This window comes from Numenius arquata, chromosome 2, assembly GCF_964106895.1.
Source record: "Numenius arquata chromosome 2, bNumArq3.hap1.1, whole genome shotgun sequence".
NCBI classification, from domain to species: Eukaryota; Metazoa; Chordata; class Aves; order Charadriiformes; family Scolopacidae; genus Numenius; species Numenius arquata.
In genome coordinates this window covers 88682522-88737167 of record NC_133577.1, presented here as the reverse complement: position 1 = coordinate 88737167, position 54646 = coordinate 88682522, and the positions used below count along the sequence as shown (strand labels likewise).

Genomic DNA, 54646 nt, shown 5'->3' with positions numbered 1-54646 from the left:
CAAAAGACAGCATTTAAGGAGATGGAAATGGTCTACAGAGATATTTGGGGCAGTCTGTCTTTCAGGAAGACTGACGGTATTGTAAACATCACCTGTCAAGCTAAAAGGAAAACAATGCCTTTTAAAGCTGGATAGAGGGAGAGAGAGGTGATGTCCACAGCTGTTCGAGTCTCTGGCAAAGCATTCGGTACAGCTCTAGTTTCATTTGGTTCCTATGAAACATGTGTTCTTCATTTATTATACATGTACTTTAAAGGATTCTGACAAATTGCTTATAGGGACTTACAGATGTTTTTCATGATTTGTATTTGTACTTGGTAGCAGTGCATGCAGCACTGTGATAAATTGACATTATAGAGTCATAATCTTGTATAATCTTATATCCACAATGGTGGAATAGCTGTATGTGCATCATTTCTCTTTCAGTTGGAGGAAAAAGCTAAGAAATCATACGCAACTCACAGATGAACTCCAGAAGTTCCAAATGTGCTTAAGTGTTTTCTATTTCATAAACTACTCAATGATGCAGATTCCTACATTCTCCTTCAGGGGACCTGCCTGTGCTCAAACACGACTTTCAGTAGCTGCTTGTCTGACAACTTAGTAAGACACTAGAACATGTGACTCTCTTTCCTGTAGAGGCAAACTGAAAAACTGAAAAGTAATTCAAGTAGTTTATTGTACAATTTGATGTAAGCAATCTGATACATGCTACCTTGACACATTTTGTATTGTCTTTAGGGTAAAAGCCAATAGTCAGCGTAAACTGGTCACAACTCATAAGATACATGGTCAGGGAAAGAAATATTTCCAAGCAATTCTCTCCCACAATTTGTTTTCCGTATAAATACAGGAGTAGTTCACTGACCTTCTTGTGTTCCTGCCAATGATTTACAGGGATAGGGGAGCATCTCTGCATCAGGAGATCCCCCCCAGACCTCTGTTCACATGTAAAGAAAGAATTACCCCCTAGTCTCCTGTCTTCCAGCCCTCCTTCCTCTATGCAATGCCACCGACGGTGGTGCTACTGACTGAACTGGAGACAAGCAGAATTTGTCCAGTTGCTATTTTAAGAATATGTATATATAAAGCAGCACACCATTTTCATGTTTTATTTTCCCCCTCAATTTTATACATATATGTACTTATATATATTTTTATATGTGTATGTATATATAATCCTTTGCGCTACTAATATAGCAAGAGTATACTCTGTTCAAAATTAGAAACTGAATGAATAAAAGCTGGAGAATACACAAATTCTATAGGATTATTACAATTGTATTGAAATTAGGTCATATTGTAATAAGTTATTCAGGCAATTTCTAAAGAGACTGATATATCTCCATCTTTATATATATATATATAGCCAGTTCTGTTGGATATCATTAGAAGAGGCCACTGTCAGTGCTCTCAAAACACTGACAAAAAGTAATTCTGTTACAAAAGTAACAGAAAACAGGTCATCACATTAATATTGAATTTAAAGATATTTTAATACTGTTAAAGGAGCTGATAAAAAATAATTGTGCAAACTGATGCTCTTACTGTATACATGGAGCTATTCAGTAATTTAATTTCATAACATTATGTGAAAGATTAATAATGTGTATTAATCTGTGTAATACCATCTGTGTACTGCTGCACTACCGAGCATGCTCATATGCGGTTAATAAGACAAAGCAGCAAAGAGCAATGGATCAATCATATTTCATACCAAGGTAACATGACAGTGTTGCACACAGTTCTGGTTGCACACAGAAATTCCAACACCTCCTAGATGTGGACATGAATTTGCAGAGACTCGGGAACACAATGTCCTGTGAGGTCTCTGGGCAGAAGAGGTTTTTTTCTGAAAATATTTTGACAGCGAGTAAAAATAAAACTTGAAAAGTACCTGTTTCAGAATATGTATTACATGTATATTAAGCATTACACAAGATCATTGTCTGTCCATGGAAATAAAGAAGCAATAGACAGATACAAATTAATATTTTTCTTTTAAGACCTATGAAAAGTATCCAGTTAGCTTTTTGGTTTAGGGGACATACATATGGTAATAATGAATTCAGGGTTGTTTTATAATTAAGCCACATGCCCGTCCAGCGCTGCAAGCCCTGCAACGCACTGAGTGCAGTAGGCTGTAACTGGAAACCACTGACACATGGGGTTGGACGTATCTTTGTCGGTTTTGATTTTAAGGAACCGAGTCAGAGAAAATGTGCTGAAAGGCGATCCACTGTTTCACCACTTTTGCATGACTGCTGTGTCACCACTCTACACATGGTGTTGAAAAGGCAAGTCCATGTTTTCTTCTGTTTTCTAATGCTGTATTGCTTGTCTGCGTGGGACTATATTCAAAGGAATTGTCAGCGGCAATATGGATCATCTGAAATACTGGAGGCGTGATCTACAGGCACGCATCATTCTCGGGTAAGGTGCAAAGTGGTCTTACTTCAAACCTTCTGTCTATCCTTTCCCTGAGAGTTCATTTGCAGATGACATCATGGAATATCAGCTGCATTTTTGCACCGGCTCTTGCCTAGAATCCATTTTCTGCCCTGTCCTCTCTGTGGCTGTGGTTACGAGGGATGAGACAAGTGCTGTGCTGGTCTCAGAGCTGGACTGTGGTATCGGTTGCGTGTTTGTGCAGCATAGGCACTGTATGCAACTGTATGGATAAAATGGCATCCTATCCAGAAGTTCCCCCTGATGCTATAATAAATTCTGATATAAATTTTAGCACTGGTCATTATTCAGTGTCAGTTGAAGACAGATGGATCCAATGTTTGATATTTTGCATGGCAATTCTCTTTTCCCAATAATTTTTCCCAAACGATGCTGAACTACTTACTTATTTTAATTATTTATTCTCACAGCTCCTTTATCATGTAGGCACTTTCTCAGATTCCACTATATAAAGAAAACTGAAAATCAATGGCTTTTCAGCAGTGAATAACAACGTCTATGATACATTTCACAGATCCTGCTTCATCAGGCAAAGTTAGGGATGAAGTTGTGCCTCTGTATTTCAGTTGAAAGACAACATTTAGAAGGTTTCAGTTATATTGGGATCATCTTACTCTGCTTGTTGATTGGTGTTACCAGGGTGATCTTTTTGTAGGATGACAGCTGCACCCAGCTATCCACTGTAATCATGAATAAACCATTCCACTACTCTTTACAGTCAATAATGAGCTGAAGGAAGTTTTACAAGGATGTTCCTGAAATATTTTTGCAGGAGATGGAGTTCTGAATGATATAAAAAGAATACTTGGATATTGGAAACCTAATATGCAACTAAAGCTCTACCGTTCACATTTGCATTCCGTAAAGCCTGCTGAGCAGGAAATGTGTGCTAGAACACACAGAGCATATTTGGGACAACATAACACAACCTTTGAGCCGAGCAGTGCAAGACACAGGGCACTCTTGCCATCCATGTGGGAACATACTTAAATAAGGTTTACTGTAAAATGTCCCTAGCTCAGAAAAACACAAATACAGGAAACACCTACTCTGACAATTGCTAACATCCTTTGTGATTCAGGTTAGTGCTAGGAACCAAAGGACTCTATTTAGCCAATATTTTCACTAATCCTAAATAGATACGCAAGTGTAAAACATGGGCAGAGCATAGACAGAGAAGAGGATTTTCTTCCACTAATGGAGGCACAAGCAGAAAAGGAATTAAACCTGTATGTCCCTCTCTCTCCCTCAGTCTGCTGTCTGCGTGTGCTTACCAGTTGGGGATGATTGTGGATAAGTAAAATTTATCCACTTTTAATTTGATTAATATATTGGTAATCCTTTTCTCAGAATCCAGCATATAATGGTTACAGAACTGTTCCTTTTCATTTACCACTCTTCCTTTGGGATTCACAATAGGTCCATTTAACTATTATTCTTATGGAATTTTACTAATTCTGTGTCAGCATTACAGAGACAATCCAAATAGTGTGAATCTGGGCTTGCGTGTTGTGCACAGAATTCTTCTATGAGCTGCAATAACATCATACTGTGCTCCAGGCATGGGCAAGGAACTGACCTGAGGAGACTGGCTGCCTGGCATGTAATCTTGCTCCCTTTTGAGAACAGGTTCATTATCTGACAAGGCAGTGTCCCAGGCAGGGAGTCCAGAAAATGTTCCCAAAGCTGACTGACATTTGTATGTAGGATTTCAATCTGAACTTTTCTCTGCTAAAGATAAATAAGAAAACTCCGAGCTAGCATTGCTACTGAAACCCTTACTTATCCCCCTGCAACTAGCTTAAATTCTATACATAGTGCAATAAGGCAAACAGATACCCCTTTCCAATCTGGACATTATACTTTGAACACTAAAGATCATTGATTATCTGAGATTTATCTTATGTCCTTCTTTGGTGTAATACCCTACATCATCATTCTAAATCTTCTTGTATCTTAGACTTTGATTAATCTTGCCTAGTTTTAGCCATATAATAGTTACTCATCCAGTTTAAGCCAACCATCTCCTATTTTCAATGGGGAGACATGGGCATACAGAGAGAACAGTTCATGTCAGATCTAGAACAGACGTCTAAGAGAGGCACACCTACACAGAAGTGAATTTATTTTGTGTCTCTCTCCTTTGGCTATAGGGGTGAGACAACTCAACTACTTGCCAAAGATTGTACTCTGTAAATTTCAACGGAGGAGAACTTCTCAACAAAATGTACCCTTTGTACCAAATGCACAATTTAGTTTAACTTCAGTAGGAAATGGAGCACCTATGCAAATACATCATGTAATTCCTCATCCAAATCCCCATGCAGAGAAGTGGTAAGTCACAGGAACTCATCTTTGCTGTTTAGGCCACTGCAAAAAAAAGCCTCTTTGCCTTAAGCTTATAAAGACATATTGTCTTCTTCATGGTTCACATTCAAACTTTCGAAACATTTCTCTTTTTTTTATTCTTTTCCAAAATAGGAATTTTGAAATATTGACTTTGGAATAGTTACAGGTTGTCTTAGGAAAATATTGAGCTGATAAAACAGCCCTAAGGAGGATGCTGTGACAAAAAATATTCTATAATAATGGCCATATTATTGCAATTCCTCAAAAATATACCTCCTTCCTGTGGGGTGGCCATTATTGTAAGAATATATCTACTAAATATACTGTACACTAAGAATGTGACTGAACGCTCAGGAAGGCAGATACATTTATCACTTCTTGATTTTTCCCATTCTTTTTGCCCTCCCAATCCTTCTTATCCTTTACTGGCACTCCTAAGCAGGTTTTGGGGACATATCAGGTTGCTGGCTAATGGAGATTAATTGTTTCAGCTATGCTAACTCTGTACAAAATTTAATGAGACAAGCATTCCTCCCTTGCCTACCAGTGTGCTCTCTCTGAAACCAGAAGGGACCCTTGACATCACTACCACAGCCAACTGGCAGTCAGAGAAAGATGGCCCTGTGCTAGCGTGGGAGAAAATCTGTGCTTAGTTCCAAGTTTTTATAAACTTTGCATGTCTGAAACAAATCACTTAATTTCTGTGTATATCAACTCCCTATGCTAAAAAAAAAAAAAAAAAATATATTAAACCTTTTTACAGTTTACATATTAAACATTTACATGTACTATCTATTTATATTTGGAAGTTTCTCCCGAGATGTCTTTGCGTTCACTCCTATCACTACTAAGAATACTTTCAAAGTACTTTCTCCTATCAACGTCATCGCAAACCAAACAAATGGCCAGCAGATTGTCAAGAGCCACTATGGACAGCATCATTGTCACACAATGCTCATGCTTTTCTCTGCCTTCATCATCCCACCAGTTCTCTCATCTTGACAACACGGAACTAGTGGCAGGCCGTGGCTCTTGTTATGGAGGACATTAGCTAAGAGAGCATTTGCAGAGAGCTAACTTCATCTTTACGGAAAGCTTCCAAATGAGCACCCCAGGAGCACAGCAGACACTTGTCACAAAAGGCATCTTCCTTCGCATTCAGTCTTTGGGCAAAAATCTCTTGGCTCTATGTCTGGAATAATAGAAAAATGACAAGAATTAACTTATTTAAGATGCCAACATTTTTTCTAATTTGTGATCACTGTTACGATATACCGCATCTACACACCCTTTATCACACACCTTTATCTGCATAAGCAGATACTCAAGCTCTTGATAGAAAAGGAACATCTAAATCAGTCAGGTGAGGTGTAACTAGCTTGATTCAGGTTGGCAAAGGGAAACATGACTTCAATTAAGTCTTGATCTACAGAAGTAATTGATTCTGATTTAAAAAAAAGAAGAACTTGTGAGGGGTCAGCCTGAAGCTTTCCTTTTCTGAATTTGCACTGGAACAAGTGGCAATTTGCTCTACTGGAGCTGTGAAATACTTTGGGCTGTCACATCATCTGGTTCTCCAAAACCAGGAAAAATGTTCAGCAGGGTCTTGTAAGGAGACTTTGTGAAATATAAAATTGCTACAACAGCTGAAAGGAGGAGAATGCTCCCATTGAGAGAAAGCTAATGAACAAGTGTCAAAACGGACAGTTAGTGTCAATTCCAGAAGGATTTAAAACTTAGACATGAGCTTGAAGAAACCATGTTAATAGAGCCAATATCTGCATGAAAAGAACCTTGTACTTAACAAAAATCCATTGTAAACAATACGTTTGACACAGCATGTATTAAAATGCTTAGGAAATAAGAATAGTGTATTAATTAAATATTCCACTGATATTCAACATCATATGATGTGTTTTCCTTTTTTCTGAGAAAGAAATTTCAAACATAAGTCAGAATTCAGTATTTTGATGAACTTTGGTTAAAAGTTCATCTTTCCAAAGAAGCAAATCTGTGAGAAAGTCCTTCTGGTTTTATTTCTAAGAGATTACAAATCAGTTGAAACAAGATTTTCTATTACTATTTTAAAACAATTCTCTATGATCTATTTAGAATATTTTCAATGACATTTAGGAAATCAAGAGAGTATCCACTGTAGGACTATGTATAGTTCTTTTTACAGAAGGGCTGCAAAAGTAATTTTTGGCTTTGTATGTCAGCAGAGGCTAGCCTTGTGTTGCACACAGCTTACACACAATTCAAATAAGGCTTCCGTGCCAAAGAAGTATCACATGACTGGCAACGAGGGCCTGCTGGCACTGCTGGGTAATCCAAACCCCGGCCACAGGGAGGAAGTGAGCCAGTGGAAGCTGTTGAGGCCAACATCATCAAAATAGCCCAGACACTCAGCCCAGTCCTGTTTCACAATGGAGCAGTGAGGTCACAGGGCAGTCGATGCCATCTCCTGCATGCGTGACCTTCCAAACGCACGCGCTTCCCTTGCTCGCCTGGATACTAGAAACACTTGTGGCTCTTGGGCACAGGAAGCTCTCAGTATACAGCCCTGACAGACTGCAATCCACTTCATGTTCCATGAAGCTCTTTTGTGTCTGAAGTTCTCTTTTTTAAAATCTTTTGTCTGAAGGTCAAAGAGTGAGGTATCAAGACAGGAGTAATGACATAAAATAGAGGTTGGCTTGTGCTGGAGAATTTCAAGGGCATTTAAATGTTACAGTGCTTAACTCTTGGGCATTCTGCAGTTCAGCAGAATCCTTAGCTGATAAGTAAGTGCTCAAACTCAAAGCATGTAGAAAAACAGCCACTTGAGAAAGGCACTCTCAGAAATTATGAATGGGACTGGGGAGACAACAAGGACTGACAATGCAGATTAAAAGTGGGAAAGTGTATGTGCCCACACAGCTCTATGATTGTCGCACCTTCTTGTTAGGAAATCATCATCTAATTATCATTTAACTGTTGTCTAATTCAATTGGAATGGCCAGTTCTGATTTCTAAAAAGAATCCAAGAGTAAATCTCTAGGCACATATTTTAGGCACTCAAATAATACATAGGAGACACTGATTTATTATCATCCTCTGCATGATTCAGACCAGGGATCTGTTTATCCTTGTTTATCACATCTTAGGCAAATCTGCTGATCCCTGGGCTAAGCCGGTGAGGAATCACATGTGCACTCTGTCTTGCCCCAGTAGTTGCCACTTTCAAGAATATTCAAATATTCATTCAGAAAGGGATGTAGCCTGAGGGGGGCAGGCTCTCACATGAAATGTATAAGGCAGCTGTTCATACACCCAAGTACAGTACTAAAAAAAATTACACGAGCCTGGCTGGATCTTCTTCCTCCCTGCAAGAGCTCTGATACCTAGGCTTCCTTTCTTTTTTCCATCCTCAGTCATCCCAAACAAAGTAGAATTTTTTTACATAACCATGCAGCATCCCTATAGTCTTCCCAGGATATCTGATCCTGCCTGAACTGCCTGTGCAGTTTCTTCTTGGCTTTTAGTTTGACCAGCAGGTCATGATTCAGCCATGCTGGTCTCTTCCCTTTCTTGCTCGATTTCTTACACCTGGGGATTGAGAGCTCTTGTGCTCTATGGAAAGCATCCTTAAAGATCTGCCAGCTCTGTTCTGCCCCCTTGTCCCTGAGGACTGTTTCCCAGGGGGTCCTTTTGACTAACTCCTTTAAGAGCTGGAGGTTTGTTTTCCTAAAATTCAGGGTCCTGACTAAGCTCCTTGTCTGTCGTGTACCCCTTAGGACTGTGAACTCCACCAGGGCATGATCGCTATAGCCCAGGCTGCCTTTCTACTAGGGAACAATAACAGCATAGTTCATAGCAAAATAAGAACAAAAAAAACCACCTTAGGAAGTGTCATAGCCTGTCGTATTTTGCTCAAAGGCTACATCATTCCTAACAGAGGTTTACATAGCTGCTGCTCTGCAGCTAAGCCAGACTGGTGTTTTTCCTTCCATCAGGACACTTATCCAAATCTGCCTTGTTCTAATTAATTTCATGTATTTTTTCTATCCATATAATCACCATCATCAGTTTACTCTGTTCCTCTTTGCAGCAATTGTTTACTGTTTGCTTGATCGCTGCCAGCACATTCTCTTGACTTTTCTATTCTCTAGTCTATACCACCACATTCATTCAACATTTGCTTTGACAATGTTTCTGGGCCTCATCATTCTTGTTAGCATTCTGTGTTTTCTCTAGTTGCACCAGCTGTACCTGTTTTGAGATGCAGTGCCTGCAAACGGGCACGGAACTGCAGCTGAAGTCTTACCAGCCTGGAATAGGATGGAAGGACTACCTCGTGTGCCTCCTTCCTCTTTGTATGTCCTAGTGGGATGTGTGGGTTTTTTCTCAACAGCATGGCATACGTTCATCTTACGATTCACTGGAACCATCATTTTCCTTCTTTTGTAGAACTACCACCTACCTACTTAGTCTATATTTCTGCACTCATCTGATTTGCTTACGTGCTCATTTGTTCCCTTGTCTTCATCAAACTGAAACCTATTAAAGACCATATTTTTGATTCATCACAATTAGTTTGAAATCTAAGCATGTCCTCCAACAAGCTGATAATTCACACCATCTCTGTGATATCTGCAAACCTGATGAGCATATTCTCTATTCCAACATCTGAGTTATTAATTAAAACATGAGTTCCCAGAGGAGAATCCTGGGAAGTCCCTCATTTGAGAGTTCTTTTTTGATGAGTTTCCAAACAGTTGAATACCCATAGGAGTTTCATTTTCCTAGTCTTCATATGAGGACATCATGTGAAGCTGTATAAAAAAACTTCATTAAAATCAGGTAAATGACTTCTTATCCCATAACCGCAAGAATCGTTATCCTGTTATGGCAGGACAATAAATCAATATGGGACAGCTTAGTATTGAAGATTTCTTAATGGGAACAAGACTACTCCATGTTGGCATTATTCACCCCTCTGTGTTCTTCCAGGTGCACACAAATATTCTATCATTTTCCAGTATTTTCACAGAGACCTAGGTTGAACTACTCATCTACAAATCCCTCTTTCCTTCTGTTTAAGAATATGCATCACATTTCCAATCTATACTCTCCTGAAATCTCACTCATCTTCCACAAATTTTCAAAGATATCAGGAAACAGCACTGAGATCAGTTCAGCCAGTTCTCCAAGTACACTGAGGCCAAACCAGTTCTAATTATTTTATCTCTTGGTTTTCCTGTCCTGTCCTGACTCCTTCTCCTTTTGCTACTAGTGCTAATAATTGTGTTGACCAGCTAAATGCACTTTGTCTTTTCATTGTCATTTGAATTGACAGGGGCATGAAGCCCAGCATCACCTGTTAATTGCTTTCCCTCTGTTCAGGCTCCCTTAGTTCTCTTGCTATTGCAGCACATAATGAAAGTTTCTTCTTACTTTTTTATGTTTTTTTTGATAGTGATTTCTTGCTTTGTTCTTTGGCTTTCTGATTTTGTCCTAACTAGGCTATCCTTTCTAGGCTGTCCCAGGCTATCCTTTCTTTCCCAGGCTTATGGCTGTCTTCATTATTTTTTTTCCTATCTTGTTCATAACTGCTCTTCCTCAGCTTTAGAACCAAATATTAGAATCATTTAGGCTGGAAAAGACCTGTGGAGGTCATCTAGCCCAGGGCCAACTTCAAAGTTTGATCAGGTTACTCAGGGTCTTGCTCTGTTAAGATTGCCATTTATCCTGTGGTTTCTGTAAGAGGTAGTTACAGTCTCATCAAGATAAGATATCATCTGATAAGTCCTGAACTGCTACGAATGTCCCTGGCTAAGCTGTGTTTAAGGTCCAATACAGAAAGTGTGATCTAGGCACATCTGTTCTAGGTTCGCTCAATATGCCAGGCAGAAGTACATTAAAAAAAAATGCACCTAGATGCTCTGCTGTGCCAACAGTGAGGGATTTCTGCGTATATCCAGATGATGATATTTAGAAACCTGTGGAAATTTATTGAAGAAAAACATGACACATATATTTTTTAGACATCTCTAAGGTTTTGCAGCAAGGCCTGAACATCTACATTGTCCCCAAAGTGGGGCACAGGCACTTAAGCCCCATGTGGAATCAGGCCCTTGGTGGCATTACTGCTAACTGGCATGTGCTAACCTATGCTTTTCCTGATGTCTCTTGGCAGCTCTGAGACCCTTATGGTTAGTCCAAGAAGGATTATCTATCTAGGTTTCCCTTCACTGGCCTGTCCTTTGGGACCTGATCCTGCAAGCACTATCACATGTAAGTAATTGCAAAAAATACTTTGGGAGGCGAGACACCATTGAGATGTTGAGAAAGGGATTAGATAAATTCATGGGCAACATGTCTGTAAACAGATACTAACAGAACTAGGGAGGGATGTGCCCTATAACATCCCTGATTACACAGTTCTTTATACTGAAGAAGTACAAAGGGAATGGAAGACCAGAAGTGGCCAGGCTTGTATGCACTTTCTAAATAGTCAGACTATTCTGCTAGACGGGCTGATCCAGCAGCTAATTTCTCACACATGATATATTTCTTACATGTGACATTTTTTTCCATTGTACTAAAAGTTAGAAGAGTCACACTAATTCGTAAGTTACTTCTGGAAGTTTACTGTGTCAAAGAACAAGAAGTATGTGGATGATGGAGGCAGACTACATATAAGACAGGTCCTATGACTCTGGTAATTGTTGAAAGAAGCCATTTGGTCCAGCTCAATACTGTTTATAAGATATGAATTCTTGTGGCAAAAAGGAATGTAAGGATGACAGAGATTAACCCAATCTGTTCTTGCTAGTACTGCATTGCCTTAGGTACGACAGAGTTAAGATCAGAGAAATCTAAATTAAGATGCTATCTTCTTGCTGAACTGGTGCTAATACACTGGACGAGGGGCTACACAGGACAATGACAACTTGACAAGGCTTATCATGCAATCTCTTTCAAGAATATCTGCAGTGCATTTCTGGTTGTCTCCAACATGGTTTGGCATGACTGCTTGTTGGGATCAGCAGTGTGCAATGACAGCTCAAATCACAGGATCACAGAATGGCAAGGGTTGGAAAGGACCTTCAGAGATCATCTAGTCCAACCCCCTGTCAAAGCAGGGTCACCTAGAGCAGGCTGGACAGGAACGCATCCAGGCGGGTTTTGAATATCGCCAGAGAAGGAGACTCCCCAGGCTCTCTGGGCAGCCTGTTCCAGTGCTCTGCCACCCTCAAAGTAAAGTTGTTCTTCCTCACGTTGAGAAGGAATTTCCTGTGTTAATTAAAAAAGCTGTTGGTATAACAGACACAATCCAGTTGTCTGATACTACAGGGTTGCAAACAAATTATGAAGAATTAGAGTTGCTGCCTCAGATATTTATGATGCAAATAATCTCAAGATATTTCAAACCAAAAGCTATCACAGTCAGAAAGCTAATTCCTTGCAAGAGCTTGCTACAGTTGATAAGACCATTCTAGATCATGTCTTACTGTGAAATTTTGGAGCTCTTTTAAAATCACATTAAGTAGTTTGACTAATGTCAGTCTCATTTACAACTCTATACACTGATGTCAGTTTAGGTTACAGGCACAACTATTTGTGCATGCATGCGCTTCTTGAATGTGCTGTGTGTAAAATGACTCAGTAACTTTTTTCAGAAATAAAATCAGAGTTACAATTTCTTTTTTATTAGCCTATGTTGGTGAGGAAAAAAATCATTTGATCATTTCAGGCAGTTTCTGTATTGATCATCAAATTCTTGCTTGAATTTCAGTCCAGGGACACCGTGAGCACACATTTATCTTCTGTCAGAGAATGTCATACATCTCAAGAAAGTGACATTGCTTTTTTCCAGTCTCATATTTTCTCCTCTTCCTTCAGATACATGACTTTACGAGCAGCTTAAAACTTCCCCAAAATGCTCAGCAAGTTCACTTGAACACAGCATCAGGACATAATCATAGTACTGAACAGTTGGAATTCTGGAAAATAGTTTATGTGAAGTGTTACAAAATTCCTGGAACCATAGAAATGTCAAATTTGAGATGCTTGACTGAGAAAGCGCCCCAATGAGAGGTGATAATGTGAGCATCTGCAGACTCTCCATCATGTATAAACTATTGCTGCTGCCTGTGTAAAATCAAATTCTGCAAAGACACATCCTCTGTCTGGAAGGGCAGCCAAATATAAGCAGCCATGAGGCATTGATGCTGCTTGAGTGTACTCACGCGCTACCTTTCAGCTTGTATAATGGATGATACAATTCATAAAGATGGTGCCAGTTGCGTGATCACCTTAATAACTCCTTCTTCCATGAAATACTCAGGCCTAGTGTCAGCTGACTCAAGACAAAAGGTGTATATATACCAATTCTTTCTGTAAATTGACATGACTTTTGGATCCAAACAGAACAACACTGATGATCCAGAACCTTCAGAGGGCTCTCTTCTCCAAAAGCAATTTCAATTAATTAGTTATTAATTAGTTCGCAATCTTTCTTGGCTATTCTTCACTAATGACACTAATATCTTGGATGCTGATTTCTAATTCTCTTGTAACAATGAAAAGCGATTTTCTTGGAAAGAACTGTAGAAGAAGTTCATCTGTGGTTTCTCATAATGTCACTTTCTTTACCATAATGACCTTGAAAGTTACTAGACCGTGCAGGATGGGCTTTGCAGCTTGAAAAATGCAAAAAGAAAAGGTTGACTCTTCATGGACAATCAGCATCAGGGACAACTTCTGTACTACCCATGTCACTTCTAATGATGATTCTCGTAAACATTTCAGAGGCTTTATATTCTTCACTGTGTAACTTCTAAATATGACAAAGCTTCTTTATCCTATTGTTAACTACTTGTTTGATGCTTGCAGATGAGAATCTTTGTTAGGTGATTCTGTTTCATACTGTTGAGTGGGCTCAACTGACTTTGTAGGAACAACACTCAGAATCTTTAAATTGATATAAAAACCACTGATGCTTTCCTCCACAGCCAAAGCAGAAATTTGGATGACTTTTGTGTTGTCCAGTGAATGTTAATGTGGTTGAGTTTTCAGTGTTTACACCAATGACTTTATTACTGATAGTCATATTTCTGATTATTATGACCAGTTCAGTTTGATTACTTCTTTTCCTGTAGTAGTTTCCAGATTGGTACTAAATTCTAACATATAGGTTGTCTTGTATATCTTTTATTTAATTCAACAGAGCCTGATGCCTCAAAGCAAGACATGCATTGATGACAGCATTGTGAATGCAAGATGAAAGCAATCTGCAAATAGGCTTGTACCCTGAAGACTGCCTCCCTGCTGTAAGCACAACTGCTCTCGTTACCTTGGCTTTTGAATTTGCAACTTGCTAATTAACATGGCTGCAAGTAACCAATTCCGAAGAAGAAGAAAGATAAGGTGCAGCTACATGAACTGGTAAATGCCATGCTCTGAACTCATCTGGTTTTAACTCCTCCATTTTCATATACCATCCAGCTTCAGAAACCACCTGCAGCCGTTACTGAAAAGCTACTGCTGTTCCACTGCTGCTGTCCCAAGCTGAAGGCAGTAGTTCCAATGTTAAGTTTCTAAAATGAATTGTATTCTCATAAAATACAAATGTTAGGCATCTATAGTTAGTCATCTCCTTTAAACACCGAGCTTTTTAGAAGTCCAAAGTATTCAGCAGATCCCACTGAACAGACAATGACTAGGCTACTATGTATGGACCTATCAAAATAAAATTATTATTTGTCACTTGGAGCTTATCTAGGAACTGCTGGTACACAATTACCTCTGTCCCATTTTTCAGCTATTATATGGTAATCAATATTACTTCAAAGTAATGATGGTAATGCTTAGCACTTCCAGCCAAACATTTCTATTAGCCTGCTGTAATACACAAAAATAATGACACTGCAGGTCAACAGATTCTGTTATAAACCAGCTGTGTCACACTTCGCAACAGAAATATTTTCTCACTATTTTCTCTAAGTATAAACATAGCTATATGTTGTCCAGTTACTAGTTTCAGAACTCAGCTCTAAGACAGGGATTTTATCTAATCAGAATAAATTATGTTTCTTCTTCTAAACGTTTCCTCAGTGCTTAATTATCAAATCATTTTCCCCCAAAAAATAATTAGTACACTTTCTCCAAGAATTCAAGCCCTTACATCAATTCAGTTAAAGCCTTATTTTTTATTATTTTTGCAGGCAGAGAGGGCATCTGGCAATCTTTTATTCTATGCAATTTTTCTGAAATGTTCCCCAGATCTGGTGAAAAATGAAATAGAGGCATTTTTTGAGCATGTTTTTGTGAAGTCTGACTAGAACGAGAAGGGTAAGATCCATTTTGTCATGCAGAGTTTCTGAGTACTATCCCCTTTTCATTCCTGTCTTGTGTCCCATGTGCCAGATGAACTGCACGGAGAAGGAAGAGTGTCAGCTCAGCCTAGGCTCTTTCCATACCTTGAGAAACTTCATGTTGTCTTTTCGGATGACTATAAGACTCCTTTGTACTTCTGGAACATCACAAAGGTGTTTTAACATGGTACAGAACTAGTGGTCACAGCCATTTACTTATTCAAAAATTTCAAACAACAAATTTGCAGATTTCCTTTGCACCACATCTTCATGGTATGTTCAAGAGACCATGTTACAAATCCAGATCCCAGCATAAAGAACACATTTTTGAGCCTTCAGGAATCTCAAAGTAAGTGAAATCTTAGTACACAAAAATGCAGAAGTTATTAAATTAAATTATGTGAAATGAACAGAACAGAGAAGTAAAGGAGTGCAAGATTGCTGTATTTCTTGCACTGGCAGATCACAGGTAATCAACCTTGTTTACAAGCATGTACCTTAAATGACACACAGACAAGTAACAGAATGACCTTCACAGCCTAAAATGGTTTTGCAGCTGTGCAACAGGTTCCGATAACAACATGATACAATATAAGTTGGATTCAAGGTCATTATTGCTATTTAATACAGAGCGAATTACTTTCCGGAAGCTTTTCTCTCAATAGCTTCTGTTTCCCAAAAGCAACAGCTATTTTCCTTTTGAAAGCCTGATAAGATACCTGGGGATTAACATTTTCTCTAGTCCCTGATACATTATACAGACTTTTTTTTAAGTTTGAAGGTGATACAGGCTTCATGTCTGAGTGTTCACACTACTGTAACTCAAGGGATTAGGAAGAAACCTCTGTTGAAACCTCTTCAGAGCATCCTGTATCTTCCGCTGAATTGTCTGATATTGGCCTTTCTCAGAAAAGACAGATGACAGATTTGGTGGACAGCAGCGTGGCAAATAATTTCTGGCACCTGGAGCACTTCATCCCTATATTTGATGAAACTTTAAGGACACTTGAGGTATCTTCCAGGTGGGCAACTGACTAGGTTATCACCAGGAAGGGACAGAACTACATTTGCCTTTCAATGATTGAAGAAGCCAGCAGGTGCAGGAGACTGTAGCTGATGCAAAAGGGCCCCAAAATACACCAACTAGTGTAACAGCCGAAACCAAGCGGAGATGGTAAGAAGTCAGAATAAATAATGAAACAATTTGAAGATCAGCGTATTCTTAAGGGATAAAAACAGGTAGATTTGTGAAAACTTTTTTTCTTGCTACAACAGAGAAAGAGTGGGACAAAATAGGAAATGTTGTTAAGAATTAATATAAAAACCTTTTTTTTTTTTTTTTTTTGCATTAAAGCCCAGTAAAGCCCAAGGATTATGGACACACAGCAATCAAAAGACTTGTAAAAAGCTACGTGGAGAAAGGAATCTGACTGATGCCTGGAAAGGGAATCATCACATATCAGACTACCCAAAGTACATGTTGTGAACATTACATTCAAATCAGTCAGGAACATATTTATGGAAATTAACATGGTGCATACATGCTTTTCAAAGCTGAGACTGACTCAGCAAAGCTAATTGTTTTATCTAAGGAAGCACTTGGAGGAGAACATAGCAATTATCTCTGCTAAAGCAGAAAATGTGACAGGACAGCAAAACCAACATTCTGTATTTACCACATACTGTAAAAGCATGATGGCACACCACGCAAAGGATCTCAAGCCAGTCACAACAAAGTACATGACACAAGCTTTATTTGTTCAATTAAGAGCAATGTAGGATGTGGAAAGCAAGAGGTAACAATGACACATGGAGAACAATACCTTGAAGTACAAATCATGTAAAATGTACAAGGCACAAATCATGGTGGAATCAATGCTTCTTCAAAATTATGAACTAAACTGATTGTCCACAAAGGCAGAAGAATACTGAAAATAAAATTAACAAATTGTGAAATTATAGACAACAGAGGAAACATAAAATCGGGGAATTCTATAGGGCTATGACATGATTGCATTACTTCCAATATTTTAGTTATGTTTTGGCAACAGTAATATCTCAAGAGATTCCCATTTCGGTTGTTTCTGCATTTTAAATCCACGTGTGCATGGAATAATTAGGACTGAATTAATGAAGCACCAGGAAATAAGTCAAGACCAAGTAATGCCTGCAGTTGAACTACAGCCTATTAACTTTATCTTAATCATCCAATGCTATTTATCTATAATCAAACGGCTCATTAGACTGGCACACCCATATGTCAGAGACCTAACACCAGGAAACCAAAAGAATATTTGGCAATGGATGATAAAGCAGTTGAATACAATTTATGTATAAAAAGTGATCGTTCGGCATAAACATTTCATGGTTTTGTGATGGGCTGTTTTAAACAATCCTTATGTTTTTGCGGAGGAGGGAGTTGCCTACATCCATTACCTTCACTGTAACTTCCCAGCTTCCACTTCCAAGCCACTATCATCCTAGTTTTCCATGAAGATCCACAGCTCTGCAAAAATCCATTTTGAGCCCCCAAAAAGTAAGCTGTCATTCTTCCAGAGTCAGAGCACTAAGCTCTCTTTCTGTCCACAGACAACAGCAATGTGATTAGGCTGAGTGTTGGATGCAGAAATGAGCTCTCCACGCAACCTTTCCTTCCTTTCACTAGCAGAATTAAATTAATATTTATTTAAATTAGTAGTAGTGACTCTGGTTTAACCTTTCGACTGAGATTAGGTTTAGATGTCATAGTCATCATGTTCTGAAACCACATAGTGTGAAAATGCTCTCTACGCTTCCAGCTCTTTGTAAACAGACAAATAAGTATATGACCGTAAAAATGGCCTTTCACGTGATTACAAAAAATGTGATGGCAAAAAGATGATTATCTAGCACATGGTGTGTCTTGTACTCATGTCACATTTCATGTCCCCCATTTTTTGCTCAATCACAAGTAGAAGACATCTGTCATTACCACTACCTTTCTTCCTGCAAGGAATGCCTGCTCGTCAATAGAACCATGGAAAATGCTTGTCCCAGCCAGCAACAGTGCAATGGGCCTCCGGTTTCTGATTGGCACTCCCTCCTCCCCAGGAAAAACGTCTTGTAGTAAAATAAATGTGTTTGTGCAGTGGTGACTATTTGTCACTGTAGACCCTGACACAGGCATTAAAGCATCTGCCATTTAGAACTGTGTCTCATAACTGCCCAACATGAGAGCTGTAATGAAATCCTACCTTACCATACTGAACTGGAGAAGTCTGTTTAGTTAGCAAGGTTGCACCTCTCAGATACTAACAGCATTGTAACTGATATGAACACTAAAGTCCATATCCAATCAAAGGAAAACAATAATTTGGAACAGCTATACAGACAAGGCCTGTGTGAACAAGATTTTTTTAAATCTTCCCCCACAAAGACCATCAAATCATACAAAGTTGTCTTTTCCAGGCTTCTACCTTTCTGGCTTCCCAGCTCCAGAAGATATATTATACCATTGACTATTCCGCTTGCCAAACTTGCATTTAAGGGATGGCTGTTCCCACACGCTTTTAAATTCTCTGAAATGGCACATATTTATACATGTGCACTGGCATGCAGAGTACACACACTTCCTCTAGTCAGTTCCTAAATCTCCAGTGACAATGTAGATATGCAAATATCATTTCCTTGGACAAGCAGAATTTGAATAATGTCAAGTAAACAACAGAGTCTAGGTAAGCAAAAGTCAGCTGATAGTCTAACAACATGCATAAATAAAAAGCAAGAATTAAAGCTGGTCCATGTTACAGCTGCAGACCTCTGTGAAATTCAGAAATTTTAAGGCAAGAAGAGATAATGAAGTTCAGCTAAGAAGTGCTCCTACATACCACAAGCCATGAAGTTCCATATACTCTGTTCCAGTAGCAAGAACGTCAGTAAAGTTCTTTTGCTTAGATTTCCCATAGGTCACTGTCAGTATAAGAAATGCCAGTTCCCCTTAGAGTCTCCACTGCCCACGGTTTCAAGAAAACTCATGGAAAACCTCTAATCTCTGTTCACCAAACATTTCTGTAATATGTTGTAGATTCAAAGATAAATGTATGTTCTTTACCAGATTACCTATCTTTTGTGCACCAACTTTCCCCTTACAGTTTCCGCATCTCTCAGCCATTTCAAACATCTTTAAAGAGTAAAGATTTCTTAGTCCTTCCCATCTGCTTAAAATTTCCTTCTGAAGGGAGAGATGAATCGTCTCATCCTCCTTAGCTTTTGCAAGCCTTGGCATAATGTACTGTTTCAGCAGCAAATCTCATAGTGCAGCAACATGTCAAGGTTTTCTCCTTTTTTTAGCAGGACAGGAGTGAGAGCCTAGACTTTTTCTGTAGCAAAGAGGTACTTTAAGTGGTTGCCTTGAGACTACAATGAGACTATAATATTTTTTTTTCTGTTGAGAAATTAGATGAAAAATGCTGAAATTTAAAAAGGAGGTGTTATTACTCCTGTGAAAAAATGGACGTTAGAAATATCAGCAGAAGACATCAAGTCAAATGTTAAAAGAATTTCAGAAACGTGGTGAGCAAGTTTTGAAGAATATAAACTGTTCGAGAAAGACAGAAATAAATGTGGAAGAATAGTATTGTATATTAACAATAAAACACATTGAAAGGAAAAGTTTCTGCTAAGAAAGACACTGTTGAATATGTGTCAAAGGAAAAAAAAAGGACAATGTAAATGTGAACAGAAAAATTTCCATATCTGAAGTGCAAACAAACTCTGAGAACACCCGCATGTCCACAGCTGGGCCTACACTGATAACCTGCACTTCGGACACCTGCAAGAAACAACTTAAGAACCGTTAACTGGTAGCCAAGGTATCTAACCACCTCTCAAATCAAGGTGGGTATTGTGTGAATAGAGCAGGGCTATAACAAAGACAATCTGAAAATTTCACCTTTGCCTAGGTGCCCTTACATGGTGCCACATAGGAGTGGATATGCCTGATCCCCACTGATTACCGATGCCACTGCAAAGAAATGTCGAAGAGATCAAACATTAAAAATACACAATGCCAGTGGCTGGAAGAATCTTGGGGAGTGTGAAGGAGAAAAAGGAGGTGTTTGGAGCAGCATGCAGTGCTATGTGGGTCCTACATGACAAAATATTTCCCTATAATTTTGCACTGAACTTCTGCTTAAATCATAAGGTGTCAAGAGTGACCTGGGCAGATCCAAGGTCATTATTCAACCACAATTATCCAAAAAAGTTTAAGTGGAAAACTTAATTTGGAGGGATCAAAGTTCTGGAGATCGGCTGTGACTTAAAATGCAGTGCATCCTTCTTGGATTTGGGTCATTCTGACCACTTGCTGAATTTAGTACTCACTGACTTACTGAAATACTTTGATAACAAACCTTGTAGACCAGTGAAATACAGCACATCTCATATTTTACTTGTGTAAATATACTGAAAGTACATTCTCAGTAAAGTACCACAGTATTCTGGTGGAAGTAGTAACAATTTAATAAAGAACTGGCTTCACAGACTGAGAGTGAGATTTTCTGTAAGGGGCTATCAAGCAGACTGAAGTTACAAGCAGAGTTCAGCAGTGATCCTCCTTCCAGTTCTATGTCCAGTTGGTCTTACTCACATGCTTTTACTTCCTCTTATGTCTTTGTGCTTATATCTAACATGATCTGGAACGCAAGGCACGAAGAGAAGAAAAAGACCAGCACCAACTTTTGAATGCTCCACTTGATCCACTTGTGTAATGGAGAACATCACTGAGGGCACTTTGTTCAAATATGCCAGGGTTTTTTGCTAGCTGTCTTACACTCACCAAGGAGCTGGAATGGGAGATGCATTGTGATGGCTACAGCAAAATTCAAGTTGCTTGTGTGATGGGGAAATTGGATGACTTAATTCAAATTAATATTCAGTTACAGTTAATAAGAGTTTTTCTCAATAAAGGGCTGACTATGCTGTGCCCAGGTTACTGTGAGGAACCAAATCTGTTTACTCCAGCACTAAGTGCCGGAAAGGAGGAACTTCTTAGTTTCCTGTTTAGAAAAAAATACCTGTTGACAGCAGAAGGAGCATCTGGCTTCTAAACTTCCAAGTTTCCCAACTCCCTAAGTCCAGTTAAAACTCTTAAAAGGATGACAACAATTTGGTAATGATATTTCTCCCTTAAACTAAGTTTTAAACTACCTTACCAGTAGATTGATCTCACCTCTGCGTTTTTCCAAACATTCCCAGAGCAGTAGTGAAGAAACTAAAGATTAAAAGAAAAAATGACTGCAGTAAATGCAAAAATGTTTTAAATAATCAGCAGACTTTTTTTCTTTTTTTTTTTTTTTTTTATTACTACTATCACTAATGGTATGGGACAAACATCCCTGGGGAACTCCAAAGCATGTAACATCAAGGTATGTCTCCTCCATGGATAGTCAGCAAATTAAATGAGAAACACAAGGGATGGGTAAAGGTCAACATTATATCCCTTTTTAGAAAACTAAATCACAGGGAAATTAAATGACTGGTCAAAGGTTGAACAAAAAGCAGGTTGCAGAGCATGGAAACTGAGAAATTGTATCTTATGTTCAGCTCCTTAACTTCAAGACTACTCTTTCTTTAATCTGAGGAGGAAAAAAAACAGTGCTGGAATATCAATATCAAAATTAGTTTCAATGAGAACAGTCTGAATTTCTCTGTCTCATCCAAAACTGGATATTGTTCTACCTCATTAAAGCAGAACTGAAATCCATTCCAACAACACTGATCTGTTCAAAACAAAATCACAACTACTCTTTAAGACTTTTGTTCTCTGAAAAATTGGTTTGCAATCAGTTTTGGAGAAATAGTCAAGTCAATGATCAATTTCATTGCAGCTTTTGAGAAATGAACAAAAATGCCACAGTTCCTGTCAGAAAAAATGAGGTTAGAAGCTACATTTGAGAGATATTGTGGTATTCCAAGGGCTTCATCCACTCTTCATCCATTCTTCTGAGTTTCTATGAAAAAGCATACACATGTGCATATACACATATACACGCATATATACACACACAGAAATATACTTAGTTATCCACACAAATATAGATACATATGTGTGTGTGTCTATAGATATGGACATATATTTATGCATATACACATATAGATATATTTACATAAACAAAGAGAAATTACATGAGATTTAAGGAACACAAGGCAGTGCAGGGAGAGAGGCAAACAGGCCATTTTCCCATACCTTCTCTTTCTTGATATAAAAGAAGCCTAGACACAATGTGACATTACAGTAAAAGCTAACAGATCATAAGCTCCATTTCTGTCTCAGGGGCTAGGAAGCTCTATATACCTTGCCAGGCCCAAGAGACTAAACTTCAGCTACACCATAGGGCTGGGCTTTGCTTGCCCTAAACACTGTCAGGGACAGGGGCTGTCCAGAGAGCCCCATCAGACTGTAATCCAGTCACCTGGAATCACTCCTGTCACCTCATGGGCAACACGGCAAAGTTCAGATTAAAAGGCTAAGCTGAGGTACAATAACTGTGGGTGCTTCAGCACTGCAGCGAGGCTCTGCCTTGGCAACCTTCCCCCTGTGTGTAGAGGAACAGTGAGCTTGGCTCCTAACCTTCGGCTGGCCCGGGTGGCTTGGGTCACAGGAATGGCATGCTTCAAGGGAGGAGGGGGGGAGAGGGGGGAATAGCAAGAGCTTCTTCTGAAAATATTAACCCGTCTATTTGGAGAGTGATGGCTGCCTTTGAAATCTCTCCTTATAGATCTATACTTAGCACCAGGGCAAGGAGCGTGCGCTAAGGGTGTGAGGGGTGGGCTGGGGGAGGGCTCCCTGTGCAGCCCTGAGCCTTTGTCCTCCAGTCATGTCCCTGCAGGTTCTGCAGTGGGGACCGGGTCACCTGCTGTGCCCGGACAGGCTCCTGAGCCCCCACCTTGCCTCCCTTTGCTGCACCATGAGCTCATGGGATTTTGGGGGGAGGAGAGAAGTTGGGGTGTATTTTTGTTTTTCGCTTGTTTTCCTTTTTTTAAATTTTATTTTGCCTCCCTCCCCTTGTGTCCCCCCTCCCCCTTCTAAATAGGAGATGTTCTCAGGACAGCGCCCAGGAGACTGGCTGGAATCAGTTTTGGAGGGTGATGCACCGCGACAGCTAAAAGTTGGATAGGGTTTCAGCAGCTCCTATATAAAGCAGGGGAGACTTATGTCACTGCACTAATTAAATTCCATCTGGGTTGTTCCTCGGGGTGTTTTTGAGCCTGCCACCCAACGCAAGCAGGCAGAGAGGCCGAGGGACAGCATGATGATGGACCTTTTTGAAACTGGCTCCTATTTCTTCTACTTGGATGGGGAGAATGGAGCCCTGCAGCAGCTGGAGATGGCCGAGGGATCCCCGCTGTACCCAGGCAGCGATGGTACTTTGTCCCCTTGTCAGGACCAAATGCCGCCAGAGGCCGGCAGTGACAGCAGTGGAGAGGAGCATGTGCTGGCACCCCCGGGACTACAACCCCCTCACTGCCCCGGCCAGTGTTTGATCTGGGCTTGTAAAACTTGCAAGAGAAAGTCAGCCCCTACGGACAGACGGAAAGCAGCCACCCTGCGGGAGAGGAGAAGACTGAAGAAGATCAACGAAGCCTTCGAGGCTCTGAAAAGGCGGACTGTGGCGAACCCCAACCAGAGGCTGCCCAAGGTGGAGATCCTGAGGAGCGCCATCAGCTACATCGAGAGGCTGCAAGACCTCTTGCACAGGCTGGATCAGCAGGACAAAATGCAGGAGATCGGGGGGGACCCCTTCAGCTTCAGCCCCAAGCAGGGAAATGTAAGCGCTGCCGCTTGATTCCTCCCGCCACCCTGGCACCCAGCTGTGAAACAGCCATGCCCGTCCCCTCCCCTCCTCTGCGGCGGCCCGGGCGGGCTGGAGGGGCGCGGAGGGGGCTCCTCCAGGAACAGTGCGAGCTCCTCGCCGGCAGCCGGCCCGCCCCGGGGAACCGCCGTCCACCTCACTAATAGCCGTCCCTCTCCCCGTTGTCTCCCCCCCGCTCCCGCCCCCGCCTGTCTGCCGCAGATCCCCAGTTCGGACTTCCTCAGCACCTGCGGCTCCGACTGGCAAAGCGTTTCTGACCATTCCCGAGCCCTAGGAGTCAGCCCCAAGGAAGGTAACTCGCACCGCGGCCGCCGTCCTCTCTCTGCGCGGCGGGGCGGCCACCGCTGGGCCCTGGTTACCCGCCGCTGCCGCGCGCCCTTCCCTTGCCCCAACGGTCGCGGCCCCTAACGGTCGCGAGCCCCTAACGGTCGCGGGCCCCTAACGCTCTCTCACCCTCCGGCGCCCGGGCTCTCCGCCTGCCGCGAACCCTGCCCGGCGAGGAGGAACCGTTTGCTCGTTTAATCCCTTTTCTCTCGTTGAGCAGGAGGCTCCACCGTCGAGTCGTCGGCCTCCAGCAGCCTTCGCTGCCTGTCTTCCATAGTGGACAGTATTTCTTCCGACGAGCCCAAACTGCCCAGCGCGGAGGAAGCGGTGGAGAAATAAATCCGGCTGCTCTGGTAGTATATTTAACGGGGATGGAGCCCCCACCCCCTTCCCTCTAAACTAAGTAATGAAGCAAATTAACACAGTGGAAAGCCCAGGCAGGGGCCTTGTTAAGGTCGAGTCAAGGTACACCTACCCAAAAGAAAATGGCTCTCACTGACTGGAGCCAAACAGACTTTCCCCCTTTTCCTTTCTTCGTTTTCTTTTTTCCCCCCTGAGTTTTGTTTTCTTTAAATTCTGTTGCGTAGACCACCCCTCTTTTTTTCTTCTTCTTTTTTTTTTTTTTTTTTTTTTTTAATTTAAGATACCTGTGTACCGGTGATCCGCTTTGTCTGAGACACCGGCAAGTTCATTCCTGTCTGAGTGAAGCTGTTGGTTGCATTTCGTGTTAGTCGTATTTAAAGAGTTCCTGCATCATTTCGTTCCTGTAAATAATTTCGGTACTGTCTTTTCTTTTGTAAACATAACAAATATATATTTAAATGGTGGAATGTGATATTGTATATAAGAACAGATGGATTTCTTGGATTGTAAAATAAAGCTCTTTGTGTTACAGTGGTTACCCTCCCTCCCCCCGTAATTAAATAATAACCCGATCCCGGAGTTAAAACTGACTTCAGCGACATGAGGAGTCAGACATGTCGCAGAGCCACGACCCGAGTGACCGGGAGGCAGCACTAAGGACAGATCTTTTTCCCTTGTTTTCTCCTCTGAGGAGTGTCTCTCCTTACTTTGCGGCGTTAATTACCCGCCTCCTCCGCCCGCTCCCGGGGAAGGCGGACAGGCACGGGTGGGTGCCGGGGCAGGACCCCCGCAGCCCGTTTCCCCGCCGTGCTTGCGGAAAGCGGTACTGCCCCCAATGACCCAAATAACAGCGTAGCTCCCCGGGCAGGGACGCTTCTTCGGCCTCGCCCCGCAAATGGCGGGTGAGCTTAGAAAGAGAAGCGCAAAGAGCCGACCCCGGTCCTAGAGAAGAGGGAGGTTCAGCGCGTCTCACCTTCTCCTTTCGGCACCGGAGAACTTGAACTCGGGTCCGGTCTGCGGCAAAACTGCTGGGCCTGGTACCCGAACGGGGGGCGGCGAGTGTCTCTGGCAGTAGCCCGGTGCCGTGGGGCTGTGGTTTCCTGCCGGGAAAGGTAACTCCCCTCGACTGCCTTGAGCCTGAGGGAGAATGGGGTCCCTCAGGGAGGAAAGAGTTAAGCGGCCGAAAAGGGGTTGGGGGTGGGGGTAACAACAGATGAAGCCTTTCACTCCGTGATGTAAAAATCCACGGCCTCTGCGAGGATGGCGGAGCGGAGCCGCTCGCCGTCGGGGCTTGCAATGGGCTGTTCGTGCCCCGGGAAGGGGCGAGCACCCGGGAACCCCGCTCTGCCCTGCACGCGCCGTCGGGGCTCGCCGGGGAGCTGGCACAAGCCAAGGGACGCTACTGCAGCTCTGGCTCGCGGGCGCTCGCTTTAACCCGTGATTTATTTTTTGTTTTCGTTTTTTTTTTTGAAAGGTCACCGCCACGTTTCGGGAAGGTCTCCCCTCTCTCGGCCGGCTCGGGCACGGCTACGTCCCTCGGAAGGGGAAGAGAGTGCCCTGAGAGGTGACTCCCATCGCGGTGCCCTCCTGCCTCCCCTTCGGTGCCACCGTGGCCAGCCTGGTTTTTAAACCAGTTAAGTATTCGCTCTAATTGCCCTCTAATGAGATACTCCGTTGTAAGGAGTAATTGCGGCGGCACGGTGTGGTGGGCACGTAGTGTGATGCGACAGTTCCCCCCACTTTGTCTCGTTTCAAATAAACCCCTTTGCCTCGGGCAACTCGGGGGCACTTCAGAAAGCGGCGCTTCGGGGAACGCGGGTTCTCGCCTGCAAATCTCTGCATTTTGGCGAAAAAGCGAAGATATTACAGTTTCCTTCTGTAGCGAAGGGACTCGATGGGCAACAGAGCGTTTCGGATGGAGTTAGCAGCTCGTCGCCTTCCTTCAGGATTTGTTCCGATCCCCGCCGGGTCCGAGAGAAGGGCTACGGGCAGTTCATTCACCCGACGCAGCCCCGCAAGGAGCCGCCTCCCGCAGCAGGGCAGGAGCGGTGCGGAAGCAGCCCCGAAACCACGCTGTCACACCGCCACCCCGCCAGCCTTGCTGTGGGGTCTGCCCTCAGCCCAGACTTTACCCGGTAGGACCCCCACGGCAGGGTCTCCTCCAGCGGCAGGGTTACTGGAGCGATTGTTTGGAATAAGTTTGCCTAAGAGGAAGGTGTGCTTTGGTTTGTTTTTTTTTTTTTCATTAAATAAAGAAAATACCTCCCGAAGAGACTCTCCGTGATCCCCGCGGCTGCGGCGGACATGCTGGGCTTCCCACTGAAGGTCCTCAGTGTGCTTGCAATTAAACTGTTTGTGTTTGATATTAATAACGATAATCTTTACCTAAGTCCCCAGCCAAAGAAAACAGGGCCCTGCGATCACAAAATCAAAGGGTAATAACTGGGTAAGGATGAGAGGTTTGCGATTTAATCAAGTCTTTTTCCGGAGAGGCCGCGCACAAAGTCAGCGAAGTTTTTTCAGGGATGTGGGTGCGCCCCCCCCCCCCCCCGCCGCCTCCCCGCCGGCTCCCTCCTTCCCGCTGCAGCTGATTTAACGCCAGAGAGGCGGGCTGCAGCGCTGCTCCCCCAAATCCCACGCTGAGCACCGGCCTCCCTCACCTCTACCTGCCCCGCTCCGCAGGGTAGCCACCTGCTCCCCTCCCCGAGGGTGCGGGAGCACCGCCAGCCGTGCGGATACGGGGGGGGCCGGCCCGGCGCTGCCACCGCCCGCCCCAGGGGCTTGCAGGGCCAGGGAGCGATGGGTGGGGGAAGACGGGCTGCCTGCAGTACCGCTGCCTTGTCACCGCTCTCCTCCGAAGTGACGCGACCGAGTGTTTAAAGGCTTTTTTATTATTATTGTTTATTCTGCATCTTTATTTTTCTCCGGAAAACCGCCCGCAACCCGGAGAGGGAGGCGGGCAGCCGGCAGCGGGTTATTTTCTGAGGTCGAAGGCAAGGCGGGCAGGCGTCGACCCAGCAGCTATTTCCACGGGGAATAGCTTGGATCGCTGCTGCCTTGGGGAACCCGTACGATTTTTCCAAAGCTTCCACCTCTCTGTGGAGAATGAGCCGGGGAATGGGAGTGGGGGGCAGGGGAGGGAGGAGGTTGAATAATTGAGCCATGTGCTCGCTGGGACGTCCCTCCGATAGCAGGAACTAGCGACTTTTCCCAGTCTCAAGGCTGCTAAAAATCCCCTCGTGTCCCTTTGATCTCTCCTGGGAGTCCCGGAGTGCCAGCAGAGGCCAATGCCTTCTTCAGCTGTCTTCTATACAAATCCCTCTGGCAGGTACTAATGTGTTTACTTAGGTGCGCACGGTTCCCAGCGCTGGGGGGAACCAAACGTTTCTCACACGGCTGGAAGCGCCCGGCCCCACCAGCCCAACTGGGAAACAGTTTTGCTGGGGGGGAGGCACGGAGGAGCCCTCCCCGCCACCGCCACCGGCACCCACCGACGGCGGGAGGGGAGAGGCGGCACGGAGCGAGAGGGCTGCGGCTTCCCTCGCGTCGGCCGCCGCCGTCCCCGCAGGCATCATGAAATAAAATACACCCCTAAATAACGCTCTCGCTGCCGGTTGCTCTGCCCTGCGCCGGGCGTTCGCTCTGGAAGCGGTCTCCAGCCGGGATTGAATCCCTCCTGAAATAGATGCGGCGCGCAATTGCTGCGGAGCGGGGAGGGTTGGGGTGAAAAACATCATTTGAACATGTTCACCATTTGCTCCCTGCCCGTCCCCAGGAGCAGTGTCTGGCGTTCCCGCTTTCCGGATTTGAGCCTCCTGTCTCCTGAAACCCAGCACTATCCTCCCCCCGTCCGTCCCTCCGTCTCCCCCCCCCCCAAAGCAGCAGCAGCAGCCTCATTAGCCAGCCTTGTAATTTGTGTTTTCTCTCCCCTTTCTCTAGTTCCACTCGCCTACTGCTCTTTTGCGACTTTGTTTTGAGATCACTTTACCAGAGGAGCCGGGGGCTCTTAAGGGATACTAATTACAGATTTTTTTTTTTTTCCTTCCTGAGCGACAGGCTGTTCCATCTTTTCTTCCCCTTCCCCCAAAATATTCAAGGAGAAAGGAAACAAATTTTCCTAGGTCCTCAAAGACTTTTGGGAAGAGGCACGTTTCTTAACAGCCCCAGCGCCGCTGGATTAGGAGTTAAAGCTGCCACCTAAAGCCCGGCACACCAGGAGAGCGGGGCTGGCATTCTGCACCGGGAGATCCGCAGTGCAAGCTTGGAGAAAAAAAACCCTGGAAGGTGATCAGAAGAACTCTGCAACCGGCACTTTAAAGATCAAGTTTATTTGTGCACAAAGCACAAATCTGTAAACAGGTCTATTTTAGCCAGCGCGAACGTGGTAAATCAAATTGTGTGTGTGTCTGTATATGTGTGTGTGTGTGTGTGTGTGTGTGTACACGCCGCAGCCCAGTGAAGAGTTCAAGTTACCGCCGAACAAACCCCCTCCTGAGGGACGGTTTCTTCAGGAAAACAATAGGGAACTGCCCCGTTTCAGATGTGGCCCAGCGAAACAGCAACCTGCACCTCGGAAGGGCAGAAGCCCGCAAATTCTGAGCTCTCCCCTCTCTGTAACTTTACTCCTTTATCAAACTCTCCGCTTTTCCTACAGTATTCATTTCAAAGGGGGCTCCCCCCGTTTATGGCCCCAAATAAACCGAAGCAGTGCAGATGTAGCCTTCCCTAGCCTTTAGGTAATTATGCATCCGCTCGTAGGAAGGATGGTGTGTGCATCGTTTTGTTTTTTTTTTTTGGGGGGGGGGGGGAAGTTTTAGCCTAAGAGTGGAAATCCGCCTTTGGGGGATTTTTTTTGGGGGGTGGGGGGAACAAGGAGCAGCTGAGGTCTCTGCAGCCCCTGCCCCAGCCGCAGCTCCCGCCGGATCGGGAGGCTTCCCAGGGGTGTGCGCTCGTGCGGGACACCTCTCTAAGGAGGTGCTCCCTACCCGCCTTGTTCCCTTGAAGAGCGGCTCCTTGAGACAACCGGATCGCCATGCCCTCGGCATTGCCTCTTCCCGAAGAGAGGCTAATTGAAGAGTCCTTTTTTCCCGGGCACACAGACCGGCTCCGTAGCGTTTGAACCGCTGCTGGGTCACCGGCTCTCCGTTTGAGTTAACCCAGGCCACATAATTTTATTCCCAGGTAGGGAAGGTTTCCTTTGCCTTCTCACAATATTTTCCTCAACTACAAAAGCCACCTGGACGAAACCAAAGGATTCCTGCGCGTTAGCGAATGCCTGTTAAATGGCTTCATTACCACTCTAATGACCCTTGCACCGCTCTGCTCAGCTACTGGTGTGACTGGGGCTCTGCAAAGCTTTTGTCCCCGGCTTGTGTAAAGTTACTTAGGGATTGCGGGGTTAGAAATTTTACACTTCCAGGAGGGGTTTGTTGCACTGGCAGCTGGGACGCATCTGTAACGGTACAAGTTTGCCTGAAAGCAGAAAATTAGCAAGCCCACGGCACTGCTCGACTGTTGTGTCTCTAGCAGCAGCGGGTCACACGAGGAGGAGAAAGAATGGGAAGGGGATTTGTCTCGGGGAAAACACATACAATTTTCTTTTGTGAGTACCTTTCCCTGCGACCCGATCCGGCAGCACTAAAATCTGGGTTTCCCCCCTCTTCGTCTCTCCTGGCTGCACGTAGCTGTGCATTTTTGTCCCCCAGTTTGTAAACTTAAACGGTTGGTGACACAGCTTTAATTACAGGACAAAGCGCCCCCCAAGATAAATGAACAAGTCTTAGGTCTGAAAAAAAGGGGTAAATTGTTTCAGGTTAGACCTGGACCACGGGCTGCGGGCAATAAAGATACGCAAGCAGACACTGTAGGTGCTATGGGGGGGTCGACATTAATTCCCCCGTGGGGAGAGCCGGTGTCCCTCACGCTGCGGCGGGTGATGGGAGATGGGAACACAGGGACGAGGAACGGCTCTGTAGAAAATGTCAGAGGTTCGTGCGTGTCCACTGCCCCTTTTCCTCTTTCCATACCAAAATCGCGAATTCCCGGGCTTGGTTTAAACTTCGAAGATGTCGCAACCAGTCCTGGGGAGGTCGTTCATTAGAGAAGTGCCCGGCTCACGGCTCTCCAAAGGAGCGGTGCGGAGCAAAATGTCTCCTGGGGACTGGAGGGGGCTTGCCCAGACAGCCCCCGGCAGGGGATGTGGTGGGATATGCTAATACAGACTGGCCGCCTCCCTTTACATGTATATATAAGGGCCTCCCGCATCAGCCAAAGGACACTTCGTCTCAGGTCGCTAATTACTGAGGAAATTGCCCCAGAGCGCTGCAGAGCGCCTCGCCGAGAGCCGGTGGCTGCCGCCCCACACGGACGCCTCCGCTGCAGGGATGGAGGTGATGGACAGCTGCCAGTTCTCCCCCTCCGAGCTCTTCTATGACAGCTCTTGCCTCTCCTCGCCGGAGGGCGAGTTCCCCGAGGATTTCGAGCCCAGGGACCTGCCCGCCTTCAGCGCCCACGAACCCCCCGAACCCGCCTGCTCCGAGGAAGAGGAGCATGTCCGAGCTCCCACCGGCCACCACCAGGCCGGCCACTGCCTCATGTGGGCTTGCAAAGCTTGCAAGAGAAAATCCACCACAATGGACCGGCGGAAGGCGGCCACCATGAGGGAGAGGAGGAGGCTGAAGAAAGTGAACCAGGCTTTTGAGACCCTGAAGAGATGCACCACTGCCAACCCCAACCAAAGACTCCCCAAAGTAGAGATCCTGAGAAACGCCATCAGATACATCGAGAGCCTCCAGGAGCTCTTGAGGGAACAGGTAGAAAACTATTATCACCTGCCGGGACAGAGCTGCTCCGAACCGACCAGCCCCACTTCCAGCTGCTCCGATGGGATGGTAAGAGAGGGGCAGGAGCGATGGGGCTGTGGGAACCCCAGGAAGGCCCGTGGGCAAGTCCCCCTCGGCCCAGCGTCGTGGGGCCGATCCCGGAGGTCTGGGGCGGGCCGAATTCAGCCGGACGTCAGAAAAAGGCGGACGGTTTGGGTTAAAACAGAACCTTTCTCGGCTTTAACTCTGAGCATGCACATGGGCTTTCCGGGAATGCATGGCGGGGACGGTAACGCTGACAGAGGGCACCCAGCAAGCGCCCTAGCCCCCGGGGGCTCGTCTTTGTGTCCCGCTCCCTTCCCCGCCCCCGAACTTAGCGCAGCAGAGGGGTAAGGCGTGAGGCCGGGGGGTTGGGACGGACGGACGGCCATGGAAGGCGCTGCCCGACGGCAGCCTGGCCGGGGGGCTGCTGCCCGACTGCCCCGCCGGGCTTTGAGGCGCTTTCCCTCCGGGGGGAGCGCCCCGCCGACCCCGGGGTGAGGGCGGCCGGGACGGCACTCGCCCCTCGCTGTCTTGCAGGCCGACTGCGGCAGCCCCGTCTGGTCGGCGAGAAGCAGCAGCTTCGACGCCGTCTACTGCCCCGAGATGGCCCACGGTAAGCCCGACGCGGGGGGAGGAGTGTGGAGGCGGGGGCTGGGGGGGGCCACCCCGCTTCCCGCAGCATTTACAGCTCGGGACCCCGCTGTAACGCCCTGCCGTCCCGTGTCCCCTCCCGTGTCGCCCCCTTCCCCAGCCGCAGGGTATGCCGCCGAGCAGAGCAGCGCCCTGTCCAGCCTGGACTGCCTCTCCAGCATCGTGGACCGCCTCTCCCCGGCGGAGGAGTCGGGGCTGCCCCTCCGCGACGCCGACTCCCTCTCGCCCAGCGCCAGCATCGACTCCGGGCCGGGGACGCCCGGGACGCCACCCCCGCGACGGACCTACCAGGCGCTATGAGCAGGGGTCCAGGGGGGGGCCAGCACCTCGCCGCCGCCTCCGGGGCCGCTGCTCCCCCCACACCCCCGGGATCGCCCCCCTTGTCTAGCCGCGTCCTGCAAACGCTTCCCGGGTGAGAGGGGCAGACCCTGAGCCGCTTGCCCCGCCGCCACAAAGCGCCCCAGCCCGGGGTCCCCCTGGGGCAGACAGACCCCGGGGCTCGGGACACACGCGATACCCTGGAACCCCCGCTGCAAATAAAACGTGCTGTAAGAGAGCTGTGTGGCCTACTGGTTCTTCAAGTGCCTTCCCTGGTATTGGGGAGGGCAGCGAGACCCGGCTGCAGGGTGCCCACCAGCATCCGTGTTCAGCCCCAGCCCAGACTCGGTCACCCCCGGCTCCGGCCTTCCTGAAGACCTGCTCGTCATGGTGGTCCTGGGCTGGGAGATGGGGTAGCTTGCAGGGCTGGGGCCTGGAAGCTTGTTTCTCCCATCTCCAGTGGGTACTGGAGGAACAAAAATGTGGATGGTCAAATTCTCTGTTCTCTCTTCATTGCTCTCCTGCTATGGCCAGATTTTCCTTTGTTTTCTACAAGAGTAAGAATATTTCATAGTTGTCTTTTTTTTTTTTTTTTTTTTTTTTTTTTCCCCTCACTGCCCCCTTCCCCCTGCAAAGCACTAGGTTTTTTTCCCTGGGTATGAAAACTGAACATGTATTCCAGGATTTGGCCCTAAAGTTGCATTGTGACTCTCCTCTGTAAAACAACTGTATGATCTAGCTCTGATGCCCTGTCGGGATATTGTACTCTCAGTCACTCTCAGTGCTCTGTGAGAGACAAACTTAGTAAAGTTAGTAAGAACAAACCACAAGTATCTCTTTCACAATCCACAAGGTACATTTCACAATATTCAGAAAGCAGTATAGATCTATTTGTTCCTAATGACTTTGGTCCCACCAGCCAGGATGAAAATTCATTACTCTATTTACATGGGTCTAGAAATGGCCAGGTCAAGTCTTCATGAGTTTCAGAGTTAACAAGTATTTCCTTCCAGGCACTAAATCTAAGTCTTTCTACCATGAAAAACTTCCAGCCCTTTGCACTTCTCTAATTGTAATCCAAAACTTTTCTACACCCCCCCAAAAAAGAGAGAGATGAGATGGAGAGATGGGCTCCTTCAGTGCATCCAGGAATGTCTCCTATGATAAACACTCTGAGTGGGAAGGGATATTCCCCTCACTAGCGTGGGATAAGGATGTATTTGCTATTTGTGTTTATGTTGTTAGCGATGGGTGGCCAAGGGGCCTGGAAGTGGCATTTCACCTCTGATAAATCTCTCACTTGAACCTGGCCCAGCTTAGTCATGTCACTGAAAGCTGCCACCTGACTGCTCTTTGGCAGCGCCTCTGAACTGAGGATGAAGGAAGCCTAGCTTAGGGATGTCCCTGTCCTTGCAGCACACCAAGGGGGCTGCATCCCCCCCTAAAGGGCTACAGTGAAGGCGAGGTGGCACCTACCTGCCTGAGCCGCTCAGCTGGGCAGCAGGCAGCTGTGCTTGTGACACAGGGCAAGGCCAGCCCGCCCCCTCCTGCGCCGCTTCCCTCAAAATCACTTTCTGCCCTTGCTATGTAACCTTGAGGTGTTTTCTTTCCCGCAGAGTAATTCAAGAGGAGCCTTAGCCAGAATGAGCTTTCTGGTGGTCCCAAGGTCCCAAGTAATCATTGAGTAAAAAAAGTGGTTTGAGACCCCTGGATTGAGGTCACGCAGAGGTACAAACAAGGTGTTCACACACTTTTGTCATTATACATGCTTCAGGAACGTGAAAGTGCCTTATCTCAAACACAATCTTTCTTGGTTATAGGCAATCACTTCCTGCGCCTTCTGTTCATAAAAATCCTTATGCAAGGCTGTGAGCATCACTGATTTTATTCATGATTTCTCGCACATGGCTGCAGTGCTGCGGCGCTCGCTCCTCTCAAACAAAATACAGTGCCAAGGATACTGCTTAGGGGCAGGATCTAATGCAGTGCAGATCATTGTAAATGATGGTTTAAAATGAGCTAAGCTGGAGAACTTTCAGCATTTCATTCTGCACTGTGCTGACCTTGGCAAGCCATCGCCTGCGAAGTATGCAGAGTAACACTAGCAAATCACATGTTGGTAACGTACACCTCTCTTTGGCTGGCAGACATTTTAAGAGTTGCAAAAAGGTCAATACTTCTGAGAAGCAGCTTTTCAGAGAGCGAGGAGAAGTTACTCCATCTGTGGGATGTTTGTCCACAGCCTCCTTGGTCCTACTAGACTAGATTACAATCTGAGGGTTTTGTTATACACATCAAGAAAACAAACTCTTAATGACAGGACATCTATAAACAAAGCTCCCATGAGCTGAAGTGTGCTGTAATCCTCGGAAGGAGTGGAAGTTAGCACCATGAAACCACTTCTAGCCCATGGACTGCGAAGAACAAGCTATAAAAGGCTGCTGTTTTGGAAGATACATTGTTGTCAGATTTGCATATTCAATAATAATAGTAAATGTAATTGAAAAGAAAGATTTGTATTCTCTGTATTCAAGTTCATTTAAAGAAGGCTGTGCCCACTAATACACGAGAAGATGATGGTCTAGAAAACCTGAGCTCCACCTCTCTCAACTCCTACTACCTGGCTGAGCGCTGCAGGCTCTGCAAGGACATGGAGTTGATCTCGCAGGCAGGTGGAGGGATGCCTCATGGCGTCAGAGTAATGTAATACAGAAGCTGCAAGTTTTCTGACTATCAGTCACTGAATGAAAGGCATAATTTTGTGCCATTTTAAAAACAAAATTAATTTTTAATTTTAATTTTACCTCTGAAAATCATGCTTTCTGGGCTTATATTCTGACTGAGGGAGGCAGCTGTGCTTTTTTGTGTGTGTGTGAAGAGCTTCTTCTGTCTTTTATCTTTTATTAAGAAACAAAGCAGAGATCTTCAGTGAAACACATTTTAATCATCGATCAAAAATTCCACTGTACATTGCAAAACTAACATAGGAACCTAGCAAAGATCTCTTACATACAACATCAGGACAAAAATCTTGCTTGCTCTATGTTTGTATTTCTGAGTTTCTTGTGTGGAAAAACACTCGTTTTTCCTGTAGGAAAAGATCAACCTCTTTCTTCTCCTGTGGTAAGGCTTTTTAAAGTGAAAAACTTTTGCTAATTAGTTCTTGGAGGATGAAGGGGTCTTAATTCATACTGTTTGTCAAAATATGCCTCGGAACACCCCAAATTCATGGCTGCATTTCAGAGGAAACTCAGCATCCTTACATTCCCCGCTCAGCCTGCTTGTCAGGAGCAGTCAGACTTAACCACAGCAGGCAGCTGGCTTCTCCCCACCCCAGACCCACTCCCTCCCCTCCTCCTCCTCTGCAGAGCTCTTGACTCGCTCATCACTTCTACTGGCTTCTCTCAGCTGGACCTTGGGGTCCCGCAGGAGGACCTACAGCTGGCCAGCCGATGACTGCTGACCTTTGGCAGGCTCTGCACGGGGGTATCAGCCTTACAGCTGGCCACAACTGCCTTCCTGGCAACTAAAGACCTAATGAGCTTGGCCAGCTGGAGGCTGGGCTGGGATCCTGCTGGCTAATTTGACCCTGTGTGTGGGATGGAGGAGTTCACCCTCAAATGTGGAGGGGGCAAGCAGTGCATCTGTCCACGTGCTGCCTTGGGGCATCAGGGGTAGGCTCCTCTTGAAGCCAACTGGATCAGTGGAATGAGTGAAAAACAGACTGCAGAGCTATATTTCTTGTGCTTTCATTGGGTTTTCTGTTGAGCTTAAGCTTCACCGGTGGCTGCCTTTGCTCTCACTACGTCTCATGCTGTTCTCTCCATTTGGTCCAAGAGGTAAACCCATCCACCAGACCAGAGCTGGACTGAGGGAGTTATCCCAGACCAGCAGAAAGGCACCATCCAGTCCTGGAGTCTGGCTTCATTTTGAGCATTAGTAACATTGATGGACTGTCTGGCAATCTGCTGGAAGATGTTGGTGGCTATGATGCCAAAGGCATCGCTCAGATCTACTTGAAGAAGGTGATAGTGGGCATGATATATGAGGGTCAACAAGCCCAGGGAGAGATCAGAAAGGTAGCTCAGTGTCTGTGTTAAATCAAGGGCATTTGAATCTGATACTCTCTGAGGGGCCTTCAAACCTGGAGTAGCAGGAGAAGAATAAATGTGTGTGTTTTATCTTTATTTCTCTGATCTTCTATGAATATATGCTTTTGAACTGATACTATTTTCTGTTTTAAAAATCCATATAACCTGTATGCTATGCAAAAATTAAATCCTACAAAGAAGTCTGATTTTTTTTCTTAAGTGCCAGGTCTTACTGCTTGCAGTGGGACTCAACTACCTAGCAGGGACTCAAGAACCCAGCAAAGGTCTGGTTGGAGTATAAAACTCAAGCTGGTGTGCCTATAATACATTATAGGGAGCCAAATTGTGTATTAAATCACGCTTGAATTCAGCCCATTGCCTTTAATAGTTGGATTACACAGAATGTATTAAATTAATAAATTAATAACTCCTTAATTAATGGTGAGCAAACAATGACTATAACTTCAATTACACCTGTATATAGCTCAGTGCAAAGGCTTCATTAGCAAATGCATCACTACTGCAACAGAGGTTCATTTTTTTTGTAAATGGAACTATTTGAATCTGCTGATAAATCACAGAATCACAGAATATTTTTGGTTGGATGGGACCTTTGAGATCATCGAGTCCAACCAACAACAACAAAAAAACAAACAAAAAAAACCACACAAAAAAAAAATCCACCAAAAAATCCCAGAACACCAAACACCAAAACCAAACCAAAACAAATACCCACAACCACACCCCACACCCACCCACAAACAGACACAAACCAACAATCTCGGGCACTAGAGCATGCCCTGAAGTGCCATGTCTACACGCTTCTTAAATACCTCCAGGGATGGCAACTCCACCACCTCCCTGGGCAGGCTGTTCCGGTGCCTGACCACTCTCTCAGTAAAGTAATTCTTCCTAATATCTAATTTAAACCTCCCCTGCCGCAACTTCAGACCATTTCCTCTGGTCCTGTCATTATTCCCTTGGGAGAAGAGGCCAGCACCCACCTCTCTACAACCTCCTTTCAGGTAGTTGTAGAGGGCAATGAGGTCCCCCCTCAGCCTCCTCTTCTCCAAACTAAACATGCCCAGTTCCCTTGGCCTCTCCTCATATGACTTGTTCTCTAGACCCCTCACCACCTTGGTGGCTCTCCTCTGGACACGCTCCAGCACTTCAATGTCCTTCCTGTAGTGAGGGGCCCAGAACTGAACACAGTACTCGAGGTGAGGCCTCACCAGGGCCGAGTACAGCAGCGCGATCACTTCCCTACTCCTGCTGGCCACGCTATTCCTGATACAGGCCAGGATGCCGTTGGCCTTCTTGGCCACCTGGGCACACTGCTGGCTCATGTTAAGCCGGCTGTCCACCAACACCCCTAGGTCCTTTTCTGCTGGGCAGCTTTCCAGCCACTCTTCCCCAAGCCTGTAGCGTTGCCTGGGGTTGTTGTGACCGAAGTGCAGGACCCGGCACTTGGCCTTATTAAACCTCATCTCATTGGCCTTGGCCCATTGATCCAACCTGTCCAGGTCTCTCTGTAGAGCCTGCCAACCCTCAAGCAGATCAACACTCCCACCTAGTTTGGTGTCATCTGCAAACTTACTGAGGGTGCATTCAATCCCCTTATCCAGATCATCAATAAAGATATTAAACAAGACTGGCCCCAAAACTGAGCCCTGAGGGACACCACTGGTGACCAGATGCCAACTGGATTTCACCCCATTAATTACAACTCTCTGGGCACGGCCATCCAGCCAGTTTTTTACCCAGTGAAGAGTACACTTGTCTATGCCATGATTCACCAGCTCCTCCAGGAGAATGCTGTGGGGGATGGTGTCAAAGGCCTTACCAAAGTCCAGGTAGACAACGTCCAATCATTCTGTTCCCCTCATTTCCATGCTTTAAGTAACCATATATGCAAGATGTTGTGGGTTTCTTTTTTTGGTGTGTTTTTTTTTTTTTTTTTTTACTAGCATGAAAAAGTACTAATTTGTTTGTTTTCCTCTCCACTTTGTAATGTTTTGAAGAAATAGAAAGACAAACAGTATTTCCATTTTGAAAAGTGTTTTTTTCTACAATTGCTCTTTTGGAGCACCTTCAGATTGAGCTAATCTTGCAATTCTGAAACTTGCTGCCTGAGTGCTTTGAAAAGCAGAGGAGGAAGTGTCTCTGCTGGCCACACTGAAGGTGCATCCGAAGTATGTATCTGAAATCCCTTCCTCAAATTTAAGGCTCTACGTGTAGACTTGGGGTAAACGCCTTCATAGACAGTAGAGATCACAGCAAAAATTTTTAGGTTTAACTAAACTATCTCAGTGACTTGAAAAAGTAGCTTTAAAAACATTAAGACCCCTCAGAAGTGGCTGGAGTAGAATCAGTCAGGCATCTGGGAGGTGGGTGCCTTTGCTCTGGTCCTCACTTCGTGATTCTGTCTTCATTAGATAGTATCAAGTTGTTATCAGGAATAGACCACCAAGCTCCCTTCTCCCCTGGTGTATGCCTGTCGTTTTGGTCCTGTGACACCTATGTTTCATTAAAGTTATGTCTCAAATAAGCAACTGGGAGTCCTTCAGGCCTCTTATTCTCATATATATAATGCTGTGAACTCCCAAACATGTAGGTGAATCGCTTAGCTGCAAAGCTTCTGCAGTTCAGTGAGCACCATCCTCCTGGGCACTTGCAGGACCTCAGAAGTGAAGTCTTGAGCAGCACCTAAATAGTAAGATTAAAGTTCATAATCCCAGCATGATTAAATGGGGATATTTTGGTCCTCAACCTGAGTTTAAGCATCCACCCTCATTTTCCTTGCAAACTCTATGAGACTGTCTACCTGGTCACCCGGTGTGTAGGAGTTCATTCCTGTTGTGCTACTTGCCAAGGAAGACACAACCCATGCAGGTATCTCATGCAGTAGGAAAGGGGGCGCTTTGATAATCTGAAGCTGTTTGGTTGCTGGAAATGTGGGTGACAACACCCAGTCCCAGGGAAAGTGAGTGTCTCATAAATTGGGAACTCCTTCTGGAAGATGGTGACAGGAAAAAGGGCTCTTGCTGAAGCTGGAAAGGTAAGCACTGAAAGCTGGGAGGGCAGTTGTCTCATGGCTGTATACTCAGTGTGGGGTAACGGGATGGTGACTCTGGGCAACTGGGAAAAAGTTGAATAACTCGAAAATCCACCATGCTGAGCACGAAGTAGAGGAGAAACCAAGTAAACAAGGGTCGGAACAGCTGTATCCTACCAGTGCCTGAAATGCACATTTTTCACAGGGTACAAATTTCTCACTTGTTTATTGCCTGGGCAAAATACAAAAATGACTGAATTTTGAAATGTGAAACTTGTTATTTCTGAACTTCCTAATATGCAGGACAGTGAAAGCTCCTTTTAGAAAAGTGCTCGTGAAATTTGACTTCTCAAACAGAAATGGTCTGCTCTGAGGGGTCTCCTGACCATGTCTGCCTCCCACAACCTGTGCCCCCACCTCTCTCTTTTCTCTGGAAGATAAGGACTATGAGAAAAAAATGTATGCATTTTGGTGTATAGTATTTCTTTAATATATCATTTCAGCAATACCATACTTTCTTACATTCCCACTTATAAAATGAATAGTCCTATTTTTATTAGTGCTTTTTATTCTCCATTTTTTTCCATCTATAAAAAGTTTTATTGTTTATAAACAATGCACTTGGTTACATGAATAAGTTTGAATGCCGTCTTGATTTAATATATACGGAAACGAATCTTTATCTTCATGTAAACTGCCTTTTAATCAGAAATAGTGTATTGCAAAGTACAGCTAGACAGCTAAGTTTACTCTTGCGGCAACTTCACTGAAACCCCTGGAGTTTCACCAGGAACAGATTTGGGCCAGAAGGCCAAGAATATAGTTACAATATATTCATTTTCTCATGCCTCAGAAATGGACTGTTTATGCGCCAAGCTGTAAAGTGATATTCATGATGACTGAAGCCTGAACAACATTAAAATATCCAGATCCTCCGCTCCAAATCCTCTGGTATCCGAAACTGTGCCTTTTGTCTCAAAAGGAGGGGGCTACCGCTGCTGAGGGTAAACAAGGGCAGGGGCACAGCTTTGGTAGTCAAGCTTAAATAAGGACTAGCCTGGCTAATACTGAGACTTAACTGTAGGGAGCCTGGGTCTAAGGTACTGCCCCAGCCCCAAAGGCTGCCCAGCACCTTCCCCACCAGCTCTGCCTCCCTGCTCCTGCGGCAGAAGCTTCAGGGGTTGACCCTTTCAGCTCAGCAATCCTTGGGAGATGTGCTGTGCAGCTCTCCAAAACCCCCTTTCGAGAGGAATTTTTCTTTAAATGAGGAGTGCTGTGGAAAATCGTTTTTTATCGCAATTATAATGGATACAGCAGTTCACACAGCTCGCAGTGTGCCTGAGAGCCAGGGCCCACGCTCTGTTCACGCACTATGGAATATCAAGTACAATCATGTTTTCTGTTTTATTTGGCCTTGATTTCCAGAAGTAGGAGCTTGAAATTACAATAACTGCAGTGATTTTTTGACAGTCTTGAATGTCAACCAGCTCTTACTGAATACCAGCATACATAATAAATGCAAGAATTCTTGAAGATCTCTTGCTCTGGAGCCTAATTTATTTTTTTATGGTTTGTCTGTCTATATACTTAAAAATAGAGTACAGTCAGAGAGAAAATTTTGCTGAACATATAATAAAACCATTCACATTTAAAAAAATTTAGAATCGTTAAAAAGAAATCACTGTGTATAAGACCTTAGAGTAAGGTGCAACCAAGCTTATTTTTATATCCTTTTGAACTAGTGGAAATACCTATGTATAGACATATTTTATATATGCAAATTTTAGCAAGTTCAAGGCTTAAAAATAAAAGCAAGGAGTTCCTTCTTTATGATTATAGTGGTCTGGGGGAAGAGAAACAGTATATAAGTATTACCAGATCATTTATGTAAGCTGACATAGGACAAGTTTGTCTGGAGATCGGTCATCCTATGCTTGACTGACTCTTCAACCCCTAATTAATTTTTATTATAAATAATCCTGGCATGTCAGGTTTAAATATCCATAGTGTATTTGGCAAAGCCTTTCCACAGTAGTTTTATTATCATATTGCTGCAGGCAATTGTTTTGGAAAGCTCAGGAGCTTCACTAGAGAAGTTAGAGGCTCGTGGCAGACAGTAGCTCTGCAAGGGTGAAGTTCTGCATGTTTTATGCACCTGAAGAGCTCTGTTCAATTCTGATCTTGAAGGTCACTTGGTCAAAAGCTGTGAGCAACACCTACAACTCTTTGTCTAATTCCAGAAATGAATATGCCTGGCAAATATTTTGTGTTTTATGAATTCTTTTAGGTTTCTGTTTCATGTTTCCTTTAGAAAAAGAAAAAAGCAGTGTATAGCCTGGTTGAAAATATGGGCTACCTGAGAACTGCCTGTGTTGTAGGAATTAGAGCAGCAAATGAGCATTGCTCCAACATTAAACAGTCATGGGGCTTGACTGAGCCTCCCATCATACACCACGTAAAGTTGCTGAGCTGCTCCACATAACATGGTCTTCTCCACTGCCGCCCTGTAGTGAGCACACACCTGCAAAGGGGATTTCAAACCGAAGCATCTCAGTCTGCTTGGAAAATGCCTGTGCTGCCTTTTAAAATATCCTAGGAGACATGCAACACACAATACATCGTATCCCGTGTGTCAGTGCAGTCCCAAGCCGGTGAGTTTCACTCCCAGGACTATGAACAGTGGGGTTTTCTGGTTGGATAACCCAAAGTTTTCTAGGGACAAGCATACTCAGGCGAGACTTGGCCAGGTCCTGAGCTGAGGTCTGTGCTCTTCTGCACAGCATACCTGCAGACTTGGGCTCTAATTTAGAGCTGGAAGCTGGGGGAAGAGCTTCTGGATTAATTTTGACACTGTAATTCTCCCACTGCAATTAAATGCAATGAACCAATTCGTAAGAGAATGGAAAAAAAACATCCAATCCATATTGAAAGCATATGCTGTACGTCCCAGCCAAATGTGACTCAAATAGCTGTAGCCTGAAAATTGGAATTTATAAGCATAACACTGATCCAGCAGAAAGTATAACAGGCCAATACTTCTAAAATTAAAAATAATTTAGCAGCACTCGGATATAAGAGTACTATACTCTATTTTCTTTTTGGTCTTAAGAGAATGCCTACCTTCAAGTGATGCCTTAGGCTTCTATGGGGTTTCACTCCCTCTGGCTTCTCCAGAGGTGGCTGCTGCAGCTGAGGCCCTTTTGGGTGCAGGAATTCAAAGCTGAAGAATCATTTTTCCAGTGGGATTATTCTTTTTGTAAAGCTCTGTGTGTGTGCTAGAAAAGCAATTTATTTTGTCAGTAACATGGGATAAAGCATCATTATGCTACTCAGCTGTCACCGGGGAGTATTTGGAGATGGAAATCTATTTTGGGACCAGTAGTAGTTCTAATCATAGCAAAAATCTTTCTAGTCTGAATTAAAAAAATTAGGAAGTGCAGAACAAGGCCCGATTTTTTATTTTTTTTTTCCCCAAAAGTTCTGAAATGTAAGGGACAGATTTTCTAAAGAATGAATGTAGGATTTTTTAAAAAATCCTGTTTCTCTAAAATGTTGCAGTGCAGAATTTTATATATATGACCTTAAAAGAAATCAACTGTGCTATTTAAAGCATTGAAATCTATAGGAGTTAGGCACTTTTCAAAGTCCTGTGACAGACAGGGTTTGAGAAGGCTCAAATTCTCCAGTGGGATTAGGTGTTTAAATATATTTGAGAATCAGACTCCAGAGCCACCAGGCGGGGTGAGGGATCCCCAGTGCCAAGTGCATTTTCTAACTTTACAGAATGCTGTAAATACAAGAAATTCACAACCTACTGTGAGGCACTTGGCCCCCAGTGTCATGTCTGGGAATACATTATGCAAAGCAGGGCTGTGCTGAAACAGCAAGAAGAACCTGATGAAGAACATGTCTTACTTAAATGTCTTAATCTGGATTGGAATACAATGCCTTCCCAAAGTCAAGATTTTTCTTTCTTTCATGTGCCTGAGCCCTGCATGTCATGATCTGAGCAGGAATAAACGCTTCATTTACAAAGTAGAAGGGAGGTGTGAAGTTGTTCCTCTTTTATTAAACAGGTTATCACTTCCAGCACTCACTCATGATGAGTGAAGGTAAGTCAGTGCCCTATCCTGCCTATATCGAAGGGATTGCTTTGATTAGGAGAGAAGAGGGTGTTTTGGGCCATGGGGTCTGCAGTGCATATTTGAGCTGTTCCACTGCATGACTCAACCAGGTTGTCCTTCCTGCAACTCACAGGATGACTTTGGCTCCTCAGACATTTAATTTGCCCCCAAATCAGCTTCCTCCTTCCCTTTTCCCCAGGCTGTGGGGTGGATGAATTGTGTGGCATATGATCCTCTTTTTCTGAAGGGCTCTGAGGGATCTTTTTGGTCCTGTGGCTGGAAGCACAACTAGTAAATGGCTAAACTTCTGGTGTTCTCCATCCTGCAAAGAGACCACGGCCAGTCGTGCTCTCAAGGCCACTCGTGTATGCTCAGGCGTGTGATGGCAGCAATCTGCTCATCCTGACTTTCATGTGTGTCCCTTGCGTGATAAGACATGTATTTTGGTCAGAAAGGAGGCATATTTCCCATTGTGCAGAATGGACAGGATTAGGATTTACAGCCCATGTCCTCAACAGGATACATGGACATCCAGGACCAAGAGCTTTGCAAATACTGGGCTGCTGCAGAAGGTGGATTTTTGCTCAGATACTGGGCTGGGACCTGGAACCTCTGAGGCGGCGATGGCCATTGACTGTGCTGTGGCCTGGGAGGGAGTATAAGCAGTAGTAATTGGGAGGTCTTAATCCACCACAACTGTTTGTTGGGTGACTTAGGTAAATATCTTTAGACTTTCTTGCTTTCTAGAGGAAGTTTCCTTGCCAAACCTCATCCTCTTGGGGCAAGCTGGAGCTTTAGGATGATAACGGCAAGGCCTCTGACAAAAATACAAGTGTACATACTGGAATAGCAATGTATAATAACATATTCTGTGCCTTTGTCAAGTATTGGAGGAGGCTTCTTTCCAATGGTGACCGTGTACTTTGAATAGTCACGTCCAAGAAAGACGAACAGCTTTGCTTATGACATGCAGTAGGTGCTGCAGCAGCCCAGACCACTGAATGAGAAATAGAGAAGGAAAAATCCATATTACCAACAGGTTTTGTAATCTTTGTTGTTGAATTGAGTGGTGACTATATGGGAAGCAGGTTAATGAACTGAGGGTGAAATGGCACCAACAGTAAGCTCAGGCACACGTGCTGGAGCATGTTGTTGTGTTATATCTGTTATATTAGGGAGGAAATCCAGCTGCAAAACCCAGTGTTGCTGGGACACGCTGTAAGGACTGGGGAGCGCCCTGGGATCTGGCAGCAGAGCACAGCATGTAGCGGTCTTTTTTCCAATGCTCTAGTAATTGCTTGCTTGAAAACCCTCAGAATGAATGTGTGTGGGGATAGACACACATTCAATAATGTAATTGTATGTAGGGTAATGCTGAAGGATACAGAAATGTCCAGGCAGATTTTTTTTTGTCCTGTCTCTGCACCATAGGCAGTATGACATGATTTCCACATGCCTGTACTTTTCTGGCACCAGCATTTGTCACTATTTTTTTTTTATTCCTTAAAATCCTGTGATGAAGAGATGAAGTGACTTAAAGTGGTGGCAGTCATCCATGTCAGATTCCTGGGATTTTGCACATTTAAGGATGCTAAAGCAGCGAGGTCCATCTCCCAGTACACATGCTTCTAACTGCTTATCCTGCTTGTACCTGCTTATCTCTTCCCCAAAGGAAAAACTGCTTGAAAAGCGTACGCTGCCTTAATAAGTCCACCCCCTATTACTAATGCATGACAAAAAGCCAGGCTGCTGCTTATACTTTCCAGAAGTTGTTGTGATGTGGATGTTGTGGTGTGATGTGCAGAATGCACAAAACAATTTTCCATCTGAGTAACTCAGGAAATGGATTAAATGAAGGTGGATGCTGTCCTCATGCCTTCAAACTGAGCCCTTTTATCTGCTGTTTCCCAGTCTTCTCAACTATAAATGAAGGTGATACACCAAATAGCACCATCTCTACAAATTACAGTTTCCTCCACAGTCCTACTTTGAAACTTTGGCCTTCTTCAGATTAAACTGTCCTTTAATCTCATTCTCACATTTTCCAGGACTTTGTTCTGCAAGTATTAGGAATTATGTTGGAATAAAGTTGGGCAGAACTAAATTCATTATATGGCTTCACTCTAGCTAGGAAATATCTGCATCTACAAAGAATTTACCAGTGCAAATCAACCCAACAAATGATAGGAATATTTGAAATGAAAAGAAACCCAAACCTAGATGTTTAGATTGTGTTTTAAAACTGCAAACAGGAAATCAGTTAATAAGGGACACTTTTCTTGTGCCTACAGAAAGGCACAGAATTAAAAGCAAATTAAAGGGCATAGAATGTAAAACTCCACCCTGGGAGATGACCCAGAATGTCCTGACCACTTGGTTTACTGCAGTCCGTTAAATTGTAATTTATCAATTTAAGAATTCGTATGTGTAACTTGATTCATGGCATTGATAAAGCTGTGGTCAGCCCTCCTGAAATCATAGAATGGTTTGGATGGGACCTTAAAGATCATCGAGTTCCAACCTCCCTGCCATGGGCAGGCACACATCCCAGTAGACCAGGTTGCTCAAAGCCCCATCCAGCCAGACCTTGAACACCTCCAGGGACGGGGCATCCACAACTCCTCTGGGCAACCTGTTCCAGTGTCTCACCACCCTCACAAAATTGTCATCCCCAACCTGTCTTTGCACCCCAAGTTTCACCAAGTACCTGTTCCCATCCCATTTGCATTTACTGATTGTGTGCCAGGCTATTAAACAAGTAGATGTCTACAGCAGAAATGCTTAACTAGGAGGAGTTGTTTGATCGAACCATCCATTTGCTGGGCTGTGTAACAGTAGTACAAGATAAATCATGCCACATCTACAACTCTAGTAAAGGGCCACACAAAGTGGGTATGAACATGTGGCTGCAGTGGCCACCTGCCTCTTTGGGGAAGTGGGTGATGTGGGAGCTTCTCTGGTTGGGATTCAGGGTCACCAGGGAGGGTGAAACAAGGTAAGATGAGAAAGGGCACTGTCAGGAAGAGCAGGCTTCCAGAAATGTCCTCGTGGAAACTGAGGCACTAGTAAATATTGGTACCCTCAATGTTATTGAAACCTGAGGGATTACCCTGAAAAATCTCATTTTTGGCCTTCGATATTTAAAAGGAAGGGTTTTCCTAGCACCTGTGATGCCTTTGGGATCTAGTCCTTGGATCTTGTCTGTACTTATAGGCACCCAAATGTCCTAAGATATTCTGCCTGTAAGTTCTCGATTCAGTAGGATATTTCTGTGCATGGCCAGCTTATGATGGCAGGGACTCCCTGGTGAAGCCAAGGCATTATAAATCCAGGTGTGTGGTTGCGTGTCTTGGTCTGTAGATGGCAATCATTTCTTCTGTTTTTTAGTACCATACATTGCAATGAGGTTTTGATTTGTGATTGTACCTTTAAGAGATAATCAGCACCTGATAAATAATAGCACTTTAAAAGTGCTAAAAAAGCACGGTTAGTCATATGCTGATTGCATAAGTGTAATTTTGTCACCTTTTTTTATAGTACCTTAAAATCTGCACATGGCGGGGTTCTGTGATAATTTGCTATTGTATCTAGTTTAATACTGGTAAACTTTCTGCAGAATGATTTTTGATGTTATGTGCCATCTGCTATGAATTTTGGTGAAATTAATTGATCCTGCCTAGATATGGTTAACAATTTCAGTATGAAGCTGGTTGTGGAGTGTTTTCTTTTAGCAAGAGGCAGGTAGTGCTTCAAACAGTCAGGGAATGGGTTTCAGACAGAGTTTGGATTTATCTTTTTAGAGGATTTGGGGTTCTAGTTGTAAAATGCAGCAATGGCTCACCATTTCATGAGCAAATGGTTCTCCAGACACAAATCCTGCTCGCTTGTTTTTGATTTTCTTTGAAGCATCACAAAAGCATTAGTTTAAAGTTATAGAGTGACTGCAGCTCTAGGGGAAAACCAGCAGTGTTTGGCCTCAGGGCAAGTATTTGGGGTAGAAGGGAGGATCAAAGATTGTACGGACACTGTAGCCGTATAGGGCAGCACGTATATTCATGCAGTAAGGCAGTGCGTGTGGGCAGCAAGCAGAGTGTCCCCAGAGGTAGGGGCAGCTATGGGCAGCAGGACACAAGCTGGGGGTGCATGGCATGCTCTAGGGGTGGCCCCAAACCACCAGATGACAATGACAACAGGGAAATACTGTGCCCGTCGGGCTGAGGAGCCACCAGGCACATTAGCAGGTTGCTAACTCTGTTATGGTCTTATGTGGTAAATGCAATGATTGCATTTTCCTGTCATTCCTATTAGTTCTTCTCAAAGCAATTGCTAGATGGCACCAGCCAGGTGGTTAAATAATTTTTTTTTTTTTCAATATAAACATTCCTTTTCCTCAGGTTTTAATGAAATAATGTCTTTGTTCTTTTTTCCATATGTATTTTTCAGTCCATTAGTAAGACTAAGCTCTGCCTGTTGGGGTTTTGTTGGTGGTGTTGCATTGTAAATAAAAAGAAGAGGGAAATGCCTGTTACACAAAGCAAAATGTATGTAAAATACAGGGAGCAATTTTTTTACTACATGGCTTGTCTTTTTTATAAACAAATCTTCCTTTCCATATTGCTTTCCATATATGCATGCTCAGAAGAAACTCAGTCTCAAGAGGTATGAGCAGCAACAGCCTTGAGTAGATCATCTGAACCCCCTCTACCAGCAGCTCTCAAATTTGACAGGGGATATGAAACTTCTCTGGAGGAGGGAAGAGGTAAAATAAAAAGCCCCAAACAACTTTGTATATAACTACTACAAGATGGAAATTGCTCTTTAACAATTTAATTGAATAAACATCTTTTAAAAAGTTAACACTTTTAAAAAGCAATCAAAATTGTATAGGAATCTTGACCTTCCTTTTGCTTGGATAAGTAAATAATGGGAGAAAAGTTAGACTGGAGAAGGTTGAAGTAAAAGGCTAGTTTTCACAGTGGAGTCACTAGTGAATGCCTATGGGGATTTGCACTATATAACATTTGTAAGTGAGCTGGAAAAAGATCACTTGACTGGCAAGGAGAAAAAGTTTACTGATGTTAATAAATCAGGCTAATAAATAATAAATCAGGACTGTCTGTAAGAACTGCAGAAGGACTTTATGGGACTCGGTGACTGGCTGCTAAAATGGCAGATGAAAGTCAGTTTTGATAAATATAAAATGATGACATGGGGAAAAACACTGCTAACTTCATTTATAAAATCATGGCTTGTCTTTCTAGTTGTCACTCAGGAAAGAAATCTGAGGGTTATAATACATGGTATTACGTGTTATAGAGAAAGGGATAACGAGCAACCAGAAAATATCACTATGTTATTATACAAAACTCTGTGTCCTCAGACTATACAGGCTCCTCTAGTAATCCTATCTGAAGACTTATGTAGCAGAATAGGAAAAAATTCATGGCAAGGCAATAAATATGATCAAAGATTCCTAAGTGGCTTCTCTACAAGGAATGTAGGTTGCAGAGTAACCTAGGACTTCTGTTTTGTTTTTAGTTCTAACCATTTATCCAACATCAGAAGACTGATGACTCAAGGAAGATGCAACTCTGTATTAAAAGACATAGATAAAAAGTAAGGGCAAGATAAAGGCCCATGAGTGGCATGGGAAGGCAGAAAGGGAATGATTGTTTAATATCTGTCCCAGTAGAGCAACCAGAGGACACCAAATTAATGGGAAAAAAAAATTCAGTTTAAAACAAAAGGAAATGGTTCTTTTCAAGATGTGTAAGTAAACTGTGAAACTCTGCTGCAGGACGAGTGGTTGCTGAAATCACTAGCTTCACAAAGCCCCTAGAAAAAATAATGTAAGAGATATTAATCAAAGGCTACTAAGTGCAATGACACCTGGTTTTGGTTCAAGAAGCTTCCACGGAACTCAAAGTTGCTGGAAGACAGTTATGGGGAGGAGGGAGCTTACTGCAACGCTTGCCCCACTTTCTACTCTTTGGAGTTGGACTATGAGGATCCTAGCCCTGGTTTCAGCCAGTGTGAGCCCCCGGATCTTTAACGTTCTGTTCTCTTGAAACCAACAAAAGACATATCACCAGACGGTTTTATAGCCAGGTAGCATGCAATTTCCTAGAATTACATCCGAGCAGTTGTTGATTCAGTAACGGCCGTATGCTACAGGCGATCTGCAGGCGTAGTTCTTTGTCTCAGTAATTGCCCCTTCACTTCATAGAGTCAGAGAGTTTGCTTGGCTTCTCTGCACTAATCTTTGGCAGTTACAAAATGGTTTTGTGCTCGTCAGCCAGATTGTTGCATTATGTAGCATCTAAAATGTAGGCTTCCTATCTGATCTATTCCTCTAGGTTCCCTCTGCAGTGAATGAGGAAAAAGAGGCATTTCCCACTAACAATATTCTGAGATGGGAGAGATATAATTACCCGATATATTTTCTTCAGCCACAAGTTGGGAATAAGATGTTCCTACAAACAAACTAAGAAACCACAGTACTTTAATTGGGAAGGTGAAAGAAAGGTTTTATGCTATTTCAATGGATGAAGCTGAAACATCTTAAAGCTGGGGTGGGAATAAAGACTGGCAACACAGAGAGGAGGAGGATGGAGGAGTATGATTAGAAAATTCTTCTGCTGTCTTCATTGGAAAAAAAGTATTATATTGTGTCAGTAACCATTACAAAGATGAGGTGGATCACCCCTTGGACATAATTGTTCCCGCTATTAACTGCAGAGGCTCATGCTTGGCTTAGACCAGAAACCTCCGTGTTAGAGAGATGTTAGCTGCAATGAATCGCACCTTCACTGACACTGGACTCTGAAAAAAATAATGTCAGGTGTTCTGACTGACTCCTGAGTCACTTCAGCCACTTCAACAGTTACTTTTACAGGCAGAGAAATCTGTCAAATCTTCATCTGATTTGACATTTGGAAGTATTCTTTTTTTTCCTCCTATTTTTTCTCCAGCATGAAGATTGTCATGCTTTGATTCTTGGCTTGCAGAGCAAATTTGCTTTAAGATTGTACTCATCTCCTTAGTAAGCCAGATCAGTATTACTCCTGACTATCTGAGCTGAATAAAGGCAAGATGACTGCTTCCAAATCATGCTTTGGAGGTGTACTAATTGTTATGCAGATAGCTGCCAAGGGTTCATTAGTTCAGCAAAGAGTCTGGTTGGAAACTCTTCAGAACCTCATGAAAATCACCTGCACTTGCATTAGAGCCAATGACTTATTTCCCATGTCCTTTCTCTATTCAGATTTAAGCTAATCATCCCAGATTTAGCCAGGGACACAAGGAAGAAAATGGCCTCAGCTGTACCAGCATCAGTGGAAGACTTGTTTGTAGATGTCAGGAGATTATTACTTGAAGCTTTCAAGCAATCAACATACATTTTGTCAAAATACGTTTTTTTTTTTCCTTACTTATCCCTAAAGTCTTTAAAGCAAATACCAGGATGAGCATAGGTCTTGTTTTACCCCTCTTTGTTCAGAATTGTAACCCTTATCAGAGTAAGTGGCTTTCTAACAGAACAGGAGAACTTGGGCTGCTGTTAAGCCCCACACTCAGAAGATGAAGACTGAACAGGAGATCTGACCCTTGCCTTACTCCCAGGTGCTGTCTTTGCACCTTACATTCATGGGAAAAAAATGTGAAGATTGTTGGTGCCTGGACTTTACCACTGGAGCTTGCTGAGGGTAGGACTGTTTCCTCACCCTGGCTGCTCTCCTCTGACGATGTCCTTTTCTCTTTCAAACACTGGTGCCAGTTTTCTGATGCTTCCTGTATTTATCAAGCTGATGCTTTTTGGGTATTGCCTTCTTCCAGGTCTTTCAGAGGGGAAGCTGCCTGAAAAGATAAGCTGTAGTATATAAACTGTAGCTCCTAGTTTGTTTTCCCTACTGAAAAAAAGGAAATTTTTCAAGTACCTGCATACTTAAGCTAAATATTAAAGCCTTAGTTAGAGTTTGCGGAGGAAAAGGACAAAATTTAGAGTGTCTAGAAGGGGGTTAATAAAATGCCTCTACAGCTAGCCCATAGATACAGCTGTATCTAATGATCTGGGACCGTGTTTGGGTGCTACTCTGAGGGAGGTAGTGCCAGGCAGTGGTACAGACTGCTAGCATCTTGGAGAAAATCACAGTTACAAGGGAAACCCGATTTGATGAGTACCTTTGGCAATTCCCCGAGCCTGAAAGCAGAGCATCTGCTGCAGTGTGAGATCCATGACTTACATCAAATAGTTACCGCACCTGGTTCATGTGGTTCCCTTCAGCAAGGCACAAAGACACGTGCTTCATGTTTCAGGTACTTCAGTGAGGGCTTACACAATTGCCTGATGGTGCTTTGTGGAATTTTTTCATCAGCCCATGTATGATCCTCCGCAGAACCACCCGCAGGTGTAGTATGATCAGACCCTGTCTGTGTGCAGTCCACAAATCATATTAAGCAATACTTACATTAACCATAGAATTCTTACCAGGGTAAGAATATTGCTTTTATTGCTTATTGTTATCTTATTGCTATTTGCCATTCTTAGCACACAGAATATTCACATATTAAGTGGAGCCTTTTTTGAACTGTCCATTCACTGTGAAATGTGTGGAAATATGCTGAATGAATGTTGTGTACATCTGTGTGTGTTTGCTTTTCAGTGCTAGCAGAAAAAGAACTCCACAGCCATGATACTGGAACAAGCGGCTAAAGATGCTATGAATGTTGTTTTACACTAGGCGTCCTCCTTAGCGTATTTATTCAACTGAGAGCTGTACGCTGTCACTGCCCAGTGCTGAACATGGTCCACTACAGGGAAGGACAGCCAGATATATTCATACAACAGAGCTGTAAACTTGCTATGTATAGAGAGGAAACAAATCTGACATGGTTTGGAACAAATTATTGAAGTTGTCTATTTGGTGCAATATAAAACACTGGAGACAAATATTGCTACCAAAGACTTAGTTAGCATCTACATTTTAGTCTGAGTTAAGCAGCCAAGTTTATGTTTTCCTTCAGGGGTACTAAGGGCCAATGGTAAATAGTTTAACTTCTTTCTGTCAACACTACAGACAAGATAAGCACAGACATGCACAAAACTGAGGCTTGAAAGGTGGTGCTGGCATGTTAAATTCTGCACCTGAAGCATGAAGTTATTAGAGAAATTAATAGTCTTCTGCATGTTTAATCCTTAACAATTTAAGAAAGGTTCTTGTTTTCTCATTGCTGATTGTTGAAAACTTACTTTTAAATAGAATTTTGAAACCAATTAAACATTGGTTCCTGGATGTCTTTTCATAATACAAACATTTCCAGACTGGATGGCTAAAGGCTCTAACTCTATGTTAGGATATTGCCAGGGGTTGGTTCCATACTTCCATCTCTGGAATCCCAGACAGATGGGTCTGTGTGCCAGACTTGCTGGATCTTCTTCATCTGTTCCACTCACATGGCCAGTATGTGCACATTAACTCTGACCTATGGCACAAGTATGAATTTACTGTGCAGTGCCTTCAAGCAGGTCTAGATGCCCATCAGTTCCAGACAAGGAGCTGTTGTTTCAGAGGAGTGTGTACGGCTGTTCCACAATCAGTGTCATCTCATACAGTGCTTTGTCAGCAGGGAACTAAATGAAGATGAAAATCACCACTTGCTGAAAAGCAGCTGACTCAGGAAAGAGGGGACACTCTTGGTATACCCTGACAAAAATTTTTTCAAGAATTGCCTACCATTTTTCTACCCCCTCAATTTATTCCCCCCCGTGTTCCTCAGAAGTAGTTAAGTTATTTTGTGTGGGGAAAGCAAGACAGCTGACTATGTTGGCCATGAGAGGGCAGCTAAAGGACACAGTGCAAGTGAAGCAGCAGAGCACTCCAGGAAGTGGACCTGGCAAAGCCTAAATGTGTAGCTGGCTGAGGAGATGGCATGCCGTCAGAAGTGTCACTGCTCAGCTAAGAGCAAGCTCACGTGAAAGAAGGGGAGGGGAATACTGCAAGGGGAGAATAGGAATAGCTTTGTGGTGATACTTGGGTTCTAGTCAAAGGAAATTTGCAGGAAAAAATGTGGGGGGGATTAGATATGAGTAGACTTGGGATAGGAGAGAGATCAGTGGGAGAATCACAGAATCACAGAATCACCTAGGTTGGAAGGAACCTTTTAAGATCATCTAGTCCAACCGATTAAACAAACAAACAAAAAAAACCAAAAACAAAACAAAAAAAAAAACCACAAAAAAACCAAAACAAACAAACAAAAAAAAACCCACCACCAACCACCAAACCCAACAAAAAAAACAAACAAAAAAACACACACAAAACACCACCCAACACTAATCCATATCCCTGAGCACTATGTCAACTCCTCTCTTGAATACCTCCAGGGATGGTGCCTCAACCACTTTCCTGGGCAGCCCATTCCAATGTCTGACAACCCTTTCAGTAAAGAAATATTTCCTAATATCTAACCTGAACCTCCCCTGGCGTAACTTGAAGCCATTGCCCCTTGTCCTATCATCTGTAACTTGGGAGAAGAGACCGACCCCCGCCTCTCTACAGCCTCCTTTCAGGTACTTGTAGAGAGCGATAAGGTCTCCCCTCAGTCTCCTCTTCCCCAGACTGAACAACCCCAGCTCCCTCAGCCTCTCCTCATAAGACTTATTCTCCAGACCCCTCACCAGCTTTGTTGCCCTTCTCTGGACCTGCTCCAGCACCTCAATGTCCTTCTTGTGGTAGGGGGCCCAAAACTGGACACAGTACTCGAGGTGGGGTCTCACCAGTGCCGAGTACAGGGGGACAATCACTTCTTGGGTCCTACTCACCACACTA

General features: G+C 44.0%; 2 protein-coding genes across 3 annotated transcripts; both read left to right on the top strand.

Moving 5' to 3' along the window:
- Window positions 1-23454: 23454 nt before the first annotated feature.
- Window positions 23455-26985, top strand: MYF6 (myogenic factor 6). 2 transcript variants are annotated; one of them, XM_074168652.1, is made up of 4 exons: window positions 23455-23986; window positions 24233-24323; window positions 24576-24708; window positions 26193-26985. In XM_074168652.1, the coding sequence occupies exons 1-3, from the start codon at window positions 23468-23470 to the stop codon at window positions 24692-24694; spliced, it is 729 nt and encodes a 242-aa protein (XP_074024753.1). In that variant the 5' UTR covers window positions 23455-23467; the 3' UTR covers window positions 24695-24708; window positions 26193-26985. The 2 variants fall into 2 exon arrangements, with proteins under 2 accessions (XP_074024753.1, XP_074024752.1); XM_074168651.1 differs by lacking the exon at window positions 26193-26985 and having other exon boundaries at window positions 24576-25300.
- A 4004-nt stretch (window positions 26986-30989) lies between these two features.
- On the top strand, window positions 30990-32532 carry MYF5 (myogenic factor 5). Its single transcript, XM_074168987.1, has 3 exons — window positions 30990-31608; window positions 32119-32194; window positions 32339-32532. The coding sequence occupies exons 1-3, from the start codon at window positions 31102-31104 to the stop codon at window positions 32530-32532; spliced, it is 777 nt and encodes a 258-aa protein (XP_074025088.1). The 5' UTR covers window positions 30990-31101.
- The last annotated feature ends 22114 nt before the right edge of the window (window positions 32533-54646 follow it).

What these genes read in the sequence shown, in the direction of transcription:
- MYF5 (XM_074168987.1), top strand. Translation starts at nt 31,102, where the DNA reads ATGGAGGTGATGGACAGCTGCCAGTTCTCCCCCTCCGAGCTCTTCTAT. An exon ending in CCAGCTGCTCCGATGGGATG is followed by an intron (nt 31,609 to 32,118) that starts GTAAGAGAGGGG and finishes GCTGTCTTGCAG; the next exon opens with GCCGACTGCGGCAGCCCCGT. An exon ending in CTGCCCCGAGATGGCCCACG is followed by an intron (nt 32,195 to 32,338) that starts GTAAGCCCGACG and finishes CCCCAGCCGCAG; the next exon opens with GGTATGCCGCCGAGCAGAGC.
- MYF6 (XM_074168652.1), top strand. Translation starts at nt 23,468, where the DNA reads ATGATGATGGACCTTTTTGAAACTGGCTCCTATTTCTTCTACTTGGAT. An exon ending in TCAGCCCCAAGCAGGGAAAT is followed by an intron (nt 23,987 to 24,232) that starts GTAAGCGCTGCC and finishes TGTCTGCCGCAG; the next exon opens with ATCCCCAGTTCGGACTTCCT. An exon ending in AGGAGTCAGCCCCAAGGAAG is followed by an intron (nt 24,324 to 24,575) that starts GTAACTCGCACC and finishes CTCGTTGAGCAG; the next exon opens with GAGGCTCCACCGTCGAGTCG.